Source organism: Zea mays, chromosome 1 (assembly GCF_902167145.1).
Source record: "Zea mays cultivar B73 chromosome 1, Zm-B73-REFERENCE-NAM-5.0, whole genome shotgun sequence".
Taxonomy (NCBI): Eukaryota; Viridiplantae; Streptophyta; class Magnoliopsida; order Poales; family Poaceae; genus Zea; species Zea mays.
The window spans coordinates 198,601,140-198,673,228 of record NC_050096.1 but is presented as its reverse complement, the minus strand read 5'-3'; positions in this window follow the sequence as shown (position 1 = coordinate 198,673,228).

The window sequence follows — 72,089 nt, the reverse complement described above, 5'->3', positions numbered from 1 at the left end:
TTGAGTATATGCATAGCGATTTTAAAGCCTCCATCCATAGACCCAATGGTAGGTTAGAGTAACTAAGCATACTCCTTAACATATCCATTAGCGTTCTGTTACGCCTTTTGGCAACCCCATTCTGTTGTGGTTCACCAGGTGTTGAATACTGAGCAACAATATTGTTTTCACTTAGGAACCTCGCGAAAAGCCCTAGGACCTAGTCATACTCAGTATGGCGCCCATAGTACTCCCCCCACAATTTGATTTGACAATCTTTATCTTCAAATTGCGTTGATTTTCTACTTTAGCCGTCACACCCGGGTTCTAGGGGCAACCAAAACCTGGGCATGAGAATAATCACCAAGTGTGCTGGGACCAAGTCTCACACATATGATGTGTCATGGTATAGAAACGAATGTCACAACATTAATATATAACGGAATTCTGTACAAAATAATTGAATAATTACATCATATGAAGACAACGATCCAGCAACCAAAGTTGACTGGGAGACGACGGCCTAGACCACTACGAACTCATCATAGCATCCTTCAAGCGCCTCCTCCTGTGGTACCTATTCTTGACCTGGGGGATGTGAGTACAGCAAGGGTGAGCTCACATACATGTTCGCTCAACAAGTTGTGGGGAATAATGTGCATGAACTCACCAAAGGTGGGAGCTCATGTGAAGTGTAAGGCTTACCAAAGGAGATGGTTAAAACTGAGCATTGCTTTTAAAGTTGGTCAAAATTTTATTAGCAGTTACTAAATATAAGTAGATACCAACCCAATTAAGTAAGAGATCACAATTGATAATAACACCCACGATGCAATGCATATGATAGATTAAATTTAGTTCCATATATTAATCATGCGAGAGACCTGAGCTGCTCATGACCGCGAGCACGACTGATATACCAGTTTTACACTCTGCAGAGGTTGCACCCTTTACCCACAAGTCATGTATCCCATCTAGCCAGGGTTAGCTAGACCCTTAGACACTTCCGAGGTGAATGGCTAGGGATCCACTACGAGGCCTTTACAAAGTTCCACTAGCTTCAGAAAACCCGTTACAGTTTCTAGGAAGGGCAATATAGGAATCCCTCGTCCGAAAAGCCATCGTAGCATGATCGACCCGATAACCTCCCTATACGCAACTCTCCTACTGCCCTTTCCCCTTTCTAGTAAGGTAGTCCTCCACTAGCTTTCCTAATTAGTCAGCCAAGGGTGTCCCATTCCACCCTTGTGGTAGCACGTGTTTCTCAAGTTAAGCTCCATGTTCTAATTAACACAATGCTCTTGTCATGAACAGTAATTAAAACAATAGTTTAATTGGAACATGATCATAATGTAATATTAATCCCAAAACCAGATAGAGCAATAGCATAACTACCCAAAAGTTCAGTGGTAAACACGGTGTGTGATAAACAAGTCTAGGGAAACCTAAAAGGTCCCATCAGATTAACTTGAGCATGTCACAGTGATTAACAGTAACATTATTGGGTAAAGAAAAGTGATCAAGGGCACAACTTGCCTTAGACTCGAGATCCCAGGTACCATCTTGGTCTTCAAGATTCGTAACCTCGCTGCTAGTCGTAGCAATACAAACAAACATAGCATAGGCAAAATTAACATCACACCAAATAGAAGAACAAACTGCATAAGGATATTCTACGCGTCGTAACTAGATCGTAGGTTCGATAACCACTAAATTCGGAGTCACGGTTAAAAAGTTATTATTTTCTGTAAGTCTTAAGTAATTAATTAATAAAATTATATTATATGTCGATAAATATAAATAATGTGAGAAAATATTCCTAAGAAACCATTAATTTAATTTTAATACAAGTTAAAATTTGATTAAAACATATTTTAGTCAAATCATAACTAGGGACTGAAAACATTACCTTAATTTTGATTAGAGAAGTTAATTCGATGAACATAGGGTAAACACATTAATTATTCAAAAACCATGTTACATGATAAAGTAGGGTTACTAATGTGTAGATAATTTTATTACGAAGCTAACGCCACTGAAACGGATTAAATCGGAGTTAAAACGAGTGAAATATGAGTTTTCAAAGTTTAATGATTTATTTTTACACTATGAACCATTTCTAGATTTTATTTTATATTAAGTATGACTCCTCTGGACGTCGGCCATCATTTTCAATAAGGCCAGGGTTTTCTTTGTAAAAACAAGGACTTATTCGTAATAGTATTTGCACTTGGGGGCCGCGGGTTGTTTTGAGAAGAACTCGGGGTCTTTTTAGCAAAGATGCCGACTGAAGGGGTATGGGCACATTACAACCGTCAGATCTTCTATCAGCGGCTACGATTAGATCTGCATTAATCCGAACGGGTACGCGACATGGATTGTCTGATCCCAATCCGAGGGCCCAAAACCACTTAACTGAAAGGGTATCTGTCTTTTAATCACAGTCGTCCACAGGGCACCCTACGACCCGGATTTTATTAAGGCACGATCTGATCTAACCCATCGTATAGCCGATCAACGACTCGGATCAAAAGAGTGAAGGGGTATGCAAAGTACACTTATGCACATCAATAATACGAGGTTAAAGGAGATATTTGCACTATATATTGGTTTAACATAACATGCTTTACATAGATGATGAATATTACACCAATTGAAAGTTTAAGAACTGAAAGTATACCAATTGAAATTCTGAAGGGTAAAGCATGCTAATATGAACCTCAAACCTCATAATGAAGGATATTATATGATTATGTCACTACTTCATTATTTGGTTTGCAGGATAGTTCAACTCACTTCTTGATTCACTGTGATCTCTTTTATTTTTGTGATTTCATCCAACCAAGTGATCTTGAACTTCATTCATCTTTGCTTGATTCGATCATACTTGATATGAGACCAAATGAAACTCAATGATTGAAAGAACCAAAACTCTTATATTTGTAGATTTTGAATCCATCTTGAAAGCACTTGGAAGGACTTTGTTGAAACACTTAGAAAAGAGAGCATTAAAAACACAATGGAGGGTTTCACAAATGATGATCCTTATATGTGGATGGAAAATGAATCATCATTCTTGAAACCCAAAAGCATAGACTAAATTTCTTTAAATTAGTGCACACATATAGTTGATGTCAAAGTTATATGCACTATTGAACATTTTATAATGCAATTAATTTAACCTATACTATGGTACATCCCACTAAGGATAGAATACTAAAAACAACTGAAGGAGAGGAAGTTTTCATACCTTGGCCTCTTATCAACTTCATCTTCCTTTAGTTGAATAATATCCTTTAAGCTTGCGATTTATCCAATTTAAAACAAGCACCATCTCTTAACATAGATTTTCTATGGATAAACTCAACACAAGAGATGGCATTAGTAGCACAAGCACTAGTTTCTTATTTAGCAACCCTTTATATGTGAAAGGCAAACGAGTTGCTAAAATAGAGAAACCTCATAATATGGACTAAATTTCCCTTGAGCCCTCATGCACAATATGTTTTGAATGACATGGATAATATGCATGGTTGTTCAATGAAGTTTAAAGGGCTTTATTTCATAGTCAATAACTGATGTATATCCTCAAGTGCATCTTTTCCCTTAGTGGCTACACAAGTCACAAAAGAGATAAGATTTGAAAATAATATGCACTTGAGATTCAGTTGTTACCACCCTTGCTACTATCTCCAAATATGATTTATACATTCATTATCGAGCACCCAACTTGATCTATTGAAGGAGTGATCCTGCAAAACAAGTTTAAGCTTCATATCTTGGTACCCAATTTGAATTGGGTCCTTTGAGATTAGTAGTAAGAGCCTTGAGAACCCACACAATCCTTAATGTGTCCTTTTCTCTTTGTGTAGGCACCCACATATACTTGACAACCATCTTATATGGTTTCAAGTCAATATTTAATCACACAGATAAAACTAGAGTTAAGAATAGGAGCCTTTTCTCCTTTTCTTGATACATCATTGTGTTGCCTTCTTGATGATGAACCTAGCTTGACCTTGGGTGCACCTAGCTTATCAAGGTTAGTCGCACAAGCATTCATCTCATAAAGACAACTTATGCATGGAATTTACAACTTAGTGATCCAATTCAATGTGAAGCATATGGATACCGATTGAAGTAGATTTCTAAGATATCAAAATATGGGTTTCCAAAATTTAGATAGTCTGGATCACTAATTGTACCTTTTACAGTTTAAAAATCATATCGATGTTAGTGCATATGTATATGATGAATATCAACAAAGAGGATTATTATGCACTTGATATAAGATAAAGGAAATTTTAAATTACATCAAGAGTAGCTATTTAGAAAACAAAGATTACAATCCATATGAATGAGATACAAATTTACCATTATGGATTGTCTTAGTATAACTTACTCAAGGGAAACTTATTCTCTATGACACAAGATACCTAATGTGCTCCCCCCAGATATGTGCATCAAGTATTTGAATGACTTGTCAAATGCACTTTCAATTCAATTAAGAGTCGCATGAGGAGTATATTAGATATATTGGTCAAGGCATGACAAATTTGCAATGAATAAACTTATGCCTAAGAACACTTACCACCATATAGAATGTACCATTTGTTATATCAATTGAAAGGTCTTACTATATGAGATGGTGTCATCTAGGTATTCTTATTTTCTTCATTTATGGAGACTTCCTTCTTTAGCTTGTTATCTCTTTTCCTTTTAAAACTAGTCGAAAAAGCACTTTGAAAAGAGATATTAGTGGTACAAGGAAGTATTTAATGAATGATGATATTTATATATGAATGGCAAACAAATCATCATTTATGAGGCATAAAGGCATAAATTAAATTCCTTTTAAGTTAATGCACATGGAGCAGTGAATTAACAATATGCACTAATTTACAAATTTAAGCCAAAAGGAATTTAACCTTCATATTGACATTTCTTTCCATAGAATATATTATTACCAATTGAAAGAATGTCGCTTCAAAGGAACTACCATTGATCAACAACCAATTGAAGCAATTAGTTCCATACCTTTGCTTTGAACATTCCTAATCTTTATTTTAGGTGAAGATTAACCTTTAATGCTTGTGATTTTACCAATTGAAAGAGCACAATCTCTACTTATGAATTTCCATGAAATATCTTAAAAGAGATTGCATTTGAAACACAAGCAATAGTTTCCTATTTAGCAACCTCTAGTATATAAATGATAAAAAAGTTACTAAAATAAGGAAACCTCATGATATGAACTAAATTACCCTTACAAGCATCATGCATAACATCAATTGAAAAAAATATGAAAGTAGCATGATTATTTAATTAAGTTTATAGGGCAAGTTTAATTCATAACATGGTGAGTGATTAATGTAGAAGACTCAAAACCAATTTAAACAAGATGGAATACATCACATAGTATTGGATTGATCTTATTTTAATGTTTAATGGCCACTCCATTTGGGAAACACATTCTCATGTTGTGAAACTACATAAATCACTTAGATAAAAACATTAGTCTCACAACTCTAGTCATATAGAGAATTCCCCTTTTGATAAGTGCTTTAAGAATTTGAATTTCTTACTTAGCACCCTATTCATTTAAGAACATGGGATAATCATCTTTATGTCTAGGTCATGGCAATAATACGATAATTAATTTGAAATATGCCACAAGATACATACAACCAATTTAAAGCATGTAGATTGTTACAATATAAACATATAAACTTGTAGTCTACCATATAATTAGATCTTTTCCAAGGCAAGGTAAAATCTTTTAAGTTCATTCTCAAGTGCTTTATTTTTCCTATGTGGCTACAAAAGACACAAAGGAATATACTAATTAAAAACAATGTGCACTTAAGAATTAATTGTTACCATCCTTTGGATATCACTTGGTTGTAGGCCTTTTGCTTGATTCCCACAAAGGTTAATCCTTATTCCCTACAACACAAGTTCTTGCTAGAGATGACTATGAAGTTAGTGATATAACAACTCAATTCATCTTTGGGTCAATCTTAAAGGATAGACAATGTAAGATTGATAGCTTGAGATAAGAATTGAGTTAAACTGCTCAAGCACCCCAAAGCTTCATATCATCTCTGGGTACCTACAAAACTTATTAAGTACATTTTGGTACCCATTTTTGGATGGGTCCACCAAGGTTAGCTAATAAGTACTTAGGCACCCAAATGGCCTTTGTGCTTGTTTTAGGTGAACTAATTACCTTTCTAGCACAAATGTCATTTTTGGGTCTCCTAAGCGAATATGAATGAATTAACATGGTAGGCTTAAGATACTTACTCATGGGACAATCCTTGCAAAGGTGTCCCTTTCTTCGGCAAGTGTAGCAAATATGATTTTTAATTTTGCAAGACTCCTTGCCTTGCTTCTTGTTTGCTACATGGTTAGTGAGCCTCTCTCTTTCCAAAGTTAAGCCACTATCTTTTGTGTAGGGACATGACTTAATCTCATGTCCCTTCTCATGACATTGATAACACTTTCTAGTGCATCTTCTCTTATTTGGAAGAGTGGCTTGTATGTTACCTTGTGTGGAGCATGTGGAGGCGTGGTTGAGACACTTGTCATGAGCTTTGGCTTTCTTCTCTTGATGTTTGCTCATGTCCTTCTTGGAAAGCTTGATATTCTTTTGAAGGGATTTTGTGCATGCTACTATTGTCCCCTTCTCAAGCTTTTTCACCATATTATCATGATTATCTTGAGAAGGTTGAGCATGACACTTTCCCTTCAATTGAATCAAGCTCCTTCTTAGCCTCTCATTTTCTTCTTTGAGCTCATTGTTTTCTTTTGCATGGGAAACATTACTTGTTCCTGAAAATTCTAGCTCAATGGAAGATTGGCTTTCTTGAGAGCAACATTTGTTAGCACATGATAATATAGTTTCTATTTGAGTACATGTGCATAAGTGAGGTTGGTATGATTTCAAATTAGTTAACACAACCACATGAGCCATTTCTAACATGATATGTGAATCCATAAATTTATTATGAGAACACACATGCGTATCATGTTTTTCTTGCAAAGCTAGATTTTTAATATTTAACTTTTCTATCGTGTTCTTGAGCATACCATTTTTATTTTCTAATTGAGCAATATATGATGAATGATTAACAACTCTAATTTGCCCAATTGAAATGCTTCATACCTTTGGACCAAATCATCATGAGAGCACTTTAGCTTCTCATGCTCTTTGGTCAAGTTCTCTAAATCTTCAATTTTTTTGATGAGGAAATCTTCTTGCTTATGAAGAATTTCTTTTTTTTCTTCTTCTCTTTTCATGAGTTTGAGCAAGCTCATCCAATTTTTCTTGCTTAGTTGAGCGAAGAATTGTTGAAGATCATCCTTGTTGGGGGCCTTTGTCTTCCGAAGGTCCTCAAAAACATGACTAATAATGTTTCCCAAGTGTAATACACATACAGGCATCTTCAGACTCAGGATGAAGCTGTACACAATATGGGAAGCAGGGTCGGAATGAAGGCTGAACCAGCGCCGAAGCTGCGCGCAAGGGAGCTTCGGCTCAGTACCAGAAAAAGGAACCGACTTAAGGAGGAAAAGGCTATCTAGTCCCCAACAGATTGTTCTTAAGTTAATAGTAAACATGAAGGGCATGAATGTAATTTCACACAGGCTGCGCCTTGTGCCTATAAATAGATGAACAATACCCCTCTACTATTCACGCTGACTGGTACTCGCTCGTGCATCACGCTTGTACCTTTGCTTTCTGTCAAACCGAAGGTACTAATGTAATTCAATATTGTTCTTATTCATTCATGATTATATAATAAAAGATATATCAATGATGTCATATGATTACCCGTGTTATTTCTCATGTTTCATATGATTCGTCTTTCATTAATATACACTGTAATCATGAAGGTACGCCTTTCATGACCTTCGTCCGAAGATCGTTATATCCTTAGGGAAATAACACTTCGAGGGACGAAGGGCATTAACCATTGACCTATTTTTGTGTTGCCTTATTCTTAATTCATAGCATTTGAGAACAAGTCCCCAACATTGGCGCCCACCTCCGGTGTACCCACTTCCACAACCTTCGGCAAAGCATAGACCTTCGTCATGCCGCCGAAAAAGATAGTAGCGCCAGGAGCTGCACTGCAGCCACTAGACACAAACCAGGAGACTCTCTCTCTCTCTCTCTCTCCGAGAGGCTCGAACCCAGAAGAGAAAGGCCACCAGTCCAACATTCTAGGAGGAGGAGTTGGACCAGGAGATCAGGAACATGGAAATCATCCACCAACATGTGCAAATGAAAAAGGAGAAGATGGCTCAGCTGGCCGATCTTCAAAGGAAGATCGATGAAGCTACTGAGGAAGTGCGTCATCTTGCTCTAGATGATCAAGACTGGCCCCAACACAAGGAGCTTCGTCAAGAGGGCTTATTCAACGAAGATGGATGGTATGATGATTTTAATCATGATGTCTTTACTTTTGATGATGCTTCTCCCTTGGCAGCAGAATTGCAGGCTATCCCATGGCAACAATCCTACAAGCCACCCTAGCTACCCATGTACGATGGGCACTCGGACCCAAAACAATTCTTGATGAGCTATGAGGCAACAATATCCTCATATGGAGGCAATGCAGCTGTCATGGCAAAGTCCTTCGTCATGGCAGTCTGGAATGTAGCCCAGACATGGTATTCTTCCCTTCGTCCAGGGACAATCACGTCGTGGTAGAAGCTCAAGGACATGCTGGTTACTAGTTTCCAAGGCTTTCAGACGAAGCCAGTCACAACCCAGGCTTTGTTCCAGTGCACACAAGACCATGAGGAATACCTTCAGGCGTATGTCCGAAGGTTCTTGCGACTGAGAGCACAAGCGCCCACAGTGCCCAATGAAATTGTCATTGAGGCCATGATCAAGGGTCTTCGGCCAGGACCTACAGCTCAATACTTCGCCAGGAAGCCTCCCTAGACTCTGGAGAAGCTGCTTCAGAAAATGGATGAGTACATCCGGGCTGACAACGACTTCCGCCAAAGAAGGGAGGAAGCTTACAGATTCTCTGAGATGACTAGGGGCTTCGAAGGGAGAGTCCACCCTAGGCATGTCAGGTCAATCCATAGCTCCAGTCAGAATGATGACAAAGGAAGCCAGCTTCAGAGGCCACAACACACCTCACAGTCTTCGGGAAGCTCCTTCAGGCCACCAGCTCCAAGGGGCAGATGCACCAAGGGCTTCGGAGGAAAATATGGGGATCAGCCCAGGAAAATCTATTGCTTATTCTGTGGTGAGGACAAGGGCCATACTACAAGAATGTGCCAAATCACTATTCTGAAGCAAAAGGAGATAGCAAAAGTCGAAGCTCGGCAGAATCAGCCGAAGCAGGTCTTGCACACTGCTTTGTGCCACTCTCCCTACATACCAAAATATGTGGGCAATCATCCTGCAGCTTTTGTTGCTTCGGCTAGCCATTCACAGGCTTCTTGGCCTCAGCTCCCGCCGCCACCACTGCAACCTACCTATTCCCGAAGCCAGCAGCCAGAAGGGCGCCAGCACTCTCAACAGCAACGTGAATTCAGGGAGGAATCCGAAGCTCGTACAGTCAACAGTACAGTGCTAGAATCAAAGCACATATATTGAGCGATATCCTGCCTCTGAAATACTTTTATGTTCTATGTCATTTTGTTTTTTAATAAGGAACAAGCAATGTAAATTTAGTTTCAATTTTTTGTAACGATTTTGTTTCTATCAGAGTGGAATATATCTTCTTCACAGACTTATGAAGCTCAAAAGTCGTTCCTAAGGGAATGCAAAGCTAAAATTGCCGTAGCTACAGAAAGTCGTTCCTAAGGGAGCACAACGTAAGTTTTCTGCTCAAAAGTCGTTCCAAAGGGAATGCAGAGCCAAATACCGCCAAAATATAAGGTGAAGAAGTTCCAAAGTCGTTCCTAAGGGGATGCAGAACTTATACCATCAAAATATAAGGCGAAGAAGTTCAAAAGACGTTCCTAAGGGGATGCGGAACTTACACCGAAAAATAAACGGTGAAGAAGGCTCCAAAGTCGTTCCTAAGGGGATGCAGAGCTTGTGTGTTTCAGTGTGGGCGTGTGGGTGTGTGTCTTCGGCATCCTCATCATTTTGCATCATATCATCACATCACTTCGCATAACATCACATCATACATCATATTGCATCAATGACACGAATTGAATACGAAGTCGATCTTCGGAGAATGCTTCGTAAAAATGAAAATGTGCTAAGGCACGAAGTAAGCTTCGGGAAATATAGTTTCATCAGCCTTGTTATAGAAGAGGGGATCCCTTTTTGTGAAGCATGGATATTTTTGCGAAGCATGGATCTTTTTCTTTATGAAGCATGAAAAGAAGGGAAGGTGTTTTTTTGCTGAAGGCTCAAAAACGGTATGTATGTAAAGTTTCATGCATCGCAAAGAAATGAATTACAATAATTTACATTTTCGATTCAAAGCTATACACATCAAATATTACAATCTTGTTACAATAAAGGTACATGTTGGGGACCTTCGGCTTATGAAGGTCCTCAAAAACAGGATTTAACAGTATTTCTGGAGTATAATGTGTGAACAGGTATCTTCGGACTCGAGTCGGTATCACAGTAGGAGAAGCCCAAAACAATACGAAGGTTGATACAGCGTCGAAGATGTGAGCGGGAAAGCTTCGGCGTGGTAGCAGAAAATGAAACCGACTTAAAGATGAAAAGGCTATTTAGACCTCGGTGGATTACTATAGAATTATTATCAAATGTAAAGGGCATGAATGTAATTTTGTATGGGCTGTGTCCCATGCCTATAAATAGGTGAACAGTACCCCCGTACTGTTCACGCTGATTGAGCATTCACTTTTGCGTCACGCTTGTACTTTCATCTCCTTCAAGTTGAAGGTACATTTGTAATTCAATGATTATTTCTGTTTATATATGATAATAAGACATGGTTGTTTATGTTGTTCATTATATTTCTCACAATTCATCCTTCGTCATTATACAATATATTTATGAAGGTATGCCCTTCATAACCTTCGTCCGAAAACCATTATATCCTGAGTGGAATAATGCTTCGAAGGACGAAGGACTTTGGCCCTATTTGGCACAGCTGCTGCTTGTTGAAAAAGCAGCTTATTTGATAAGCTAGTGAAAAGTAGCTTCTGCTTGTTGGCTGCTTTTAGTGTATTCTGAGAAGCAGCTGAACTAATAAGCTGCTGGAGAAGCAAGTTGTTTGGCAGAACTTCTGCTTAAATTTGTGAAGAAGCTGAAAATAAGCTGTGCCAAACAGGGCCTTTACCGATTAACATTTTCTATGTTGCCTTGTTCTTGACTTATAGCATTTGAGAACAAGTCCCCAACATTGGCGCCCACCTCCGGTGAACTCACTTCCACTCTTTGAGTTTTTTGAACACCTTCGGCGATCATAAACCTTCGTTATGGCGCCGAAGAAAGCTTCAGCAACTGCGGCCGCAGCTCTGCAACCGTTGGACCACAATCAGGAGACAGTCTCCCTTCGGGAGGCCCGAAGCCAGAAAAGGAAGGCTGTTAGCCCGACACCACCAGAGGACGAGATAGATCAAGAAATCAGAAATATGGAGATGCTTCATCAACAAGTACAGAGGAAGAAAGAAAAGATGGCCAGGCTAGCTGAACTGCAGAGGCAGATAGACGAAGCCTCTGAAGAAGTTCGTCATCTTGCTCAGGATGAGCAACACCGAAGGCCTCAGCACCAAGACCTTCATCAGGAGGGTTTTCCCAACGAAGATGACTGGTATGACAATTTCCATCATGGGAATTTTGTTTTTGACGATGCTTCTCCTCTGTCCGCTGAGCTGCAGGCTACACCTTGGCCTCCGTCCTACAAGCCGCCTCAGCTTCCCGTATTCGATGGCCACTCAGACCCGAAGCAGTTTTTGATGAGCTACGAAGAAACAGTATCTTCGTATGGTGGCAATGCTGCAGTCATGGCCAAGTCTTTTGTTATGGCTGTCAGGAGTGTCGCTCAAACCTGGTATTCCTCCCTTCGACCAGGAACGATCACTTCATGGCAAAAGCTGAAGGACTTGTTGTTAACTAGCTTCCAAGGGTTTCAGACGAAGTCGGTTACTGCTCAAGCTCTGTTCTAGTGCACCCAGGATCACGAAGAATACCTTCAGGCGCATGTCCGAAGGTTCTTGCGTTTGAGGGCACAGGCAGCAACGGTGCCCAATGAAATTGTCATTGAGCCAATGATCAAGGGGCTTCGGCCAGGACCTTCAGCTCAGTACTTCGCTAGGAAGCCTCCTCAAACTTTGGAGAAGCTGCTCCAGAAGATGGACGAGTACATTCGGGCCGATAATGATTTTCGCCAAAGACGGGAGGAGGCTTTCAGGTTTTCTGAAATAACCAGGGGCTTCGGAGGGAGGTTCTACCCGAGGCATGTTAGATCAATTCATAACTCTACACAAAATGATGATAGAGGGAGCCAACAGCAAAGGCCACAATGTTCCTCACAAGCTTCGGGGCAACAACAAGGCTCCTTCCGACCACCAGCTCCAAGAGGCAGAGGCGCCAGGGGCTTCGGAGGAAGATTTGGCGATCAACCGAGAAGAATCTTTTGCTTATTCTGTGGTGAGAACAAAGGTCATACCACCAGGATGTGCCATGTTACCATCCAGAAGCAAAAAGAAATAGCCGAAGCGGCAGCACAACAGGCTCAGCCGAAGTAGGTCATGCACACTGCTTCGTATCATTCGCCTTACATCCCAGAGTATGTAGGCAATCACCCTGCAGTTTCTGTTGCTTCGGCGAGTCAACCTCAGGCTTCCTGGCAACAACCTCCGCCTCCACCACCGCTGCAACAAGGTCAGCAGCCAGAAGGGAGCCAATATGCTCCACATCAAAGGGACTTCAGAGAACAGTCCGAAGCTCGCACAGTCAACAGCACTGTGCCAGAGTCAAAGCACATCTATTGACAAATATCCTACCTTAATAGCAATCTTTTTCATTCAGTTTTGTTTTCTGTAATAAAGGACATTGTTCAGATTTCATGTAAATAGTCTCGTTGATTCCCACAAGGAAAATATATTTTCTTCACAGGATTAAATTGTTGAAAGACTTGTGATAACAAAGAGGACCTTCGAACTATCGAAAATTCTTCGAAGCAACAAAAAGTCGTTCTAAAGAACGCAGAGTAAGTTTGCCGAAGTCACAAAAAAAGTCGTTCCAAAGGGAGCGCAGTGTAAGTTTTCTGCTCCAAAGTCGTTCCAAAGGGAATGCAGAGCATACAGCGAAAAGTCAACGCTGATACCGCCTAAGTAAAAGGCGAAGCGCGAAAAGTCAACGCGAATACCGCTGAAAGTAAAAGGCGAAGAAGCTCCTAAGGGAGGCTTACAGCGAAAAATAAACGCTGATTCCGCCGAAGTAAAAGGCGAAGAAGCTCCTAAGGGAGGCTTATAGTAAAAAGACAATGCTGGTTCAAAGGATTGTGCTTTTCGCAGGAATGTGTGTATCTTCGGAATAAACACCATCTTACACAGCATAACATCATCGCATCATTTCGCATAGCATAAGCATCATACATCATGTTGCATATGACACAAGAGGTGGTCATCATGTTAATCTACAGAAGAACGTTTTGAAAAAAGGGAAAAATCATAATGTCACAAGGAGATACATTATTGATCTTCGGACGTATAGCTTCGGAAAGTATCTTCACGAAGCCTGGATATTATTTATTAGAACATTGGATATTGTTGTGACAAAGAAAAATTCCTCTTCACGAAGCATGAAAAGAAGGGAAGGTGTTTTTTTTCGTCAAAGACTCAAAAGCGGTACGTCTAAAGTTTCATGCATCGTAAAGAGTTGAGCAATGAAAACGGGTATATTACATTCAGGATTACAAAATGTTACAATATATTACATTTCAGAGGTTTAATTTACAATAGTATTTAATCTTCTCTCAGAACAACTTCTGCAGCCTCATTCAGGAGCCGATTGACGACTTCGTCCATAATGGCTTCAGCCATCTTTTTAATTTCGTCGTCTCCTTTCGGCTGGGGGCCCGGAGACGCTTCAGCAGGATCTGAAGAAGGACAGGATTCGGCTACATTGCTATTACAAATGGCAAACGAAGCTTAAAGCCAAAAATTACGACATAATAAAAACTATTAGTTACTACCTAATTGACCTTCGGGCTCTGCCCTCTTTTCAGCAGCCTCAGCCACTTCTCTAGCATCGTGAATGCCCTTTTCACTTTTTTGAATAATTTCTCCGGCCATTTCTCGGCCACCATTATCCCAGATATCGGTGAAAAATTTTCCACCGATCATACTAGCTTCGGCCGAAGGATCTCTTGCATCTTCAAAGGACAAGGCAGCTTCGGATTGTGCTAAAATTTTTATATGTCCGCAGCCCTTCTTCTCTAAAATGGTGGCAATTCCTCTTGCACCAGAAAAAGCACATATATCTCCTCGGCTATTTAAAATTTCTTCGAAGGCCTCAGCTTCGTGGTCGATCCATTCGATGGGACCTTCGGGATTGCCTCTCGTAAAGTTTTCTTCGCTTGAGAAGGCGCCGACCTTGGCGAAGCTAGCTTTTAACTTCTTAACACACTCTATAGATTTGTTGTAGCATCTTTTCTTGGACGAACGAAGCTCTTCAACGGTTACTTCTAAGTGATCTGCCCATTGGTCGCTGAGTTCTCGCCTTGTTTCTTCAAGTATGCGTTCTTCCTTGGCTCTGGCCAGTTGTTTCCGAAGATCTTCAACTTCGCGCTTCTGAGCTTCAGCTTGACCCTTAAAAGAAGCTTCGTCTTCCTTTATTTTATTTATCAATGAGTGTAATATTTTATCTTTTTCGAGACCTTCGTTCCTCAGTTCAATTACTTCGGAACGAAGGTTGCTCAGGGCTATAGCACACCCTTCGTCTTCAGCATCTTTCTGTGCCCTGAGGGCATTGCTAAGTATCAGACCCTGCAAAGCGAAATATGTGTGTGTCAATAAATTTAAACAAACGAAAAATTTTGATCTCAACAAAAAATACAAGGATTCTATTCGTCGTACCTTTAAGCTATTATAGGCCAGGCTGTCGGCCAGATCGTTCTTCGACAGCACCGAGAGCCCGTCTTCTAAAGTTGGTAATCCGAAGCTCTTGCTCATCTCCCGGCAGACAGAAATCTCCTTGCTGTCAGGGAGACAATACAAAAAGTCTTCTTCTCCACTACCATTGAATATTAACGCCCCCTTTGGATACTTCAGTTTTTGGGCGTAGTGCTGGGCCTCTTGCTCTTCTTTTTCTGATAGTTTTTTCCCCGAAGCATGACGAACAATATAATCACGAATTTTGAAGGATGCTTCGGGGGCAACGACACCGACTTCTTCAACAAAATTTGGCTTTGTTATTTTTTCTTCCTCAGTTTCTAAGGATTTTATCTTTACGGGCTCTGAGGCCCCAGCTTCGGCTTTAGTTTCTTGCTCTGGAGTTTTTGTATCAGAAATTTCAGCTGTTGTTTCAGGAGTGGCAGCAGTATTCTTCGGAGGTGTGCTTGAAGATTTGATTGTTTCCAGTACATCTAGCACATTAGCCATTCTCTTTCTTTTCGGAGTCACTGCTGGCACTTTTTGATTTTTTACTGTCTCAACATTTGCTGCAGGACTCACAACTTCCGATTTTTTTTCTTCAGATGGTTTTTTCACTTCTTCCATTTTTTCTGTGGACGGCGCTTCGGCCATTTTTTCGGTTTTTCGTAGCAAAACCTTCGGTTCTTCCAATTCTATCCTTTTTGGCGTTTCGGCCATTTCTGTAACTACTGGCAGCAAGGTTGGATCGGTTGGCCTTTCAGCCTCGGCGGCCGAAGGAGTTTTCCCGGTAAACTCAGGCACCGAAGATGGTTCAATATAGCGCGGCCGATGTGTGAGGACCTTTATCTTCTTTCTTTTCGGTTCTGGCCCGCTAGGAGCAGTTTCAGCTTCTTCTTTTGCAGAGGTTGTGTTTTTTCTCTTCTGCCTTCGAATGGGATAGCAATAGTCAGGGTAGACAAACCCAATTGCATCGAATACCCGATTCAGCCTCTTCTTTTTTCGGCCTCCGAAGGCTGCTGACATCGCAGTATCTTCGGCCTTCGAGTAAGCCCCAAGCAGCTCATCACTTAAATTTTCAATGCTTTTTAACCAGTCATCATCTGGCTCAACAAATTTATCTCCGAACTTGAAGGTGTACTTCAGTCTGACAAGTCCACCTTCGTCGGCCTTTTTATGATTTCTTGCGGCATTTCCCATTTCTCCGCGAGCGGCCATACCCGGAAGGCAATATGCTCTTGTACTAAATCTCTCGTTCCAATAAAAGAACAGATAACGCCGAAGGCCCTCTTGCATTCTTCGGCAGCTTCATTCATTTCAACCTTCGGCCTCCGAAGGCCGAAGCTTTGCCAAATAGGGCGCATGATTATACCTTTGATATCTTCTCGTTCTGACAGGTCATTCTTCACATAAAACCATTCTGTCATCCAGTCGCCGGGCCATCTCTTCCGAAAGGTTGGCACGGGACAGCTTGACCCGGAGCGAGAAACGAAACTGTAGCAGCCAAAATTATTATGATACTGTTCTTTACCCCAAGGTTTTGTTTCGTAGGATAATTCGTGTATATTGCAGAAGCTTTTTGCATCAGGCTTCAGACCTTGGCTTCTCACGGCCCACATGAAGATATTCAGCCTTATAATTGCCTCGGGGGTAAGTTGGTGAAGATAGACTTCGAAGATTTTCAACACCTCCACGACGAAGTTGCTCAAGGGAAATCGCAGCCCAGCTTTCAAAAAGCTCCGGTATACTACGACTTCATTCTCTTCAGGGTGCGGACAAGTCTTCTCCCCTTCGTCGGCCCTCACAATGGACAAATCCCGGAAATACCTCCCTCTCATGTTGACAAGATGATTCTCTTTGATAGCTGATTTGCCGAAAACCGCATGGCTTGGTCGCCAAGGGCGATCTTCGGAGTCTTCACCACCACTGTCCACATCATAACTGTCGCTGTCACCAGTATCTTCAGACAAACCTTCTAGAATCTCCTTGGTGATTTTTTCTGTATTGGTCTTCGACATTGCTATAAGAAACCCCAAGTTCTTCTCTTCGTCGAGACTCAGCTTCATCTCAGCAGCAGACTTCTTATCTTCAGACATCTTCGGAAACACTAAAAAACTGTTTTCAAAGCCGAAGCTTCAAAACTTAAAGCTAAGCAAATCTTTGTGTGCAAGAGCTAAAAATCGAGTGAGCGGGAGAAGATGGCAAGAGAGCGTGCCAAATAAGCTTGCAGTATGATCTTATTTATACGCCTAGTGCGTTGAAAATTGAAAGACCCCGCCCGTCAGTGAATGTTGCTATTCTAGCAAAGGGAAGGTGTTTTTTCGGACCTTCGGCTTAAAGCCTTCGTCCATGTCGCAATCTAAATTTATTATTTTAAACAAATTTATATTGCGAGGGGCTACTGTTGGGGACCTTCGGCTTACGAAGGTCCTCAAAAACAGGATTTAACAGTATTTCTGGAGTATAATGTGTGAACAGGTATCTTCGGACTCGAGTCGGTATCACAGTAGGAGAAGCCCAAAACAATACGAAGGTTGATACAGCGTCGAAGATGTGAGCGGGAAAGCTTCGGCGTGGTAGCAGAAAATGAAACCGACTTAAAGATGAAAAGGCTATTTAGACCTCGGTGGATTACTATAGAATTATTATCAAATGTAAAGGGCATGAATGTAATTTTGTATGGGCTGTGTCCCGTGCCTATAAATAGGTGAACAGTACCCCCGTACTGTTCACGCTGATTGAGCATTCACTTTTGCGTCACGCTTGTACTTTCATCTCCTTCAAGTTGAAGGTACATTTGTAATTCAATGATTATTTCTGTTTATATATGATAATAAGACATGGTTGTTTATGTTGTTCATTATATTTCTCACAATTCATCCTTCGTCATTATACAATATATTTATGAAGGTATGCCCTTCGTAACCTTCGTCCGAAAACCATTATATCCTGAGTGGAATAATGCTTCGAAGGACGAAGGACTTTACCGATTAACATTTTCTATGTTGCCTTGTTCTTGACTTATAGCATTTGAGAACAAGTCCCCAACAGTACAATGTCCATTCTAGTGTTTCATACATTGACCATCTCAGAATGTTTTTACAATAAGTGCTATTCCTCTTTAAGGACTTTCTCTACAACTTCGTGCAGTAATTTGTTAACAAATTCATCAACAACGGATTCAGCCATGTTTATAATATCCAGTGCTTCCTTCATTTCTGGATCCGCTAGGGGATCGAATGGTTCCAGTGGCGGAGATAATTCAGCTGAAGTAGGAAAAGTTAATCAGTCCGAAGCAACAAAAATAAATGCCGAAGCTAAAAGACAAAAATCAATACCTATACGTTTTTCACGCTCTGTAGCTTCTTCAACTCGCCTAGCTTCTACTCGGGCATCATGGGTATCTTTTTCACTTTTCTTTATAATTTCATGGGCCATCTCTCGGCCACCATTAACCCAGATATCATTGAAAAATTTCCCGCCCATCAAGGTTGCTTCAGCTGAAGGATCCTTTGTATCATTTATGGAGAAGGCAGCTTCGGTCTGGGCCATGGTTTTAATATGGTCGCATCCTGCCTTCTCCAAGATAGCTGAAATACCCCGCGCACCGAGAAAATGCACAAACATCCCCATGATCACTTAAGATTTCTTTGAAGGTTTTGGCCTCCCCACTTATCCATTCAATAACACCTTCGGGGTTGCCTCGTATGAAGTTTTCTTCGGTAGAGTAGGCACCCACGTTGGCGAAACTAGCTTTTATTTTCTTCACGCAGTCCAAGGATTTTTCAAAGCATCTTCCCTTGGATGTGTGAAGTTCTTCAACATTTTTCTCTAAATGATTTTTCCAATATTCGCTGATATCTCGGTTAGCTTCTGCGAGTGCGCATTTTTCTTTAGCTTCGGCCAGCTGTCTCCGAAGGTCTTCAATTTCAGTCTTTTGGACTTCGGCCTGAGCCTTGAAACTAGGTTCGTCTTCTTTCATTTTGTTTACCAATGAAATTAAGATTTTGTCTTTTTCAAGACCTTCGTTTCTTAATTCGATCACCTCTGAACGAAGGTTGTTCAGAGCCATCGTATAGCCTTCGTCTTCAATATTTTTCTGTGCCCTAAGCGCATTGCTAAGAATTAAGCCCTGCAAGAGGAGGACAGAATTGAGAATAGCAAATAAAATATTTCATTTTCAAATACAAAGTTAACTTTTATACCTTTATGCTATTGTATGCCAGGCTGTTTGCAAGATCATCCTTCGACAAAATTGAAAGGCCATCTTCTAGCTTCGGGAATCCGATGCTTCTACCTATCTCCCAGCAAACGAATATTTCTTTGTTGTCTGGGAGACAGTATAAGAAATCATCTTCACTACTTCCATTAAAAACCAAGGCACCCTTCGGATATTTCAATTTTCGCGCATAGTGCCTGGCTTCCAAAATTTCTTCTTCGGACAATTTCTTCCACGAAGCGTGTCGAAAGATGTAGTTGACATTTTCGATTAGAGCTTCGGGGGCAGGAATCTCAATCTTTTCTGGAACAGTTTGCTCTGTTGCCTTTTCTTCAGGTGTGGTAGGCTCTGTCATAGTGGGCACTGAAGGCCCAGCTTCGGTTTCAGCTTGAACTTGTGTAGCTTCTGCTTCTGTTTGCCCACTTTCGGTTTCGGTCTGCAATTTGGCTTCAGTTGGAGTGACTTTCTTTGCAGGACCAGGGTTCAGTGCCTTTGTAGTCTCCAGTACAACATCTAGCACATTAGCCATTCTCCTCCTCTTTGGAGTTGCGGCAGAAGTTTTTTGCAACTTCGGCAAACCTGCCGTTCTCAGTGGACTCAGGATTTCTAGTATTTTTGTCACTTTTTCCACCTGTGGCTCTTTGGCCTTATTATCTTCAGCCTTGGATGGCTCAACTGTAGTCATCTTCGGTACTACACTCGGCTCTACAGCGCTCTGCATAATTGAAACACTCTCTTTTGCTTCGGCAGCTGAAGAAGTACCTTCGCCAAATTGAGGAATCGCGGCTGGTTCAATGTAACGTGGCTGGTGAGTCAGAACCTTCATCTTCTTGCCCTTTGGCTCAGCTGTGATGGCCGAAGCAGCAATCTTTCCTGAAGCAGTAAGCTTTCTCTTTAACCCTCGCCCTCACAGAGGGTAACAATAGTCAGGGTATACGAAGCCAATAGCATCGAATACCCTATTCAATCTTTTCTTATTCCGACCCCCAAAAGTTGCGGACAAGGCATTGTCCTCGGCCTTGGAGTATGCCCCAAGTAGCTCGTCGCTAGTAGCTTTAATGCACTTCAGCCAATCATCATTTGGCTCATCAAATTTATCCCCAAACCTGAAGGTATACTTCAGCCGGACCAGACCACCTTCGCTAGAGTCGGTGGTGGTCTCCTTCGACACTTCCCAGCTTTCTACAAGCGGCCATACCCTGAAGGCTATATGTTCTTGAATTAAATCTCTTGTCCCAATGAAGGAGCAAATAGTGCTGAAGGCCCTCTGACACGCTTCGACAGTGTCATCAATTTCCACCTTCAGCCTTCGGAGGCCGAAGCGAGACCAGATGGGGCGCATGATAACTTCTTTAATGTCTTCCCTTGCCTTTAGATCATTCTTCACATAAAACCACTCTTCCATCAAGGCTCCAGGCCACCTCTTCCGAAAAGTTGGCACTAGGTAGCTGGCGTTGGGGCAAGCGATAAATCCATAACAACCGAAGTTGTTGTGGTACTGTTCTTTACCAATGGCCTTCCTCTCATATAAAAGTTCATGCATATTGCAGAAGCACTTCGCGCTTGGCTCTAGCCCTTGACTCCTTATTGCCCAGACAGAAATCCCCATCCTTATTATAGCTTCAGGGGTGATGTGATGGAGGAAGATATGGTAGGTTTTCAACACTTCAACTACAAACTTGCTCAAAGGGAACCGAAGTCTAGCCTTGAAGAAGCTTCGGTAAATTACAACTTCATTTTCCTCAGGGGCAGGGACGTTGTTGTCTCCGCTAGCTCTCACAATAGACATGTCCCAAAAGTACCTTCCTCTCATGTTCTCAAGATGACTCTGCTTAATAGTTGATTTTCCGAAGACAGAATGGCTTGGTCGCCAAGGCCGATCTTCAGAATCCTCATCTCCACTTTCCACATCATAGCTAACGCTGTCACCAGTATCTTCAGATAAACCTTCCAATATTTCTCTAGTGATCTTCTCCATGTTTGTCTTTGCCATCGACTCAACAAATCCAGCAACATAAGGATCCACAGCCTTCTTCTCCTCAAACAGCTTCGTCTCTTCAGTCAGCTTTGTCTCCGCAACAACCTTCTTTTCCTTGGACATTTTTCCCCAGACATGGTGAAACAACGTCTTTTAGCCAAAGCTTGAAAAATCTAGCGAGCGCTAGTAAGCAAGAGCTAAAAGTTTGAGAAAATAATGCAAATGGCAGAAACAGCGTATAAAATGATGCCGGTGTGAGTTCATATTTATATGCCTAGCACACTGCAACTTGGAGGGCCCCATCTGTCATTGATTGTTGCTATTCTAGCAAAGGGAAGGTGTTTTTTTGGACCTTCGGCTTAAGGCCTTCGTGAGAGCACCTAGAGGGGGGGTGAATAGGTGATCCTGTAAAAACTTAAAACTTATAGCCACAAAACTTGGTTAAGTGTTAGAGAGATAATACCAAGTGGCTATAAAGTGAGCTCTTGCGAATCACACAAAAAGCAATCACAAGAGACACGCGAGTTATCCCGTGGTTTGGCCAAGTACAGAACTTGCCTACTCCACGTTGTGGCGTCCCAATGGACGAGGGTTGCACTCAACCCCTCTCAAGTGATCCAATGATCAACTTGAATACCACGGTGTTCCTTTTTCTTATCACTTTTCCCGTTTGCGAGGAATCTCCACAAGTTGGAGTCTCTCGCCCTTACAACAAATATCAATGTGAAAGCACTAGAGTAAGGGAGGGAAGCAATACACACAAATCCCAGCAATACACACGCACACACAAGCCAAGACTTGAGCTCAAATGAAACGCAACAAGTTCACCACTAGAACAGAGCTCAAATCACTAAGAATGTCAATCGAGTGTGTGAAGATGGAGTGCGGGAATCCTAGAATGTTCAAAGTATGCTTCGGTGTCTCCTCCATGCGCCTAGGGGTCCCTTTTATAGCCCCAAGGCAGCTAAGAGCCGTTGGAGGCAATCTGGGAAGGCTATTCTTGCCTTCTGTCGGGTGGCGCACCGGACAGTCCAGTGCACCACCGGACAGTCCGGTGCACCACCGGACAGGCACTGTTCAGTGTCCGGTGCAGATTGCTTTCCTAAATTGGCGCACCCGACCGTTGAAGATTTGGAGCCGTTGGCGCACCGGACACTGTCCGGTGCCCCCATCTGACCGTTGGCTCGGCCACGCGTAACGCGCGGATTGTGCGGCCGACCGTTGGCTCACCGGACAGTCCGGTGATTTTTAGTCGTTCGCTGTTGACTGTTTCCCGAGAGCGGCGACTTCACCGCAGACGACTCACCGGACAGTCCGGTGCACCACTGGACAGTCCGGTGATTTATAGCCGTACGCCGCCGTCGAGACCCGAGAGCAGACTGTTCAACGGGACTGGTCCTGGCACACCGGACATTGTCCGGTGCACCACCGGACAGTCCGGTGCACCCAGACTGAGCAGCCTTTTGGCTGTACACAGCCAACTTTTCTCCAAAACGATTTCTCCTGTTTCTAGCACTTAGACACAATACATTAGTCTTCAAAATAATGTACTAAGTCTAGAAACATACCTTTAATCTTGATTTGCACTTCTTGAGTCTTTGGCACAAATATCACTCAAAGCATTTGTGTGGAGCACTTAATCACCAAAATCTTATAGAAATGGCCCAAGGGCACATTTCCCTTTCAATCTCCCCCTTTTTGGTGATTTATGCCAACACAACAAAAAGCAACTAAAAGAAGTACAACATCAATGCAAATGAGAACAAAAATTTGTTTTTGATTCAAATTTGGCATATTTGGATCATTCTTTGCCACCACTTGGTTTGTTTTTGCAAATCAAACTCAATTTTCTATCTCTAAGTCAAATTCACTTGTTGAGGCATAGAGAGAGGTATTCCAAGAGAAATTGATCAAAGATTCAAAAACTCCCCCTTTTTCCCATAATCAAACATTCTCCCCACAAGAGACCAACTTTTGACAATAAGAGACAATAAGAGTATTTTGACAAAACAAAAGCTTTAACTCTACTATTTTCAAAATTCTCAAGTGGTAGCTGATCCATTTATTGCTTTGGCCTTAATTTCTCCCCCTTTGGCATTAAACACCAAAAGGGTTCATTTTTGGCCCTTGAACCCCATTGCCTCACCAAAAATCTTCAATTAAGAGCAAAAAGGCAATAAGAGCATGGAGATGAACTTGGAGTAAATTACCCTCTCATTGGAGTGCAGTGGAAGTCTTGCATGGTCCAAGTCCACCATTCCCTTTCAATCCACTTTTGAGACTAAATCAAGAAAACTCATACACAAGGTTAGTCTCAAAGTGTCAAGTTGTAGCAAATCTCCCCCTAAATTTGTGCATCACTCACACATGGACTTGTGAGGTCCAGGGATTCCTTGCACAACTTGAGCACCATAATTAAGCAACAAAATGCATAAAGAAACATGATCAAAGACATAAAACACATGTATGATATAGATCAATCCAAGTTACGCGAATCTAAGACATTTAGCTCACTACGCAGCCTGCAAAAGGTCTTCTCATCTAAAGGCTTGGTAAAGATATCGGCTAGCTGGTTCTCGGTGCTAACATAAAACACTTTGATATCTCCCTTTTGCTGGTGGTGTCTCAAAAAGTGATGCCGGATGTCTATGTGCTTTGTGCGGCTGTGTTCAACAGGATTGTCCGCCATGCGGATTGCACTCTCATTATCACATAGGATTGGGACTTTGCTCAGATTGTAGCCAAAGTCCCGGAGGGTTTGCCTCATCCAAAGTAGTTGCGCGCAACACTGTCCTGCGGCAACATACTCACCCTCAGCGGTGGATAGGGCAACGGAAGTTTGTTTCTTAGAACTCCAAGACACCAGGGACCTTCCTAGGAATTGGCACGTCCCTGATGTACTCTTCCTATCGACCTTGCACCCGGCATAATCGGAGTCTGAATATCCAATCAAGTCAAAGGTAGACCCCTTTGGATACCAGATCCCTAAGCAAGGCGTAGCAACTAAATATCTAAGAATTCGCTTAACGGCCACAAGGTGACACTCCCTTGGGTCGGATTGAAACCTAGCACACATGCAAACGCTAAGCATAATATCCGGTCTACTAGCACATAAATAAAGCAAGGAACCTATCATAGACCGGTATGCCTTTTGATCAATGGACTTACCTCCTTTGTTGAGGTCGACATGTCCGTCGGTTCCCATTGGAGTCTTTGCGGGCTTTGCATCCTTCATCCCAAACCGCTTTAGCAAGTCTTGTGTGTACTTCGTTTGGGAGATGAAGGTGCCGTCCTTGAGTTGCTTCACTTGGAACCCAAGGAAGTAGTTCAACTCGCCCATCATCGACATCTCAAATTTTTGAGTCATCACCCTGCTAAACTCTTCACAAGACTTTTGGTTAGTAGAACCAAATATTATGTCATCAACATAAATTTGGCACACAAATAAGTCACCATCACAAGTCTTAGTGAAAAGAGTTGGATCGGCTTTCCCAACCTTGAAAGCATTAGCAATTAGAAAGTCTCTAAGGCATTCATACCATGCTCTTGGGGCTTGCTTAAGTCCATAGAGCGCCTTAGAGAGCTTACACACGTGGTCGGGGTACCGTTCATCCTCAAAGACAGGGGGTTGCTCTACGTACACCTCCTCCTTGATTGGCCCATTGAGGAAAGCGCTCTTTACATCCATTTGGAACAACCTAAAAGAGTGGTGAGCGGCATAGGCCAACAAAATGCGAATGGACTCTAGCCTAGCCACAGGAGCAAAAGTCTCCTCAAAGTCCAAACCTGCGACTTGGGCATAACCTTTTGCCACAAGTCGTGCCTTGTTCCTTGTCACCACCCTGTGCTCGTCCTATTTGTTGCGGAACACCCACTTGGTTCCCACAACGTTTTGCTTGGGACGAGGCACCAGTGTCCAAACTTCATTTCGCTTGAAGTTGTTGAGCTCTTCCTGCATGGCCAACACCCAGTCCGGATCTAGCAAGGCCTCTTCTACCCTGAAAGGCTCAATAGAAGAGACAAAAGAGTAATGCTCACAAAATTAGCTAATCTAGAGCGAGTAGTTACTCCCTTGCTTATATCACCCAAAATTTGGTCGACGGGATGATTCCTTTGAATCGTCGCTCGAACTTGAGTTGGAGGGGCCCGTGGTGCTTCTTCCTCCACAACATGATCTTCTTGTGCTCCCCCTTGATCACACGCCTCCTTTTGAGGAACCTGTCCATCATCTTGAGTTGGGGGATGCACCATGGTTGAGGAAGAAGGTTGATCTTGCTCTTGGTGTTCCTGTGGTCACACTTCTCCAATCGCCATGGTGCGAATCGCGTCCGTTGGAACATCATCTTCATCTACATCATCAAGATGAACTTGCTCTCTTGGAGAGCCATTAGTTTCATCAAATACAACGTCGCTAGAGACTTCAACCAAACCCGATGATTTGTTGAAGACCCTATACGCCTTTGTATTTGAGTCATAACCTAATAAAAACCCTTCTACAGCTTTGGGAGCAAATTTGGAATTCCTACCTTTCTTCTAGAATGTAGCATTTACTCCCAAATACCCGAAAATATGAAACGTTGGGCTTGTTACCGGTTAGAAGTTCGTACGACGTCTTCTTGAGGAGGCGATGAAGGTAGACCCGGTTTATGGCGTGGCAAGCCATGTTCACAGCTTCCGACCAAAACCGTTCGGGCGTCTTGAATTCTCCAAGCATCGTCCTTGACATGTCTATGAGCGTTCTGTTCTTCCTCTCTACCACACCATTTTGCTGTGGTGTATAGGGAGCGGAGAACTCGTGCTTGATTCCTTCCTCCTCAAGGTACTCCTCCACTTGAAGGTTCTTGAACTCGGACCCGTTGTCGCTTCTTATCTTTTTCACCTTGAGCTCAAATTCATTTTGAGCTCTCCTTAGGAAGCGCTTGAGGGTCCCTTGGGTTTCTGATTTATCCTGCAAAAAGAATACCCAAGTGAAGCGGGAAAAATCATCAACTATAACAAGACCATACTTACTTCCCCCGATGCTGAGGTAGGCGACGGGTCTGAAGAGATCCATATGAAGTAGCTCCAGAGGTCTTGATGTGGTCATCACATTCTTGTTGTGATGAGCACTTCCCACTTGTTTACCTGCTTGACAAGCTGCACAAGGTCTATCTTTTTCGAAAGTTACATTTGTTAGACCTAACACATGTTCTCCCTTTAGAAGTTTGTGAAGGTTCTTCATCCCCACATGTGCTAGACGACGATACCATAGCCAGCCCATGCTAGTCTTAGCGATTAAGCATGCATCTAGATCGGCCTCCTCCTTCGAAAAATCAACTAAATAGAGTTTGCCGTCTAGTACACCCTTAAAAGCTAATGAACCATCACACCTTCTAAAGACAGACACATCTACATTTGTAAATAAGCAATTGTAACCCATATTACATAATTGACTAACAGACAACAAGTTATACCCGAGCGATTCTACTAAAAACACATTAGATATGGAATGCTTGGATGAAATAGCTATCTTTCCTAGTCCTTTAACCTTGCCTTGATTCCCATCACCGAATATGATTGAATCTTGGGAATCTTCGTTCTTGACGTAGGAGGAGAACATCCTCTTCTCCCCCGTCATGTTGTTTGTGCATCCGCTGTCGATAATCCAGCTTGAGCCTCCGGATGCATAAACCTGCAAGGCAAATTAGGCTTGGGTTTTAGGTACCCAACTCTTGTTGGGTCCTACAAGATTAGTTAAAATGGTCTTTGGGACCCAAATGCAAGTCTTGTCTCCCTTGCACTTGGCCCCCAACTTCCTAGCAATCACTTTCTTATTCTTACTACAAATTGCAAAAGAAGCATTGCAGGCATGGTAAATTGTAGAAGGTTCATTACTTACTTTCCTAGGCACATGAACAACATTTTTCCTATACATATTTCTACCATGCACAAACGAAGAACTTGAAGCAATCATGGCATGTGAATCCCAAGTATAACTCCTATGAGTGTTTCTAGAAATTTTTCTATCACTATAGATGAAAGCATGATTCCTTTGAGCACTATTAGTCATAGGGGCCTTCCCTTTCTCCTTGGCGGAGATGGGAGCCCTTTGACTTGTTAAGTTCTTGGCTTCCCTTCGAAAGCCAAGCCCATCCTTAGGGTCTGTTTGGTTAGGCTATGGCTGTGAAAAAAGTTGATGTGGGCTGTGAGCTGTGGAAAAAGCTGTTGTAGGCTGTGAGCCGTTAAAAAGCTAAAAACCGTTTGGTGGAAACCACTAAAAGTCGTTAACAGTTTTTCGATATATGTTTTCACAGTTCCATCCGAAAAGCCACTAAAAGCAGGTTTAGGGGTGCTTTCAGATTTGCACTGTGAGAAAGTCAGCTTTTAGAAAAAGCTGCTTTCTAGATCCAGCCCTTTGGTTGGCTTTTGGCTTTTAGAGGGCAAAAGCTAAAGCCAAAAGTCAAACCAAACACACCCTTAATAGAGGGGTGTCTACCAATAGTGTAGGCATCCCTTGCAAATTTTAGTTTATCAAAGTCATTTTTGCTAGTCTTAAGTTGAGCATTAAGACTAGCCACTTCATCATTTAATTTAGAAATGGAAATTAAGTGTTCACTACAAGCATCAACATTAAAATCCTTACACCTATTGCAAATCACAACATGTTCTACACAAGAGCTTGATTTATTAGCTATTTCTAACTTAGTATTTAAATCATCATTAACACTTTTTAAACTAGAAATAGTCTCATGGCAAGCAGAAATTTCAGAAGATAATACTTCATTTCTCTTAACCTCTAAAGCAAGGGAATTTTGTACACTAACAAATTTACCATGCTCTTCATATAAAATATCTTCTTGCTTCTCTAACAATCTATTCTTCTCATTCAAAGCATCAATTAATTCATTGATCTTATCAATTTTAGTTCTATCTAAACCTTTGAATAAACTTGCGTAGTCTACTTCATCATCACTAGATTCATCATCACTTGAAGAAGCATACGTAATAGTATTTCGAGTGCTTACCTTCTTCTCCTTTGCCATGAGGCAGGTGTGACGCTCGTTGGGGAAGAGAGATGATTTGTTGAAGGTCGAGGCAGCAAGTCCTTCGTCGTCGGAGTCGGATGAAGAGCAATCCGAACCCCACTCTTTGCCAAGGTGTGCCTCGTCCTTCGCCTTCTTGTAGGCCTTCTTCTTTTCCCTCTTATTTTCTTGATCCTGGTCACTATCATTATCGGGACAGTTAGCAATAAAGTGACCAGCCTTACCACACTTGAAGCAGGAGCGCTTTCCCTTCGTCTTGCTCTTGTTGGGATGCTCCTTGCGACCTTTGAGCGTCGCCTTGAAGCGCTTGATGATGAGGGCCATTTCATCCTCATTTAGCCCGGCCGCCTCAACTTGCGCCACCTTGCTAGGTAGCGCCTCCCTGCTACTTGTTGCTTTGAGAGCAACGGTTTGAGGCTCGTGGATCGGCATTGGGCCATTCAACGCCTCATCAACATATCTTGCCTCCTTGATCATCATTCGCCCGCTTACAAACTTTTCGAGTATTTCCTCGGGCGTCATCTTGGTGTACCTAGGATTTTCACGAATAAAGTTTACAAGATGAGGATCAAGGACAGTCAATGACCTTAGCATAAGCCGGACGACGTCGTGATCCGTCCATCTCGTGCTTCCATAGCTCCTGATTTTGTTGACCAGAGTCTTGAGCCTGTTGTACGTTTGGGTTGGCTCCTCCCCCTTGATCATTGCGAACCTTCCCAGTTCGCCCTCCACCAACTCCATCTTGGTGATCATGGTGGCATCGTTCCCCTCATGCGAGATCTTGATGGTGTCCCAAATCTGCTTGGCGTTATCCAAGCCGCTCACCTTATGGTACTCTTCCCTACACAAAGATGCTAATAGAACAGTGGTAGCTTGTGCATTTTTATGAATTTGTTCATTGATAAACATGGGATTATCTGTACTATCAAATTGCATTCCATTTTCTACTATCTCCCATATACTTGGATGAAGAGAGAACAAATGGCTACGCATTTTGTGACTCCAAAATCCATAGTCCTCTCCATCAAAGTGTGGAGGTTTACCAAGAGGAATGGAAAGCAAATGAGGATTAGAATTATGCGGAATACAAGAATAGTCAAAAGAAAAGTTTGAGTTATCCGCTTTCTTTTTCTCGTCATCGTCGTCTCTTTGGGAAGAGGAAGACTCGTCGCTGTCATAGTAGACTATCTTCGCGCTTTCTTTTTCTCGTCGTCGTCGTCTCTTTGGGAAGAGGAAGACTCGTCGCTGTCATAGTAGACTATCTTCTTGATGCGCCTCTTCTTCTTTTCGTCCTTCTTCTTGTGACTCGAGCCGGAGTCAGTGGCTTTGTCGTCCCTCGGCTCGTTGAAGATGGACTCATTCTCCTTATCATTGACCACCATCCCCTTTCCCTTAGGATCCATCTCTTCGGGCGATTAGTCCCTTTCGTGAAGAGAACGACTCTGATACCAATTGAGAGCACCTAGAGGGGGGTGAATAGGTGATCCTATAAAAACTTAAAAACTTATAGCCACAAAACTTGGTTAAGTGTTAGAGAGATAATACCAAGTGGCTATAAAGCGAGCTCTTGCGAATCACAACAATCACACAAAAAGCAATCACAAGAGACACGCGAGTTATCCCGTGGTTCGGCCAAGTACAGAACTTGCCTACTCCACGTTGTGGCGTCCCAATGGACGAGGGTTGCACTCAACCCCTCTCAAGTGATCCAATGATCAACTTGAATACCACAGTGTTCCTTTTTCTTATCACTTTTCCCGTTTGCGGGGAATCTCCACAAGTTGGAGTCTCTCGCCCTTACAACAAATATCAATGTGAAAGCACTAGAGTAAGGGAGGGAAGCAACACACACAAATCCCAGCAATACGCACACACACACAAGCCAAGACTTGAGCTCAAATGAAACGCAACAAGTTCACCACTAGAACGGAGCACAAATCACTAAGAATGTCAATCGAGTGTGTGAAGATGGAGTGCGGGAGTCTTAGAATGTTCAAAGTATGCTTCGGTGTCTCCTCCATGCGCCTAGGGGTCCCTTTTATAGCCCCAAGGCAGCTAGGAGCCGTTGGAGGCAATCCGGGAAGGCTATTCTTGCCTTCTGTCGGGTGGCGCACTGGACAGTCCGGTGCACCACCGGACATGCACTGTTTAGTGTCTGGTGCAGATTGCTTTCCTAAATTGGCACACCCGACCGTTGAAGATTTGGAGCCGTTGGCGCACCAGACATTGTCTGGTGCGCACCGGACAGTCCAGTGCCCCCATCTGACCGTTGGCTCGGCCACGCGTCACGCGCGGATTGCGCGGCCGACCGTTGGCTCACCGGACAGTCCGGTGCACCACCGGATAGTCCGGTGATTTTTAGTCGTTCGCTGTTGACTATTTCTCGAGAGCGGCGACTTCACCGCAGACGACTCACCGGATAGTCCGGTGATTTATAGTCGTACGCCGCCGTCGAGACCCGAGAGCAGGCTGTTCACCGGGACTAGTCCTGGCACACCGGACACTGTCCGGTGCACCACCGGACAGTCCGGTGCACCCAGACCGAGCAGCCTTTTGGCTGTACACAGCCAACTTTTCTCCAAAATGATTTCTCCTGTTTCTAGCACTTAGACACAATACATTAGTCTTCAAAACAATGTACTAAGTCTAGAAACATACCTTTAATCTTGATTTGCACTTCTTGAGTCTTTGGCACAAATATCACTCAAAGCATTTGTGTGGAGCACTTAATCACCAAAATCTTATAGAAATGGCCCAAGGGCACAGTTCAGATTCTGTTTTGGTGCTACGACACCGTCTGTTGGGCTATTGGGCCGTGTATCGCGTCGGAGCCCATTAGGGGCGCGTCCAGGGGTCACGCCCGCCCTAATACTCTATTTATTCAGCAGCCGCCGCCACATTAGGGTTGGATTTTGCTTAAGTTTAGATCTGTCGAGAACAGCCGCCGTTGATCGGTTTGTGAGACCCCAACTTGTGAGCTTAATCATTCATCCGCAATATTCTAGATTGTGTTCTTTCTTGTTCTTGCTTGTGTCTTCGATTCGCAGGCAAGGATTAGCCTTCGTGGCGAGGTCAATCGCGCAGCGCACGGTTGATAACCAGAGGAGAAGTGGTGCTGCGATTGCGGGGTTCTAGTCGTGTTGATTGGAAGCCGGATCGTCTGTGTGACATCTCCACCAAATCGATAGTTATCTTCACCTGACGGAAGATCGGGCACCCCCGTTCCTATCAAGTGATATTCAAAGACTCAAGTATTACCGTTAGGCTTACCCTAGTTTAGTTTAGGTTTTTCATCCTATAACTCCAGATAATTGCCATACAAAAAAAATATATTCCGTTGTCCTAGAACCCTTGTTTAGCCTTGCAATTTCGTTTCAGATTGCATTGTTGAGTTTGTGTCCGTGTCGAGTCTTGTTGCTGGTTTAGGTCGTGTCTTCATCGTAGTTCAACCGCTCCATCGCTGTTATTTGTTTCCGCCGCTATTCCATCCACCTTATCCAGATTACAAGTCGAGACACCACATTACTCGATTTGCCTTCGCTAGCCGCCTTGTGTGAATTCTCGCCACGCTAGCCCTAGATTAGGTTGCAAGCCGCATTGCATTGTAGCCCCTCCTTGTTTCATCATCTGGCGCTTACATATTGCTTATACCAGGGAGGTTTGTGCCCCTGTGCTCTATAGCCGCTGCTACGGTTCCTACCAATTTGTGCCCTGGAAAACCATAACTTGAGGTACCTTACTTAAAACGGGCATAACTTTTCGCTCGGTGCTCCGTTTGAGCTCAAATTTTACGGCCTGTTTGGTTCGGTCAAAAAATTCAAAAAAAATCGGGAAGATAATTAAAAAATTGTTTAAGTGTTTTCAGGAATTTTAGAGATCCTTTGTGAATTTCTCTAGGCCACAATACAACTCTGTTTCAAGTGAAATTTTGTGTGCTTCCATCAATTGTGATTTTGGATCAGTGATAAAAAATTCAGAATATTTCGAGCTCGTTTGCTGGTACTCCTTTGGAAACGCGCCTTTGATTTCTACTAGTGCTAAAAAATCTGCGCTATTTACAGAACTGCCATTCTGCTAGTTTGTTCCTTTTATCTTGTTGTGCTTCGATAGGACACGTTTTAGCCAGCAATTGTGACTTGTGCTTTGGACACTTATTGAACTTCGCTAATCTGCACTCGATTTTGTTCCACATTCACATACATATTGTGCCTGTCCTACAGCTCCACATACTATATCTTCTGATCAATACAGATTTGACCTTGCAATCGCGGTTTCACTACCTCTTGGTAAGTATCACGAACCAGCCTCCGATTGTACCATTCTTTGCTTGTATTTCGTCAGACACTTGTAAGACCTTGGTAAGATACATTAGAGCGTGTTCCTGTGTTCCACCCGAGAGGAGCGTGTAGTGAGATTATTAGGGATAACCTTCACCGTTTGTTCCCTGTTTTTGTGTTTCGATGGCAGGCGACGACGAAGAAGCAAGGATCCCTACAGACTTCGATGAATGTGTTAGCCGCCAAGATCTTGAGGCAAACAACAAGCTCCTGAAGGAGCAAATGGAGGAGACGGTCCACAAGTCAGTGCATGATGCCTTCATTAACATGGACCTTGGAAGGACTTACGAGAGGCTAGATCGACGATTGTCCCAGATCGTCGACAGGCTTGCTGTGTTGGAGACACAACAACAAGCACTGCCACCACCTCCTCGTCCACATCTTCCCGATGATGCGGTGATTGATGAAGAAGGTAATTATGATGAAGCGGCCACCAGAGATTTGCGCCTCCGTCGTCGTCTTCATCAAAACACAGAAGGTATGCCACACCGCCAGCAAGGTAATAACAATCGTGCTCCTGACGACCCTTATGCTAAGATTAAATTTTCTATACCATCTTTTTCGGGTCATTATGATGATGAGGGATATCTTGATTGGGAGATGACGATAGAACAGAAATTTGCCGCCCACCTTGTACCTGAACGACATCAAGTTAGACAAGCCACTAGTGAATTTATAGATTTTGCTATTGTTTGGTGGATTGGTCTAGTTGGGGATGGTAGAGCACCTATGACTTGGGGAGATCTTAAGGTAGCTATGTGCGATAGATTTGTTCCCGCATCTTATCATAGAGAATTGCGTAAGAAATTGATGCGTTTAGAGCAAGGGGATAAATCTGTTCAAGATTATTATGCTGAGCTTCAGAAGGGATTGCAGCGTTGTGGGATAGTAGAGGGACATGAGGACGCTCTTTGCCGTTTTTATTCAGGTTTGCGGCGTGACATTCAGGACATTGTGGATTACAAAGATTTTAACACTGTCAACAAGTTGTTCCAGTTTGCTATGCTTGCAGAGAAAGAATTGCAGGGACGCCAACATCGACCTAGGACTACTTTTGGCGCTTCCTCTACATCAAGGACGCACACACCTCCCTCGAATCATACACCTTCGACCACTACAACGCCCACGCGACCTCCCTCGACACCTTCTGCACATGTTGGTAAACTTCCTTTGCAGGTACCCGCTAAGAAACAGAATTCACCAGCACCTGCAGCACCTTCCAGTGGTCGTTCTTCGGGTATTGTTTGCCACCACTGTCATGGGATTGGTCACGTGAAGAAGGATTGCCCGAGTCAGCGAACATACATTGCTACGGATGATGGCTAAATTAGTGCTTCCGACGGTGAGGATGACGATGATGACACTAGTGATGTTGCTGCTAATGATGATGCTATGCTTGGTGCTGATGCTACGGTGAACCTTCGAAGCATCATGGTGCAACGTGTTCTTAGTGCTCAGCCAGAATCATCAGAGAAGCAGCAACGCCATAATTTGTTCCAGACTTTCTTCGCCATCGAGAATCGACATGCACGTGTTATTATTGATGGTGGAAGCTGCAATAATTTGGTGAGTTCAGATTTGGTCAAGAAGCTTGGTTTGTCCACACGTCCACGGCCACATCCATACCACATTCAGTGGATCAATGATTCAGGCAAGGTTAAGGTAACACACATGGTACGAGTGCATTTCTCCATTGGTATGTATTCTGATTATGCGGATTGCGATGTAGTGCCTATGGAAGCTTGTTCTCTTTTGTTGGGTAGACCTTGGGAATATGATACTGATGCACGTCACCATGGTAGGAGTAATACAAACACTTTTAGGCATAAAGATAAAAACATTACTTTGCTACCTTTGACTCTTGCTGAAATTGTACAAGCTGATAAAGATAGAGCTGCAAATACCCATAAGGAACCAACTAATGAGACAGAAATTCAGCAACAAATTAAATTGAAAGCTCCTGTCATGCTTGCTACTAAATCTGATCTTCTTGAAACTCATGCTACTGATGCTTGTTGCTATGCCTTGGTTTGCAAAGATGCTTTCTTTTCTATTGATGATATTGCTAGCACTTTGCCTGCATCTGTGACTAACCTTTTGCAGCAGTTCTAAGATGTTTTTCCCTCTGAGTTACCTCCAGGACTTCCTCCCATTCGTGGGATTGAGCACCAGATTGATTTGATTCCTGGAGCGAGCCTGCCCAACCGTGCTGCATATCGAGCAAATCCTGAGGAGACTAAGGAGATTCAGCGCCAAGTCCAAAACCTTTTGGACCGCGGGTATGTACGTGAGAGCCTTAGTCCTTGTTCTGTTCCTGTCATTTTGGTTCCAAAGAAAGATGATAGTTGGCGCATGTGTGTAGATTGTAGAGCCATTAATAAAATCACTATCCGGTACCGTCATCCTATTCCTCGATTAGATGATATGCTTGATGAGTTAAGTGGTTCTAAAATATTTTCTAAGATTGATTTGTGCAGTGGATACCACCAAATTAGAATGAAATTAGGCGATGAATGGAAAACTGCTTTTAAAACTAAGTTCGGCTTGTATGAGTGGTTAGTGATGCCTTTTGGATTAACTAATGCCCCTAGTACTTTTATGCGTTTGATGAACGAGGTTTTGCGCCCATTTATTGGAAAATTTGTGGTGGTTTATTTTGATGATATCTTGATCTACAGCACTTGTTTATCTGAACATCTTGACCATCTACGTGCTGTTTTTGATGCTTTGCGCGCCGCACGCTTATTTGCTAACCTCGACAAATGCACCTTTTGCACCGCACGCGTATCGTTTCTTGGCTATGTTGTCACTACACAGGGTATTGAGGTTGATGAGGCCAAGGTGCATGCTATTCAGAGTTGGCCAACGCCATCGACGGTGACACAAGTACGGAGTTTTCTTGGACTTGCAGGATTTTATCGTCGTTTCGTGAAGGATTTCAGCACCATCGCTGCCCCATTACATGAGTTGACCAAGAAGTGTGTTTCATTTAATTGGGGGCAGTCACAAGAGGATTCTTTTGCTATTTTAAAAGAGAAGCTTACTCACGCGCCACTACTCCAACTTCCTGACTTTGGTAAGACTTTTGAACTCGAATGTGATGCAAGTGGAGTTGGCATTGGTGCTGTTTTGACGCAAGGAGGTAAACTCGTTGCATATTTTAGTGAAAAATTGAATGGTCCTATTCTTAATTATTCTACTTATGATAAAAAATTATATGCTCTCATACGATCTTTGCAAACATGGAAACATTATTTGTGGTCTAAGGAATTTGTTATTTATTCTGATCATGAGTCACTTAAGCATCTTCGTAGTCAAACAAATCTGAACCGTAGACATGCCAAGTGGGTAGAATTTCTTGAAACTTTTCCTTACATCATTAAATATAAAAAGGGGAATGATAATGTGATTGCCGATGCTTTGTCTAGACGCTATGCTATGTTGTCTCAACTTGATTGTCGTATTTTTGGACTTGAAACATGTGACACCCCAGGTGTCTGTTTCGTGTTACGTCGGGAGATTTATCCTAATCTCGGATGCTCAGTGAAAATTTCTATCTCTTTATCACATTTATCTCCATTTATCAAGTTACTCATGAAACTTTCACCAAGTTTGGAATTATTCGATCTTAAGAACAGCCAAATTTGGAGCCTGTTAAAACTTTTATTTCTCGAAACGAATGCAGACTCAAAAATCATTCTCGAATTATAAATCTCGTCTAAAGCTCATTTAATCAAGCGCTCGACGGCTGCTAGTCGAGTTGTGTCTGAATCCAATTTTTCGATGTTTGATCGATGACCAACTATTTTATCCGGATCCGTACTCGCAAACGGAATACTTAGTATGTCGCCCTCTAATTAATTCTTACTCGACTCAGCTTAATACCTCTGTGTCCGATCCGATTTCTAAAATCAGCATCGGCGACGATTTCAAAATGTCGCGATTTGTCTCCTTCAATCATAAATCCGAAAACCGGTCATATCCCGAGACAATTTATTTTCGAATTATACGTAGGGAAATTATTTTCGAGCGAAATCAAATCTGACTCTCGGCCGAAGTAATCACTCAATCGTCCATTCGTCGGAACTCTAGTTCGCTCTGTTCTCCGTAGAAACAAAATCCACAGGAACATTTTTACTCTGGAAAATAAATTAGCGCGGCCCGGTTTAGTGTTTGGGTCAGCCCAACCCAGCCCATTTGGCCCACTAAGAAACCCTAACCCTAGCACATGTCTATAAATAGGAGCCATCTCCCTTGCAAATTGGCTTTTATTCATCTACCCCCTAGCCGCCACTCTCTCTTCTTCTTTCAGCCAGCACGCTCTTCCTCCCTGGTTCCCACGGCAGCAGCAGGGAGCCGTGCTCCTCTCCATGGCCGCCCAGCTTCTTCCATGGCCAAGCTCCCTTGGAGCAGGCGCCTCCTGCAGCCATGGCATCCTTCCCCCTCCCCTTCTTCTTCCTCAAGCATGCAGCAGCTCCTCCCCTTTTTCTCCATGGCGCAGGGCACTTTTCTGGTCCGAGCTCGAGCAGTGAGCTCGCCGGCGTCCATGGCGCGGTGCCCCTGCCCTCCCTCCCACGGCGCCCTCATTCCTCCCTGCGCAGTGCCCCTTTTCTTCTACCTCTTGCCGGCGCCCAGAAATTCCAGCAGCGAGCAGCGCACGTCCTGCTGTCCACGACGTGCAGCAAACGGGGAGCTCAGCTCCACCTCTCCCCATGGCTGCGAGCTCCCTTCCCCAGCTGCTCGGCTCCCCCTCCCATGGAAACCAGCAGCCTCATGTCCTCCCCCCAACCGATGCCCTTTTTTTCTTCCACCTCCGGCAGCAAGCTGTGAACTCCATTCCTCCATGGCCACAAGCCTTTCCTTGTTGCGACTCCTTCCCAAGGACAGCACCAACCCCCTCCTTCTCCATCGCAGCAGCATCAGTGCTTCCCTCGCCGCTTGCATGCCACCCGCTCGATGTATTGCGCAGCCACATTGTCGTTGCTCGTTGTCCGTCAACGCGCAGCCCCTCTATTTTCCCCGTTGGCGCAGCAGCCCCATCGTCTCCCGCGCTGCCGGCTCGCAGTTTTGTGGAGCCAATGGACAACACGCCGTGATGCCTGCCGTGTGTTTGTTGTTTTTGCGTAGCCCCAAACATCGACGTCGTTCACCCCGGTGAGACCGCGACGATCCTTGTTCAATTCCGCATCGGCGTTATTTTCATATGATTAATTGTATATGTGTGCTGTTTTATTTTTGTTTTGTGGAGGAGAGGCACCCCGTGTTTTGCAAGGAGAAGGCAAGCCGCTCAACGCTCGTCGACGTGCGGAGCTATGCACAAATCGAATCGCCAACGTTCTTACAAACACCGATTGGGTTTGTTTATGGTGAGCCGATGCATGTCTCTCTCGATTGACGTGATTAATAAATTATATAGATGTGGTTGAAATGTTTTGGCGGTGGGTCGTAATATGGTCGTTCTCATGATTTCGAGTTAGAGATTGGTGGTTGTCGATTCGTATGAATTGGTCGATGTGGTGCATGTATGTGTGGATGTGTGTAAAATGTTTCGGTTATACGCATTGGTAGGATCGCGTTTGTGATTGGAGAACAAGAGGTTGTTTGATGTGTGCGAATTGTAGTTGTCTAATTATCTTTTGGTCGATGTGGTGGCGTAAGATATTTGATTGAGGTGTGCGGGAATATGCCGTAATATAGTTATACTCGCAATGAAGCAAAATATATGTATTGTGTAGCACAAGATTTAGGTTGCTGTCATATAACCGTGTGAAGGATGCTCTCGATGGTCATGTGACTAAAGGGTGTTGTAGTGGCAAAGCGAGAAGTAGGTTTAATATTGTTAAACGATTAGTGGATAACATCTATCGGTATTGTCATGATTTTTGTTGTATGGCAATGTGATGCTTCGCTTTGTCAATCATCACATTCCATGCCCACGGGACAAAGAAATGTCTAGTTGATCGAGTAGGAGTCCTATATGAACGTAATCGCTGCCCAATAATTATTGGAGGCGAGTAGCGTTCGTAAGTCGATCCTTGTTAAAATTGAAGAACAATCCGATAAGATATGCACATAAGTGCTTTAGGTCCTTCAGTAGCAAACGTAGTCTTATGGAGTTTTACGCCATGTGTAAATGCCTCTATGTTAGACCCCAACAATATGCTATTTTAGGTGACTGATGTGTTAACTAAATTAAGTTGAGAAATGGTTAAGAAAAGCTGACTAATCTGCTCCAACCCATGTTTTTGAGTTGCAATGCCTAAAATGGTTTGTTGAGTCTTATACGGCGTTAGCCAACTCATGTTAAGTAAGAATCGATGGCGTAAGTAATTGTGATATATATACATGTGGTGTCTCGGACTGCGTTAATAATAGGCAATCCGACGTGTATGTCGTATGGCGGGCTATGCCATTCCTTTGGTTAATCAACTTGTTAGATGGCTTTGGTTAAGCTCGTAGTTATGATGAATTACTTGTTGTAGTCTAAATTCTTATGGTTATGATCGCGGATAAAAAGTAGTAGTGCTCATGTGATGTCTAATTTAAAACGCAAATTGTTGGGTGATTATCGTGAAGAATGCGTTGTTAATTGGTTGTAGTAATTTTAGTGCACTAAATGATTTGGATAAAATTTGTAAGTATACTTGTTAGTCCTCATTTAATTAATTTAACTCTAAGAAATGGTAAAGTGCTAGAATGATTCAAGTCTCTAGAATGCGGCAATTCTTGAATTATATAGAAGCTGGAATCTATTGATTGCTGTTTTGGGCTGCACACATTGTTTTTGTTGTGCTGTTTGTTTGATAAACCAAATCATGTTTTCTGTAGAAAAGTCATATAGAAGAGTTGTAGATAACATGATTATATTGCTTGTACAAAAATTTGACAGCCATAAACCTGATCGTTTAGGAGTTGTGCTTTTCACAAGCCCAGCACCTGAATCTGTCGAATTTCTGAACAGATTTCAGAAATAGCAATGGTTGCTTAAGTTAATGTTGAAATAAGTTATTGGTGGTCACAAGAAAGTTTTAGATAACTCTATTATCTTACTTGTGCTAAAATTTTACAGCCATAGGTCTGACAGTTTAGAAGTTATGCTTTTTACAAATTCGGTAACTGAATCTGTCCACTTTCTGTACAGATTTCAGAAACTGCACTGTTTGCTTAAGTAAATGTTACAATCTATTCATGGTCATTATAAGAAAGTTGTAGGTGCTTTTCTTATCTTGCTTGTGTTAAAATTTCACAACCATAGGCTTGACGGTTTAAGAGTTATGAATTTTACAAACTGGTTGCTGTGTTCTGTCCACTGTCAGAACAGATTTCGAAAACTGTAATGTTTGATTTGTTTAAACCTGGAATCAATTCTTGGTGATTATAAAAGCTATGTAGTGCTTTTGCCAAGCTTTCCAAAAAGTCTTGGATCACTCTTTTTGGTGATCTGAAGATTAAGTTATGTATGTTTAACGTGTGAAAACTGAATCTGTCCAAGTTCGGGACAGCAAAGCCTTCATAATGTATTTTACCCTTTATACATGTTAAACCAGCCAGTGATGTTTATAAATAATTTGTAGAACATTCAATTAGCTTTCCAGAAAGTCTAAGATCACTTTGTTTGGATGTCTGAATCTTCAGTTATGAATTTTTAAAGTCACAAGTCTGAATATGTCCAAATCAGGACAGCGCTGTTGTGTTAACACCTTTTGACTTTGCTAAGTGTTTAATCATGCTGTGATGACAATACCAAAGTTGTAAAGCACTTTTCAAGATTTCTAGAAAGTTCTCGTTTACTATTTTTGGGTAAATATCTTGTGAGTTATGACTGTAACAAGTGACTGCTGTATTGCTGTCCAAAAATTCTGCTAGTGCGCTTTTGATTGTTTAGTTCACTCTTCTCTCTAAAAATGTTTGGTTTTGTCAGCGTTTCGAACCCCGGGGGTCCCTGGACCGACGAGTAAATTGTCGCCGCGTGCCCCACCCCAGATGGGTCGGCGCGAGACGGAGCGCGAAGGGGTGAAGAAGCCGGAGGGAGGCAGGCGTGAGAGGTGAAATCCCGTGGCCTTCGTGTTTGTCCCGCGCCCAGGTCGGGTGCGCTTGCAGTAGGGGGTTACAAGCGTCCACGCGGGAGGGAGCGAGCGGCCTCACACGAGCGCCGTCCCGTCCTTCTCCGCGTGGCCAACCCTCTGTAAGGGGGCCCTGGACCTTCCTTTTATAGGCGTAAGGAAAGGATCCAGGTGTACAATGGGGGGTATAGCAGTGTGCTAAAGTGTCTAGCGGAGGAGAGCTAGCGCCCTAAGTACATGCCATCGTGGCAGCCGGAGAGGTTTTGGCACCCGGTTCGTGTGGTGTCGTGGCCGTCGAAGGAGCGCCGGAGCCTGGCGGAAGGACAGCTGTCGGGGCTGTCGGGTCCTTGCTGACGTCCTCTTGCTTCCGTAAGGGGGTTGAGAGCCGCCGTCATCATAGAGCGTGCGGGGCGCCATCATTACTTGTTTGGCAGGGCGAGCCAGATGGGACGCCGGTCTTGTTCCCTGTAGCCTGAGTCAGCTTAGGGTAGGGTAATGATGGCGCCTCCTGTGACGTGGTCGGTTCGAGCCCCAGGTTGGGCGAGGTGGAGGCTCCTCCGAGGTCGAGGTCGAGTCCGTCTTCCGAGGCCGAGGTCGAGTCCGAGCCCCTGGGTCGGGCGAGGCGGAGACCGTCGGCTGAGGCCAGGGCTGAGTCCGAGCCCTGGGGTCGGGCGAAGCGGAGTTCCTCGTCTTCCGGGGCTGAGCCCGAGTCCGAGCCCTGGGGTCGGGCGAAGCGGAGTTCGTCGTCTTCGGGGCTGAGCCCAAGTCCGAGCCCTGGGGTCGGGCGATGCGGAGTTCGTCGTCTTCTGGGGCTGAGCCTGAGTCTGAGCCCTGGGGTCGGGCGAAGCGGAGTTCGTCGTCTTCCGGGGCTGAGCCCGAGTCCGAGCCCTAGGGTCGGGCGATGCGGAGTTCGTCATCTTCCGGGGCTGAGCCCGAGTCCGAGCCCTGGGGTCGGGTGAAGCGGAGTTCGTCGTCTTCCGGGACTGAGCCCGAGTCTGAGCCCTGGGGTCGGGAGAAGCGGAGTTCGTCGTCTTCCGGGGCTGAGCCCGAGTCCGAGCCCTGGGGTCAGGCGAAGCGGAGTTACCTATGGCGCCTGAGGCCGGACTTGGCTGCTGTCAGCCTCACTCTGTCGAGTGGCACGACAGTCGGAGCGGCGCAGGCGGCGCTGTCCTCTTGTCAGGCCTGTCAGTGGAGCGGCGAAGTGACTACGGTCACTTCGGCTCTGTCGACTGGAGGACGCGCGTCAGGATAAAGGTGTCAGGCCACCTTTGCATTAAATGCCCCTGCGATTTGGTCGGTTGGCGTTGCGATTTGGCCAAGGTTGCTTCTTGGTGAAGACTGGGCCTCGGGCGAGCCGAAGGTGCGTTCGTTGCCGTAGGGGGTCCTCGGGCGAGATGTAAACCCTCTGGGGTCGGCTGCCCTTGCCCGAGGCTGGGCTCGGGCGAGGCGCGATCGCGTCCCTTGAATGGACCGATCCTTGACTTAATCGCACCCATCAGGCCTTTGCAGCTTTGTGCTGATGGGGGTTACCAGCTGAGATTTAGGAGCCTTGAGGGTACCCCTAATTATGGTGCCCGACAGTAGCCCCCGAGCCTCGAAGGGAGTGTTAATACTCGCTTGGAGGCTTTTGTCGCACTTTTTTGCAAGGGGACCAGCCTTTCTTGGTTGCGTTTTGTTCCGGTGGGTGCGAGCGAGCGCACCCTCCGGGTGTAGCCCCCGAGGCCTCAGAGGAGTGGTTTGACTCCTTCGAGGTCTTAGTGCGTTTCGCAACACTTCGGCTGGTCTGGTTGTTCCCTCATGCGAGCTGGCCGTAGCCTGGGTGCACGGTCGGGTCCCAAGTTCTCGGGCTGGTATGTTGACGCTGTCAACGGTTTGGCCGGAGCCGGGTTTGCGAGAGCAGCCCCCGAGCCTCCGCACAGGGCAAGAGGACGGTCAAGGACAGACTCGACTTTTTTACATACGCCCTTGCGTCGCCTTTCCGCAAGGAGGAGGGGGGGAAAGCACCATGTTGCCCTTGGAGGGCGCCGAACATGGTGTCTTCAGTGAGCTGCTGACGGGTAATCCGAGTGGATGCCCGTGCCCCATTTGTTAGGGGTCGGCTAGAGGCCCGGAGGCGCGCTCCAAAAGTACCTGCGGGTGATCTACCGGACCCGGCCCTCCGAGGGCTCGATGCCTCCCTCTGATGGGATTCCGTTACAAGATCGTTCCCGCTGGTCTCGGAAATGTCCTAGGGTACCTCGGGAGCGTAGCCCGAGCCTTGGTTATGTATCGAACGTACCCAGGGTCATCCCTCGCTCTGTGTCTGAGGCGGCTGTGAACCCTTCGTGGACCAGCCTACGAACCCCTGATCAGTAGTGCGCGCGGAGCCCGAGTGGCCTGAGGCGGCCGTTGAACCCTTCCGAGGGGCCGACCTTCGAACCTCTGACCAGTAGTGGGCGCGGAGCCCAAGCGCTCTGAGGCGGCTGTTGAACCCCTCCGAGGGGCCAGCCTTTGAACCTCTGATCAGTAGGGAGGCTCGAGGCCTGTTTCCTTCATGGAGAAGGATCCCTTTTCGGGGTATCCCCCTTTCCCGGTCCCTGTTGTAAGAGAGAGAGAAAGAGGAAAAAGGAAAGAATACGAAATCCAGATGACGTGGCGCACCTTTTTGACACGGTCATTATGGCGAAGGTGAAGCGTCGCTTGCTTCTCCTGCCAAAGGTGTCACCTGTCCCGCCGCGAAGTTAATGTGATGGGGCGAGTGGTTCGTGGGGCAGTCGTTGCGCGTGCGTGGGCCGTTCGAGGAACGGAACACGGGCGCGTCGTCTTCACACCGTGAGAGAGGGTTCTCTTGCTGTCCCACGAGGTGACATGAGCTTGGCTGACGACGTGACCGCTGCTTCTGCCCGCCTGCCACTGCCATTACTGTCGGCCCATTTTTGGCCGCATCGACCGTTGCGCCTTCTCCCGCGGCTGACTGGCCCCTGATCGATGCGCCTGACCGGCACTGTTGGGTCATACGCAAGGTTGCCTCGAGTCGTGGTACTGGTTCCGCAGTCGAGGAGGCGCGGTAGTGGTGCGAGTGGCGGTGCAGTTGCTTGCACGTAGGAACCGGCGCGCCGGTTGCATGACGTGTGGGCCTGGGCCTCCATGCTGGGTGCGTTGGAAGCCGGAGGGGCGCGCCCACTTGGCGCGGTTGCATGCCGCCTGCATGGCTGTCCGCCCTTTCACCCGCTGGTCTGGGCGATAGTGGAGGAATGCTCGTAACCGCTGGGCAGTTGCATGCACCGCGCGCGGCGGTTTGACTTCTTCTGATCTGGGCCAGCTTGCATGACGCGTGGGACCCAGCCCCCGCGCCGTATGGGGAGGACCTTGGAGCGTGTTGGAGAAGACTCAGCCCGCAACGGCTGGGGACGCAAGTAGGGAGAGTCGCCTTTAAAAGGAGGGTGGCCCCCTTGAAAGGCGACCATGTCTTCACGCTCCCTTATGCATCGTGTCTTTCCACCTTCCGAGCCCCCGGATGGGGAACACCCGCAATCTTTCCGCCTTGTCATTGGAGGAACGCAACTTCGTGGAAGTTGGTACCTTTCAGCCATCGTTCGGCTTCAAGGATTTTCATCAGGCAGCCCGGCTGCATCCCCTCGCCGGTGGTCACCCAAGACGGTGACCACCAGCCCCTGGGTGGGGAGAAGCAAGTCGGGCTGCGATCTTGGTCCCGCCCTCAGCTTCAAGGATGTTCATCATCCTTGCTGGGGCGGAGGCCGGGCTGAGCCGGAGCTCTACCTCCCGCGTGGGTTCGTGGGTCAGCCTCTCCTTCAGCATTCAAGGGAGAGGGCGCTCACTGGCCCTGCGAGAGGGGCAGACTTCGACAACGCGGGGCTGGTCGACGGCGGGTGTCGTCAGCTTCAACGCATTGGGCTCGCCGGCTTGGCTCCCAGTGCCCCCTTCCGCCGCAAGGGCGGTTGTCGCGCCGCGCGCACGGGAGGACCGCCCAAGACGTCGCGCACTGCTAGGGCAGTGTTCGTGTTCTGGGGCTGTCCTGCCTTTGCTCCGGTACGGCGCCTCCACGCGGAGGTCGGTGCTCCGCTCATCCGGGAGGATCCGAGTGGGGATCTGCCGGTGGGCTGACGGCTCCTGTCGTCGGTGCCGAGGTGGAGGCGGCTCGAGAAGTCCTCGTCGCCGATGGGATCACCGCCACCATCCGCGCTCCAGGCCTCCGGCTCCTTGTACTTGTCCTCGCCCCTCGAGCGTCAGCGTGGGCGAGGGCAAGGTTGCAGCGGCGTCCGCCCTGAGGCCATCGCTGCTGCAGTTCGGCCACCCGGAGCGGGGTCGTTGTCGCTGCTGCTGGAGCGGGCGACGGCGAGCCATCCGTCGGCCTTCTGTTGCTCCGCAGGCCCCCCAATCGTGTGGGGTTGTTCGTACCTGCGGAGGTGGAACAGGGGTTCCGTTTGTAATGGCACCTTGAATGCCGATGTTTTGTTCATTGTGGCTGACGGGGCCTGAACATGTATGTATTTTTGGCACGGAGCCGTGTTTTTTCCTCATTTCGAGCACTAAGACTCGCCTGTCGGCTATCTGAACCGCTTCACCAAGTGTGAGTTGCCTCGTGCAAAGGTGACGAGTGAGGTATCCGTATCCTGGAGGCGTAGGAGTCCCTCGGCTCGGTCGGCCTTGATGTTCGAGGCTTCTCTTGCTTGGTTAAAGGAAACCCTCGGCCGCTCTCTGATGAGCTGAAGCCGGAGGTAGTGGTGTCAGCACGGACAGAGGCTGAGTTGGCTCGAAAAGAAGACTTGGTCGGCCAGAGCCTGGCCGGGTCGTCCACTGGCGGGACCGACGCCGGAGTTGAGTTGCCGAGACCACGGGCCGGGCAGATGTCTTCGAGGGACAGCTGGCCGAGGCCTCGGGGTGGCCGGCCGAGCCGTCTGCTCGAGCCGGATTCCTGGGGAAGACCCTGGCGGCGATGGCCCGGGCGTGGTGCTGATGTCGTCCTTTAGAGTGGAGATCCTCCGACCGCGTCGCCGTCCGAGGCTAGGTCGGACCTCGCCGAAGGCGTAGTTGACGCTGAGGGTGCTGCTGCTCCCTTCAACTGTCAAGATCCGAGCCTGCAGGACCGGATTATCTTGTAGTGTGTGTGTGTTTTCTGCAGCCGCCGAGGCCCAAACACACCATCGTCGTGTTGTAAAGCTGCGTTTCTTTTCCCCTTGTTTCGAGTATCTGGACTTATTTGTCGGTAACAACATTGTTTGTGCGAGCGAGAGTTACTTTTCATGGAAGGTGATGAGTGAGGTATCCGTATCCCGGAGGCGTAGGAATCCCTCGGCTCGGTCGGCCTTGCCGCTTACGCGCACTCTTACTCGTCCATAGGGTTCTGTCACCGACGCAGGTGAGTAGGCCTGAAAAATCGTTTCGGCAGAGGATCCTTCGAGCGTGAAGATTTGTTCGGTCCGCGAAATCACCTATCCGAGCGCGAGTTACTTATCACAGAAGGTGATGAGTGAGGTATCCGTATCCCGGAAGCGTAGGAGTCCCTCGGCTCGGTCAGCCTTGGTTGCTTACGTGTACTCCGTCGTTTTCAGGATCCACTTTCGAAGTAGTCGAAAAAGCACGAAAGACATTCTGGCATAAAAGATTTTTTTCCGAGGAAAATTTTGACGCAGAGGGGGTTCCCCCCTTTTAGCCCCCGAGGGAAGGTCGGGCTTTGCCGAGGCAAGGCTGACCCTTCCTTGATGACTAAACTTTGCGTGGGAACGAGGCATATGAACAACTTGAAAGCATCTTAAGGGTAGAAGCGACGTAGCTGTCGGATGTTCCAAGCGTTGTTGTAGACCTCGCCTTGACTGTTGGCCAGCTTGTACGTCCCGGGCTTCAGAACTTTGGCGATGACGAACGGCCCTTCCCAGGGAGGCGTGAGCTTGTGCCGCCCTCGGGCGTCTTGTCGCAGCCGAAGCACCAGGTCGCCCACCTGGAGGTCTCGGGACCGAACCCCTCGGGCGTGGTAGCGTCGCAGGGACTGCTGGTACCGCGCCGAGTGTAGTAAGGCCATGTCCCGAGCCTCTTCCAGCTGGTCCAGTGAGTCTTCTCGATTAGCTTGATTGCTTCGGTCGGCGTAGGCCCTCGTCCTCGGGGAACCGTATTCTAAGTCTGTGGGCAAGATGGCCTCGGCCCCATAGACTAGAAAAAACAGTGTGAAGCCCGTGGCTCGGCTCGGCGTTGTCCTCAGACTCCAGACCACCGAGGGGAGTTCCTTCATCCACCGCTTGCCGAACTTGTTGAGGTCGTTGTAGATCCGAGGCTTGAGTCCTTGTAGAATCATGCTGTTGGCACGCTCTACTTGCCCATTCGTCATGGGGTGAGCCACGGCGGCCCAGTCTACCCGGATGTGGTGATCCTCGCAGAAGTCCAGGAACTTTCTGCCGGTGAACTGGGTGCCGTTGTCGGTGATGATGGAGTTCGGGACCCCAAAGCGATGGATGATGTTGGTGAAGAACGCCACCGCCTATTCGAACCTGATGCTGTTTAGGGGTCGGGCCTCGATCCACTTGGAGAATTTGTCGATGGCGACCAACAGGTGCGTGTAGCCCCCGGGTGCCTTCTGCAAGGGGCCGGCTAGGTCCAGACCCCACACAGCAAACGGCCAGGTGATGGGTATGGTCTGTAGGGCCTGAGCAGGCAGGTGGGTCTGCCTTGCGTAGAACTGACACCCTTCACAGGTGCGGACAATTCTAGTGGCGTCGGCCACCACCGTCGGCGAGTAGAAACCTTGTCGGAAGGCGTTTCCAACAAGGGCTCGAGGTGCTGCGTGATGGCCACAAGCCCCCGAGTGTATCTCTTGTAGGAGCTCCTGGCCTTCGGCGATGGAAATGCATTGCTGGAGGACGCCCGAGGGGCTGCGGTGGTAGAGCTCCTTCCCATCTCCCAGCAAGACGAACGACTTGGCGCGCCGCGCCAACCGCCGAGCTTCGGCCTGGTCGAGGGGTAGCTATCCTCAGTGGAGATATTGCAGGTACGGGGTCTGCCAGTTTCGATTAGGCGTGACCCCGCTCCGCTCCTCCTCGATGCGTAGTGCCTCACCCTCGGAGGCCGAGGGTACCTCAGGCCGAGCCGAGGGTGCCTCGGGCCGAGCCGAGGGTGCCTTAGGCCGAGCCGAGGGTGCCTCGGGCCGAGCCGAGGGTGTCTCGAACTGAGCCGAGGGTGCCTCGGGCTGGGCCGAGGCCTTCTCGGGCTCGGGCGTGTCGTCGGTCTTGATGGAGTGTTGATGCAGGTCTCGGGAGAAGACGTCCAAGGGAACCGTTGTTCGCCCCGAGGCTATTTTCGCCAGCTCGTCCGCAGTCTCGTTGTAGCGCCGGGCGACGTGGTTGAGCTCGAGCCCGTAGAACTTGTCTTCCAGGCGCCGAACCTCATCGCAGTATGCTTTCATCTTCGGGTCGCGGCAGTGGGAGTTCTTCATGACTTGGTCGATGACGAGCTGCAAGACACCGCGAGCGTCGAGGCGTCGGACCCCTAGCTCGATGGCGATGCGCAACCCGTTGACCAGAGCCTCGTACTTGGCCACATTGTTGGATGCCGGGAAATGGAGGCGTAGCACGTAGCGTAGGTGCTTCCCGAGGGGCGAGATGAAGAGCAGGCCTGCGCCTGCTCCTGTCTTCATCAGCGACCCATCGAAGAACATGGTCCAGAGTTCCGGTTGGATCGGAGCTGTTGGGAGCTGGGTGTCGACCCATTCAGCCACAAAGTCCGCCAAGACCTGGGACTTGATGGCCTTCCGAGGGGCAAACGAGATCGTCTCGCCCATGATTTCCACCACCCACTTTGCAATTCTACCCGAGGCCTCTCGGCACTGGATGATCTCCCCCAGGGGGAAGGATGACACCACAGTTACCGGATGAGACTCGAAGTAGTGTCGCAACTTCCGCCGCGTTAGGATCACCGCGTACATCAGCTTCTGAATTTGTGGGTAGCGGATCTTGGTCTCGGACAGTACCTCGCTGATGAAGTAGACTGGCCTCTGGACGGGCAATGCATGCCCCTCTTCTCGTCTCTCAACTACGATCGCGGCGCTAACCACCTGAGTGGTCGCGGCGACGTAGATTAAGAGGGCTTCTCCAGCAGCGGGGGGCACCAAGATGGGCGCGTTCGTGAGGAGCGCCTTCAGGTTCCCGAGGGCTTCCTCGGCCTCAGAGGTCCAAGTGAAGCACTCGGACTTCCTTAAGAGGCGGTACAGAGGCAGGCCTCTTTCGCCGAGGCGCGAGATGAAACGGCTCAGGGCCGCAAGACATCCCGTGACTCTCTGTACGCCTTTCAAGTCCTTGATGGGCCCCATGCTGGTGATGGCCGCGATCTTCTCCGGGTTGGCCTCGATGCCCCGCTCGGAGACGATGAACCCCAAGAGCATGCCTCGGGGAACCCCGAAGACACACTTTTCGGGATTGAGCTTCACGCCTTTCGCCTTGAGACATCGGAATGTCACTTCAAGGTCGGAAAGGAGGTCGGAGGCTTTCCTCGTCTTGACTATGATGTCATCGACGTAGGCCTCGACCGTTCGGCCAATGTGTTCGCCGAACACATGGTTCATGCACCGTTGGTATGTCGCACCCGCATTCCTCAAACCGAACGGCATGGTAACGTAGCAGTACATGCCGAAAGGTGTGATGAAAGAAGTCGCGAGCTGGTCGGACTCTTTCATCCTAATTTGGTGATACCCTGAGTAGGCATCGAGGAAAGAAAGGGTTTCGCACCCAGCAGTGGAATCCACGATTTGATCGATGCGAGGCAGAGGGTAGGGAACTTTCGGACATGCTTTGTTTAGACCAGTGTAGTCTACACACATCCGCCATTTCCCTCCTTTCTTTCTCACAAGCACATGGTTGGCAAGCCATTCGGGATGGAATACCTCTTTGATGAACCCTGCCGCCATTAGCTTGTGGATCTCCTCGCCTATGGCTCTGCGCTTTTCTTCGTCGAATCGGCGCAGAGGCTGCTTCATGGGTCGGGTTCCAGCTCGGATATCCAGCGAGTGCTCGGCGACATCCCTCGGTATGTCGGGCATGTCCGAGGGACTCCACGCAAAAACGTCGGCGTTTGCGCGGAGAAAGTTGACGAGCACTGCTTCCTATTTGGGATCGAGCTCGGAGCCGATCCGGATTTGCTTGGAGGTGTCGTTGCTGGGGTCGAGAGGGACGGATTTAACCGTCTCCGCTGGCTCGAAGTTGCCGGCGTGGCGCTTCACGTCTGGCGCCTCCTTAGAGAGGCTCTCCAGGTCGGCGATGAGGGCCTCGGATTTGGCGAGGGCCTCGGCGTACTCCACGCACTCCACGTCGCATTCGTACGCATGTCGGTACGTGGGGCCGACGGTGATGACCCCATTGGGGCTCGGCATCTTGAGCTTGAGGTAGGTGTAGTTGGGGACGGCCATGAACTTAGCATAGCATGGCCTCCCCAGTACTGCGTGGTAGGTTCCTCGGAACCCGACCACCTCGAACGTGAGGGTCTCCCTTCGGAAGTTGGAGGGTGTCCCAAAGCAGACGGGTAGATCAAGTCGTCCGAGGGGCTGGACGCGCTTCCCGGGGATGATCCCGTGGAAAGGCGCAGCGCCTGCCCGGACGGAGGACAGATCGACCCGCAGGAGCCCGAGGGTCTCGGCGTAGATGATGTTGAGGCTGCTGCCTCCGTCCATGAGGACCTTGGTGAGCCTGACGTCGCCGATGACGGGGTCGACAACGAGCGGGTATTTCCCTGGGCTCGGCACGCGGTCGGGGTGGTCGTCTTGGTCGAAGGTGATGGGCTTGTCGGACCAGTCTAGGTAGACTGGCGTCGTCACCTTTACCGAACAGACCTCCCGACGCTCTTGCTTGCGGTGCCGAGCCGAGGCGTTCGCCACTTGCCCACCATAGATCATGAAGCAGTCGCGGACCTCGGGGAACTCTCCTGCCTGGTGATCTTCCTTCTTATCGTCGTCGTGAGCCCTGCCACCTTCCGCGGGTGGCCCGGCCTTGTGAAAGTGGCGCCGAAGCATGGCGCACTCCTCAAGGGTGTGCTTGACGGGCCCCTGATGATAGGGGCACGACTCCTTGAGCATCTTGTCGAAGAGGTTGGCACCTCCGGGAGGTTTCCGAGGGTTCTTGTACTCGGCGGCGGCGACAAGGTCCGCGTCGGCGGCGTCGCGTTTCGCTTGCGACTTCTTCTTGCCTTTCTTCTTGGCGCCGCGCTGAGTTGACGCCTCGGGGACATCTTCCGGTGGGCGACTCTGAGGCTACTTGTCCTTCTGGAAGATGGCCTCAACCGCCTCCTGGCCAGAGGCAAACTTGGTGGCGATGTCCATCAGCTCGCTCGCCCTGGTGGGGGTCTTGCGACCTAGCTTGCTCACCAGGTCGCGGCAGGTGGTGCCGGCGAGGAACGCGCCGATGACATTCGAATCGGTGATGTTGGGCAGCTCGGTGCGCTGCTTCGAGAATCGTCGGATGTAGTCCCGGAGAGACTCTCCCGGCTGCTGTCGGCAGCTTCGGAGATCCCAGGAGTTTCCAGGGCGCACGTACGTGCCCTGGAAATTGCCGGCGAAGGCTTGGACCAGGTCGTCCCAGTTGGAGATCTGCCCCGGAGGCAGGTGTTCCAGCCAGGCGCGAGCGGTGTCGGAAAGGAACAGGGGGAGGTTGCGGATGATGAGGTTGTCATCGTCCGTTCCACCCAGTTGGCAGGCCAGCCGGTAGTCCACGAGCCACAGTTCCGGTCTCGTCTCCCACGAGTACTTTGTGATAGTAGTCGAGGTTCAGAACCGGGTCGGGAACGACGCCCGTCGTATGGCGCGGCTGAAAGCCTGCGGACCGGGTGGCTCGGGCGAGGGACTCCGATCCTCCCCGCTGTCGTAGCGTCCCCCACGCCTGGGGTGGTAGCCTCGATGCACCCTCTCGTCGAGGTGGGCCCGACGGTTGCGGTGATGGTGCTCGTTGCCGAGGCGACCCGGGGCCGCAGGCGCTGTGTTGCGCGTGCGCCCGGTGTGGACCGAGGCTTCCCGCATGAATCGGGAAGTCGCGGCGCAATGTTCCAAGGGGTACCCCTGCCTTCGGGAGGCGGAGCTTTCGGCCCGTCGGACCGCGGCATCCTCTAGGAGATTCTTGAGCTCTCCCTGAATTCGCCGCCCCTCGGTGGTTGATGGCTCCGGCATCGCGCGGAGAAGTATTGCCGCTGCAGCCAGGTTCTGGCCGACTCCACTCAAAGTCGGTGGCGGCCTTACCCTGACATCGTCGGCGATGCGGTGCTGGATACCCTGGGGTAGATGACGCACTTCTCCGGCCGGAGGTTGGCCCGCCCATTTCTGCCCGATGTCCCGGCGGATCGGCTCAAGTGTTCCTGCCCCCTCGTCAAGCCTGGCCTGCATCTCGCGGATTTGCTCGAGTTGTGGGTCATGACCCCCCGCCGGGACGGGGACCACGGCTAGCTCCCGAAGGATGTCAACGCGAGGCACAGACCTAGGGAGATCACCGTTCTCCGGCATACCAAGATGGTTGCCTTCGTTGGGACCCCCTAGATCGACGTGGAAACATTCACGACTTGGGCCGCAGTCCTCGTCGCCGAGGTTGTGGCTACCGTCGGAACAGTCGGAAAGGCAGTAGTCGCACGCGGTCATAAAGTCCCGCATGGCGCTGGGGTTACCAAGTCCGAAGAAATCCCAACAGAAGTCGGGCTCGTCATCTTCCTCGGACCCCGAGGGCCCGTAGGTCGAGACGGCCGTCAGCCAGTCCTAGGGCGACCGCATACGATACCTCAGAGGGTTTGGACTCGCCTCTACGAGAGCGTCCACCAAAGCGAAGTCGCTTGGTGGGTCGAGGCTGAATCCAAAAGGCATGAGATGGGAATCGGTTGGTACCTCTTGGTCGACGGGCGGTGACGAAGTCACGTCAGGGGCTGACTGCACCGTCGTCTCAGGTACGAGGGTGACGCCCAGCAAGTCCTTCACGAGCGTGCTGGCGTCATCTGTTTGCTTGGGATTGGCGTGTTGTGGGGAGACGGCGCTCGTCTTCGTCTCAGACGTGAGGTCGATGCCCGACGTGCCCCCCGTTGGGGCGCCGGTGCCGTCGACTCGCTCGATAGCCGACGAGGTGCCGCTAGGGATGGCAACGGGCACATTTTACTCGCGTGCCCGCGGGTAAAAACCCTATAGGGTGCGGGTTTGGGTGTGAGTTTGTACCCGCGGGTACGGGTGCGGGTTTGATTCTCAACCCGACGGGTTTTTTCTCGCGGGTATGAAAATGTTATACCCGTGCCCACAAACCCGCGTACCCGCAATGGATATATATATATATGTGTGTGTGTGTGTATGTATATATATATGTGTATATATGTAATTTTATATGTGTGTATATTATATATATACATATTTGTATATGTATAGTTATATGTGTGTATAAATATATGTATATATAGATGATATATGTATAAATATATGTGTATAATTATGTGCCCGCGGGTTTGTGGCACCCGCGGGTCGCGGGTATGGGTAGCATATTGTACCCGTCGCGGGTAACGGGTACGGGTGCGGGTTTAATATTAAACCCGCGGAGGCGGGTTTGAAAACCATCTACCCGCGGGTTTCAAACCCGTTGCCATCCCTAGGTGCCGCCTCCTGCTTGCCCTTGGTTGCCCCGCCTCCTCCGTCGGCGGGGGAGGGGACAGGGCGAGCTCGAATGTTGTTCTTCCACCACGCGGGGAAGACGTCGTCGATTCCGCCGCCGGCGGGCGGGTTGTCGGCCGCCATTGTCGCTGTCGCGCGGCGGGGGAAGGAGTATCATGTCGTAGCTGCCGTCGAGGGACATGAACTCAAGACTCCCGAAACGGAGTACCGTCTTGGGCTGGAAAGGTTGCTGAAGACTGCCCATCTGGAGCTTGACTGGAAGCTGTTCGTCAACATGCAGCAGGCCCCTACCTGGCGCGCCAACTGTCGGCGTTTCGAACCCCGGGGGTCCCTGGACCGACGAGTAAATTGTCGTCGCGTGCCCAGCCCAGATGGGTCAGCGCGAGACGGAGCGCGAAGGGGGGAACAAGCCGGAGGGAGGCAGGCGTGAGAGGTGAAATCCCGCGGCCTTCGTGATTGTCCCGCGCCCAGGTCGGGTGCGCTTGCAGTAGGGGGTTACAAGCGTCCACGCGGGAGGGAGCGAGCGGCCTCACGCGAGCGCCGTCCTGTCCTTCTCCGCGCGGCCAACCCTCTGTAAGGGGGCCCTAGACCTTCCTTTTATAGGCGTAAGGAAAGGATCCAGGTGTACAATGGGGGGTGTAGCAGTGTGCTAACGTGTCTAGCGGAGGAGAGCTAGCGCCCTAAGTACATGCCATCGTGGCAGCCGGAGAGGTTTTGACACCCGGTTCGTGTGGTGTCGTGGCCGTCGGAGGAGCGCCGGAGCCTGGCGGAAGGACAGCTGTCGGGGCTGTCAGGTCCTTGCTGACGTCCTCTTGCTTCCGTAAGGGGGTTGAGAGCCGCCGTCGTCATAGAGCGTGCGAGGCGCCATCATTACTTGTTTGACAGAGCGAGCCAGATGGGACGCCGGTCTTGTTCCCTGTAGCCTGAGTCAGCTTGGGGTAGGGTAATGATGGCGCCTCCTGTGACGTGGTCGGTATGAGCCCCAGGTTGGGCGAGGTGGAGGCTCCTCCGAGGTCGAGGTCGAGTCCGTCTTCCGAGACCGAGGTCGAGTCCGAGCCCCTGGGTCGGGCGAGGCGGAGACCGTCGGCTGAGGCCAGAGCTGAGTCCGAGCCCTGGGGTCGGGCGAAGCGGAGTTCGTCGTCTTCCGGGGCTGAGCCCGAGTCCGAGCCCTGGGGTTCGGCGAAGTGGAGTTCGTCGTCTTCCGGGGCTGAGCCCGAGTCCGAGCCCTGGGGTCGGGCGATGCGGAGTTCGTCGTCTTCCGAGGCTGAGCCCGAGTCCGAGCCCTGGGGTCGGGCGATGCGGAGTTCGTCGTCTTCTGGGGCTGAGCCCGAGTCCGAGCCTGGGGTCGGGCGAAGCGGAATTCGTCGTCTTCCGGGACTTAGCCCGAGTCCGAGCCTTGGGGTCGGGCGAAGCGGAGTTCATCGTCTTCCGGGGCTGAGCCCGAGTCCGAGCCCTGGGGTTGGGCGAAGCGGAGTTTCCTATGGCGCCTGAGGCCGGACTTGGCTGCTGTCAGCCTCACTCTGTTGAGTGGCACGGCAGTCGGAGCGACGCAGGCGGCGCTGTCCTCTTGTCAGGCCTGTCAGTGGAGCGGCGAAGTGACTACGGTCACTTCGGCTCTGTCGACTGGAGGACGCGCGTCAGGATAAAGGTGTCAGGCCACCTTTGCATTAAATGCCCCTGCGATTTGGTCGGTTGGCGTGGCGATTTGGCCAAGGTTGCTTCTTGGTGAAGACTGGGCCTCGAGCGAGCCGAAGGTGCGTTCGTTGCTGTAGGGGGTCCTCGGGCGAGACGTAAACCCTCCGGGGTCGGCTGCCCTTGCCCGAGGCTGGGCTCGGGCGAGGTGCGATCGCGTCCCTTGAATGGACCGATCCTTGACTTAATCGCACCCATCAGGCTTTTGCAGCTTTGTGCTGATGGGGGTTACCAGCTGAGATTTAGGAGCCTTGAGGGTACCCCTAATTATGGTCCCCGATAGGTTTGCTCTTAAGTAATGTAGACTTGCCATGGCTAAGCTAGAGATGGCATGTGTGTCTTGTTTTATATGTTCCTTTCTCTAGTGATTGCGATATAGGAGTTCCATAGATATTGACGCTTATGTCCTCTATTGAATTTGGGTTGTCGGTGATGCTTGTGTGCGATCAATAGGAGAACAAATGAAAAGTCATATCCAAACAAACAAAATGCACGTACGTGTGATGTCGTAGTTGTGTTGCGTAAATAAATAAAATGTTGTTGTCTTTTTAAAGGTGTTAATGTTGGACGTCGATAACGTGTAGATAACTAATACTAGCGTATGGTTGTTTACGGTGTCTTAAAATTTAGTGTCTAGCTCGCTACCGTGTGTCTTTATATATCTTGTGATAACTTTTCACTATATTCATACATATGCATCTTGCATCTCATTTAGGACCGAGAGGTGATGATCGTGCAAGTGATGTGGTGCCAACCACAAGTTGCAGTTGGTGGACAACCTGAACAAGAATGGACATAACCAGTGGATGCTCGCCAAGCGAGTACCTCCCCCAGCAAACACTACTTAAGTGTTAAATTAAAGGCAAGCCCCGGTTTTATGCATAACCAGTTCTATATATTATTTTACTACACTTAATGTTTGTAGGCTTGTATTGTGCACTTAAGTGTAGGAGTTGCCTGAAACCCTAGTTGCATTACCTCAGGATTTCCTTTTGAGCTGAATACTAGTATGCTAAGTCGAGTAGCTGCTTTACTAATTAGGGATCTCGGTAGAAGTCGAGTGATTTTCTAGCACTCGCTCGAGGTCAGGAATTGGTTGTATCCACTTTCATAGCATAATGATGTTGGCCTGTGGACAACAATCCATGGGGAGTTTTGTGCTGCTCGTTGTCCATCAACGCGCAGCCCCTCTATTTTCCCCGTTGGCGCAGCAGCCCCATCGTCTCCGCGCGCTGCCAGCTCGCAGTTTTGTGGAGCCAATGGACAGCACGCCGTGATGCCCGCCGTGTGTTCGTTGTTTTTGCGCAGCCCCAAACATCGACGTCGTTCACCCCGGTGAGACCGCGACTATCCTTGTTCAATTCCGCATCGGCGTTATTTTTTAATTGTGTATGTGTGCTGTTTTATTTTTGTTTTGTGGAGGAGAGGCACCCCGTGTTTTGCGAGGAGAAGGCAAGCCGCTCAACGCTCGTCGACGTGCGGAGCTATGCACAAATCGAATCGCCAACGTTCTTACAAACACCGATTGGGTTTGTTTATGGTGAGCCGATGCATGTCGCTCTCGATTGACATGATTAATAAATTATATAGATGTGGTTGAAATGTTTTGGCGGTGGGTCGTAATATGGTCGTGCTCATGATTTCGAGTTAGAGATTGGTGGTTGTCGATTCGTATGAATTGGTCGATGTGGTGCATGTATGTGTGGATGTGTGTAAAATGTTTCGGTTATACGCATTGGTAGGATCGCGTTTGCGATTGGAGAACAAGAGGTTGTTTGATGTGCGAATTGTAGTTGTCTAATTATCTTTTGGTCGATGTGGTGGCGTAAGATATTTGATTGAGGTGTGCGGGAATATGCCGTAATATAGTTATACTCGCAATGAAGCAAAATATATGTATTGTGTAACACAACATTTAGGTTGCTGTCGTATAACCGTGTGAAGGATGCTCCCGATGGTCATGTGACTAAAGGGTGTTGTAGTGGCAAAGCGAGAAGTAGGTTTAATATTGTTAAACGATTAGTGGATAACATCTATCGGTATTGTCATGATTTTTGTTGTATGGCAATGTGATGCTTCGCTTTGTCAATCATCACATTCCATGCCCACGGGATAAAGAAATGTCTAGTTGATCGAGTAGGAGCCCTATATGAACGTAATCGCAGCCCAATAATTATTGGAGGCGAGTAGCGTTCGTAAGTCGATCCTTGTTAAAATTGAAGAACGATCCGATAAGATATGCACATAAGTGCTTTAGGTCCTTCAGTAGCAAACGTAGTCTTATGAAGTTTTATGCCATGTGTAAATGCCTCTATGTTAGACTCCAACAATATGCTATTTTAGGTGACTGATGTGTTAACTAAATTAAGTTGAGAAATGGTTAAGAAAAGCTGACTAATCTGCTCCAACCCATGTTTTTGAGTTGCAATGCCTAAAATGGTTTGCTAAGTCTTATACGGCGTTAGCCAACTCATGTTAAGTAAGAATCGATGGCGTAAGTGATTGTGATATATATACATGTGGTGTCTCGGACTGCGTTAATAATAGGCAAGCCGACGTGTATGTCGTATGGCGGGCTATGCCATTCCTTTGGTTAATCAACTTGTTAGATGACTTTGGTTATGCTCGTAGTTATGATGAATTACTTGTTGTAGTCTAAATGCGTATGGTTATGATCGCGGATAAAAAGTAGTAGTGCTCATGTGATGTCTAATTTAAAACGCAAATTGTTGGGTGATTATCGTGAAGAATGCGTTGTTAATTGGTTGTAGTAATTTTAGTGCACTAAATGATTTGGATAAAATTTATAAGTATACTTGTTAGTCCTCATTTAATTAATTTAACTCTAAGAAATGGTAAAGTGCTAGAATGATTCAAGTCTCTAGAATGCGGCAATTCTTGAATTATATAGAAGCTGGAATCTATTGATTGCTGTTTTGGGCTGCACGCATTGTTTTTGTTGTGCTGTTTGTTTGATAAACCAAATCATGTTTTCTGTAGAAAAGTCATATAGAAGAGTTGTAGATAACATGATTATCTTGCTTGTACAAAAATTTTACAGCCATAAACCTGATCGTTTAGGAGTTGTGCTTTTCACAAGCCCAGCACCTGAATCTGTCGAATTTCTGAACAGATTTCAGAAATTGCAATGGTTGCTTAAGTTAATGTTGAAATAAGTTATTGGTGATCACAAGAAAGTTGTAGATATCTCTATTATCTTACTTGTGTTAAAATTTGACAGCCATAGGTCTGACAGTTTAGAAGTTATGCTTTTTACAAATTCGGTAACTGAATCTGTCCACTTTCTGTACAGATTTCATAAACTGCACTGTTTGCTTAAGTAAATGTTACAATCTGTTCATGGTCATTATAAGAAAGTTGTAGGTGCTTTTCTTATATTGCTTGTGTTAAAATTTCACAACCATAGGCCTGACGGTTTAAGAGTTATGAATTTTAGAAACTGGTTGTTGTGTTCTGTCCACTGGCAGAACAGATTTCGAAAACTGTAATGTTTGATTTGTTTAAACCTAGAATCAATTTTTGGTGATTATAAAAGCTATGTAGTGCTTTTGCCAAGCTTTCCAAAAAGTCTTGGATCACTCTTTTTGGTGATCTGAAGATTAAGTTATGTATGTTTAACGTGTGAAGACTGAATCTGTCCAAGTTCTGGACAGCACAGCCTTCATAATGTATTTTACCCTTTATACATGTTAAACCAGCCAGTGATGTTTATAAATAATTTGTAGAACATTCAATTATCTTTCCAGAAAGTCTAAGTCACAAGTCTGAATCTGTCCAAATCAGGACAGCGCTGTTGTGTTAACGCCTTTTGACCTTGCTAAGTGTTTAATCATGCTGTGATGACAATACCAAAGTTGTAAAGCACTTTTCAAGCTTTCTAGAAAGTCCTCGTTTACTATTTTTGGGTAAATATCTTGTGAGTTATGACTGAAACAAGTGAATGCTGTATTGCTGTCCAAAAATTCTGCTAGTGCGCTTTTGATTGTTTAGTTCACCCTTCTCTCTAAAAATGTTTGGTTTGCTCTTAAGTAATGTAGACTTGCCATGGCTAAGCTAGAGATGACATGTGTGTCTTGTTTTATATGTTCCTTTCTCTAGTGATTGCGATATAGGAGTTCCATAGATATTGACGCTTATGTCCTCTATTGAATTTGGGTTGTCGGTGATGCTTGTGTGCGATCAATAGGAGAACAAATGAAAAGTCGTATCCAAACAAACAAAATGCACGTACGTGTGATGTCGTAGTTGTGTTGCGTAAATAAATAAAATGTTGTTGTCTTTTAAAGGTGTTAATGTTGGACGCCGATAACGTGTAGATAACTAATACTAGCGTATGGTTGTTTACGGTGTCTTAAAATTAAGTGTCTAGCTCGCTACCGTGTGTCTTTATATATCTTGTGATAACTTTTCACTATATTCATACATATGCATCTTGCATCTCATTTAGGACCGAGAGGTGATGATCGTGCAAGTGATGTGGTGCCAACCACAAGTTGCAGTTGGTGGACAACCTGAAGAAGAATGGACATAACCAGTGGATGCTCGCCAAGCGAGTACCTCCCCCAGCAAACACTACTTAAGTGTTAAATTAAAGGCAAGCCCCGGTTTTATGCATAACCAGTTCTATATATTATTTTACTACACTTAATGTTTGTAGGCTTGTATTGTGCACTTAAGTGTAGGAGTTGCCTGAAACCCTAGTTGCATTACCTCAGAATTTCCTTTTGAGCTGAATACTAGTATGCTAAGTCGAGTAGCTGCTTTACTAATTAGGGATCTCGGTAGAAGTCGAGTGATTTTCTAGCACTCGCGCGAGGTCAGGAATTGGTTGTATCCACTTTCATAGCATAATGATGTTGGCCTATGGACAACAATCCATGGGGATTGGTTGTCTACGAGGTGGAAATTGGAATAAGGATTAAGGTGTGGTACCGTGAGTCAAGTGTTTGAGCGTACTAAACATATGCCGAGAAATATGGTAAATCGGTAAGCCTAGTACCTGAGTGAACCTGGCAGCCGACATATCCCCTCACGCGACCTGAGACGTAGTCTCCCATTCCGGTTATGGTGGGTACAAGTGCGGTCATTGCACGACGGCAGTCGGAGTCAGTGAGGCATTGTACGCCAAGGCGGTGAGCCCTGATCTGCTGACGGGGAATCGATGGGGACGGTTGATGTGTGTGGGGACGGAGTGCCTCACCACGTCGTGTGTTTAGGTTTACCTTGCAAGGTTTAAAAACTCGATTCGAATTGTCTGCTTCTCGCAGCTAATGAGACTACTTGATCCATGCTGCTACATTGAGTAATAAGTGGAAATGAGTTGACTGGCAAAAAGGTTGATTGCTTAAAAATGTTTGATATCATGTATGAGTATCTAGGTACTCATCTAGTTTAAAAAGGATCATACTAAAACTTGAAAAGCCAAAACTTGATTTTAGACTTAGCTAGTGCTTTTGGCAAACCAAACCCCTCAGCCAAACAGCTGCATGTCTAGAGGTAGAGGAGTAGACTCCTCACACCGGGTAAGTCTAGCTGAGTATTAGTATACTCAGCCTTATTTGTGGCATAATTTCTGCAGGTACTCCTTAGGGTGATTGGTTGATGGTGTGACTTGGCCTCCATCCCTGCCACTAGGATAGAAGGTCGAGTGGGTTATTGCTTCCGCAGGAGGGGACCAGGAGTAGTGTGGCCAGGCTTCGCCATGTTACTCGGTTTTCTCCGTTAGTTATTTCCGCTGCATTAAAATTTATGGTTATTATTTCTGAAACTCCGATAATGTAATCACTAACAATACTTATTAAATTTGTGGTATTATGTTTTATTGTATTTCTCTGTGCCTCACCTTCGTGTGGGCTAGTGGTATTCGATCCTAGATAAGTGGCTTTATCGGACTAGATCCGAGGGACTGACGTTTTATTCCTATTTAAGTGTGGTCTTGTCACACCCGGTTTTAGAAGGCAAACCGAATGCGAACCATGTACGTGCCAGGATCAACAATTCACGTACACAGCAGTTACATAACATGGACATCATCACACAGTGCTCAAATAGTATTAAAAAGGGAAATAGTCGATTACATCATATGTCTGAGACATTCACATAGTCTTTACAATAAATCAAAGTGCGGAAAAGAAACATAGATAAACGCGGCCTTCACAGGCAGCCGACTGGGGGTTGCCGCTAACCCACGCCTAGAACTCGTCGTAGTCTTGGAACTCCTGGAAGTCTCCTTCCACAGCTTCATCTTCTCCTGAGCAGTGGTTGCAATGCTGACAACCTGGGGATGGGGGGTTTGGTGAGTAGAGCAAGGGTGAGTACACATCAACATACTCAGCAAGTATCCTGTTTGGCTGTAGTGGACTAGCTTTATGTGGGGATAAGTCAAGCAGTTGCTTTTAGTTGGTCAAATTATTATTTACTAGTAGAAAGACAGGTTTTAACATTAACCCAAGTTATTAGCCCAATGTACCCTTTCCAAACGGAAAGAATACCACTTACCAGCACCATAGTCATAACCAGAACCATCAATCTCATTGCCACCTGTAAACCAAAAGGTCTCTGATCAAGTACCACTAATCACTGGAGCTCCCTTGGCCGCTCATAACCGCGAGCATGGCTGATATATCAGTTTTCAAACACTCTTCAGAGGTTGTGCACTTTACCCACAAGCCGTGATTCCCTTTCTGCCCGGAGATCATGACTCTCCATTGATCACTACCAAGGTGACCCAGCAGGGCATCACTATGTAGCCTTTACAAAGACTCCCCGGGGTTGTAGTCGCCCGTTAGGTTTCCTAAATGTACCGCACTCCTCCCCAAGGGACAAATCAACCTTGGCAGAGCGAGCCGCATACACCGAGCCCCATTGACGGCACGACGGCTAAGCGAACTACACCCCGGATCCTCTAATTATTCAGCTAAGGGCACCCCATTCCACCCTCATGGTTGCACTGTTTTCCCGGGCGGTCATCCAAAGAATAGGTCCTTACGGAGAGGCACTCGAGAAACTGCTCGAGCCCCCTTAAAGGCCACAAGTATAACATCATAATAAAAGAGGGGAAAACAGCGTATCATTGATCATTCTCATCATGTTCATTGATTAGAGTGGAGCAATAGCATAAGACTAAGCAATAATAATCCAACCCAAATAGGTAAACAAGTACATGGATAACAAAGCTAGTAAATCCTTAGGCATAAATGTGTAATGCGGGAGATGAATTAAAGAATGTATAGGATAGAGATAGGTCAAGGGACACTTGCCTCCACCAACTGACTGCTGCTTAGGGGCTTCTCCTGCGAGTTCCTCGGGCTCTTCAACCAGATCGTTCTCTATGCGGTTGCAAACATACATACATACATCCATTGAAATTAGGAAACCAACAGTACACCACACAAGAGAACAAGTAGATTAAACATGCATAGAATATGACATGCGATATTGCATTTACCATGGTTAGAAAGAGACGGGGGAAGGTCTCGCAGGGGTTAGAGCTTATGCTCGAGGCGCACTACGGGTAGACGAATAACTAAACGTTACGTGCTCTCATTCTACTTAGCTTCAATAATAAGGATTAGCTATGTGCACTAATGGAAACGTGACCCCTTTTAATAGATTAACATTAAATGAGATAGACGATTAGCTATAAAAATTAACTAACGTAATCAATTTCTAAATTGAGTCTCCTATTTTATTAACATGAACAATGCAATTAGCGCGCATAAAATATGGGGGGGTAGACGGGGACGTCTGGGGGTAGACGAGGGCACGGCGAGCCATGCCAAGGCACTGCGCACTATGCGAGCACGCGCGCGAGGCCGCACGCACGTGTCGCGAACTGACCGTGCGCACGTCGGGGCCGCGCGCTGGCCGAGCTCAAGGCCGCGCGCCATAGGCACGCAGGGCCGAGCTCGAGGCCGCGCAGGGGTCGTCACGACGCGAGCAAGGCACGCCAGGGCGGGCGGACGAGCACGGAGCACGGGCGGGGCGAAGCACGGGCGGGGTGGGGCACGGCCGAGGCCGGGACGGCGCGGGGCCGAGGCGGCGCAGCCGAGGGCCGGCGGGGCTGGGGGCGGCATGGACGGGGAGGGGCGGGGCTCGCCGGGCGGGCGCGGGGCGGCTCGCTGGGGCGGCGCGAGGGCGGCCGGGCGGGCGTGGGGGCGGGGGCGGCTCGTCGGGCGGGGCCGTGGCCGGGGAGGGGCGGGCGCGGGGCGGCTCGCCGGGGCGGTCGGGCGGGCGCGGGGTGGCTGCGCCGCGGGAGGACGCCGGCGGGCGGGGAAGGGGGAGGGAGGGGAGGGAGAAGAGGGGAGGGGGCCTCACCGCGGCGAGGGAGGGCGGCGCGGCGGCGGCGGCGCAGGGAGAGGGCGGCGGCGGCGGTTAGGGCAGGGGAGAGGGAGAGAGGGAGAGAGAATGACGGGTGGGGCCCGTGGGGAGGGGATTTTTTGGGGGAGGGGGGAGGGGGCGCGGCTGGGCCGCTTGGGCCCAAAGCGGGGCGCGCGCGCGGGGGGGGGGGCGGTTGGGCCGGCCGGGGCGGCCCACGGCGCGGGGGAGGGAAAGGGGAGGGGGCGCGGCTGGGCCGGCCGGCTGGGCCAAAAATGGGGAAGGAGGGGGGAGAGAGGAAATGATTTTCCTTTTTCTAAAATCTATTCTCCTAGATGAATGCATTTACATTTTCAAGCAATCAAAAAGGATGCACGGTTCGGCATGGTGCATCAAACAAAATAAAGTATTTTAGGGTTTTGCTTTACGTGGGATCTCAAGCCGAATCCCGCTATAACTTTGGAAAAGATCAAGGTTTAGCGAGGAGAAAAGGGAAAAGGAAAGGGTAACGCCCGAATTTGGTGGGGGAAAAGAAGGAAAAAATTCTACCCCCAAATTCAGGGCGTTACAAACCTATCCCCCTTAAAAGAATCTCGCCCTCGAGATTCAGGGTTGGCTAGCAAAGAGCTCTGGGTATTTAGCCATCAGATCATCCTCACGCTCCCAGGTTGCTTCTTCCTCTGAATGATGATTCCATCTGACCTTGCACATTCTGATGGTCTTCCTTCGGGTGACTCTGTCTGCGGTCTCAAGGATTTGCGTTGGCTTCTCAACGTAGGTCAAGTCCTCCTGGACTTCAAGACCTTCAACCGGCAACTGCTCTTCCGGCATATGCAAGCACTTCTTCAACTGAGACACATGAAAGACATCATGCACAGCAGACAAATTCTCTGGCAGACTGAGCTGGTAGGCCACTTCTCCACACCTTGCGAGAATCTGGTACAGACCAATATAGCGGGGTGCTAGCTTGCCTTTGACTCCGAACCTTCTGACTCCTCTGATCGGTGACACTTTCAGATAGACAAAGTCTCCGACTTCGAAACTCAGCTCTCTTCTTCTTGTGTCTGCATAGCTTCGCTGCCTTGATTGCGCTATCTTCAGATTCTCTCAGACCATCTTGATGTTCTCTTTAGCTTCAAGCAAAATGTCTGGCCCAAACACCTACTTTTCTCCAGGCTGATCCCATTGCAACGGAGTCCTACAACTCCTTCCATAGAGCGCCTGAAATGGTGACATCTTCAAACTGGCCTGATAACTGTTGTTATAGGAAAACTCTGCATAAGGTAATCTCTTGTCCCATCCGGACTGATCTTGCAATGCATAGGCTCTCAACACGTCTTCAAGAATTTGGTTGGTTCTTTCAGTCTGACCATCTGTCTGCGGATGATAAGCTGAACTGAAATTCAGATGTGTGCCCAAGGCTTCGTGCAACTGCTGCCATAAATGAGAGGTGAACTGCGTTCCTCTGTCTGACACTATCTTCTTTGGCACACCATGAAGACAAACGATCCGAGACATATACAACTCTGCCAATACTGCACTGCTGTAGTTGGTCTTGACAGGTATGAAGTGGGCTGACTTGGTTAAGCGATCCACCACTACCCAAATGGAATCGTAGCCGGCTCGAGTGCGAGGCAATCCGACTATGAAATCCATACCGATTTCATCCCATTTCCATTGAGGGATTTGCAACGGTTGCAACAATCCAGCGGGTCTCTGGTGCTCTGCCTTGATCCGTCGACAACTATCACACATAGCCACATGCTCTGCGATTTCCCTCTTCATTCCGTACCACCAGAATTTCTTCTTCAGATCCTGATATATCTTCTCACTACCAGGGTGAATCGAATAGGCTGTCTCATGAGCTTCCTTGAGAATCAACTCTCGAATAGACTGGACATTGGGAACACACAAGCGGTCTTTGAACCATACCACACCTTCTGCATCTTCTCGAAAGTCTTTGCCTCTGCCATCTAGAATCAGTCGCCGGATCTCACTGATCTTCTCATCATTCTTCTGTGCTTCTTTGATTTCTCGCTCTAAGGTAGGTTCCAACTCAACTGTGACTCCTCGCGAATTGTTCAGAAATCCGAGACTCAACTTGTCAAACTCCTTGGCCAACTCATAAGGCATCGGACGAGCGACCATCAGATTGACTTGACTCTTCCTGCTCAAAGCACCTGCCACTACGTTCGCTTTACCTGGATGGTAGTGAATCTCCAACTCATAGTCCTTGATCAACTCTAACCATCTTCGCTGCCTCATGTTCAACTCTGACTGAGTGAATATGTACTTCAGACTCTTGTGATCTGTGTAAACATCGCATTTCTGTCCATACAGATAGTGCCTCCATGTCTTCAATGAGTGAACCACTGCTGCCAACTCTAGGTCATGGATTGGGTAATTCTTCTCATGAACCTTCAGCTGTCGGGACGAGTAAGCCACAACTCTTCCCTCTTGCATCAACACACATCCCAAACCTGTGTAACAAGCATCACAATACACCGAGAAGGGCTTGTGCACATCAGGCAAGACTAAGACAGGCGCTGTAGTCAACTTCTCTTTCAGCGCTTCAAAGGCCTCTTGACATTTCTGGGTCCACTTGAACTCAACTTTGTTGCCTAGCAACGTTGTCATTGGTTTCGCAATCTTCAAAAACCCTTCAATGAATCGCCGATAATATCCGGCCATTCCAATGAAACTCTTGATTCCTCGGGCATCTGTTGGCGCTTTCCAGTTCAGAATGTCTGCCACTTTCTTCGGATCCACAGCCAATCCTTCTTTGTTGATTATGTGACCCAAGAACAGGACTTCATTGATCCAGAATTCACACTTGCTCAACTTTGCATACAACTGGTGCTCTCGCAATCTCTGCAATACCATCTTCAAATGACTTGCATGCTCTTCTTCGCTATGAGAATAAATCAGAATGTCATCAATGAATACCACCACAAACTTATCAAGATAATCCATGAATACACTGTTCATCAAGTTCATGAAAAAGGCTGGCGCATTGGTCAAACCAAAAGACATCACAGTGAACTCATACAAACCATACTTTGTAATGAATGCCGTCTTCGGAATATCCGAAGGTCGGATCCTGAGCTGATGATAACCTGACCTCAGATCAATCTTGGAGAACACACTGGCTCCTCTCAACTGGTCGAATAGATCTTCTATTCTGGGCAAAGGGTACTTGTTCTTGATGGTGACTTCATTCAGAGCTCGATAATCGATACACATCCTTTTGGTGCCATCTTTCTTTTCCACAAATAGGACAGGGGCGGCCGCAGGTGAGGTGCTTGGCCGAATGTAACCTTTCTCCGATAGCTCATCAATCTGCTTCTTAAGCTCAACCAACTCTGGTCCAGATATTCTGTAAGCTCTCTTAAAGATGGGGGCGGTTCCAGGAAGAAGCTCTATGGCGAACTCAACTTTCCGCTCTGGTGGCATACCTGGTAAGTCCTTTGGAAACACATCTGGAAACTCAGACACAATCTTGATCCTCTCAATTGGGTCTGCTTCACTGCTATCGACAGCCATCTGATAACAACTTCCTTTCTTTGGCTCAAGTGGGACTAACTCGGTCACCACTTCCTCTCCTAGTGGGGACACCAACTTGATTGTCCTTTTATCACAACTGATAACTGCCTGATACTTATCTAGCCAATTCATCCCTAGGATGACATCTATTCCCTAAGTACCCATTACTATGAGATTAGCGGGAAACGCTATCCCCTTATTTCCACACTTACATTCAAACATATGCTATCAGTTCGAATTCTACCACCGACTGAGTCAATTTGAATGGGGGTTGACATGGTAGTTATTGAAAGATTATGTGCTTCTACCCATGATGCAGTAATGAAAGAATGTGTTGCTCCAGTATCAAATAACACTTCTGCAATATGGGAGTCGACTGGGAACATACCTACTATCATGTCGGGGGTCTCCTGAACTGCTTCAGCCTCCAAGTGGTTCAGTCTCCCGTGGTTATAACGCGGCTGAGAGCGGTTGCCTGCTCCAGGCTGAGACACATTCTGCTTTGCTGGGGCATTGGGGCCTGATTGCTGCTGGGCTGCCTTCTTCGGACATTGCATCACCCAGTGGCCTTGCTCTCCACAGTGGAAACATGCTCTGTTCCCAATCTGAGCTGGTGTTGCCTGACTGTTCTGCTGGTTTGCTGGGGCAGGAAGACGAGGTGCCTGCTGATTCTGCCTCTGAAACTGACCTCCTCCTGACTGATTGTTCTGACGATTCTGATACTGGTGCTGAGGATAAAGCCTTTGGAACTGCTGATGCTGCTGAGGTGGATGCTGGTTCTGCCTGAACTGCGGGGGTTGATTGCCTGAGAAACGAGGACGATTGCTGCTTCCAGGCTGGGGTCCACTGATCTTACGCTTGCGATCCTCCATTTCCTTACACTTCCTCTCTGTCATGATTGCTCTGTCAATCAAGTGCTGGAATGTCGGGAAGGTGTGATTCATCAACTGATACTGCAGAGGATCAACCAAGCCTCTCAGGAAACGATACTGTCTCTTAGCGTCGGTGTTGACATCTTCAGGAGCATAGCGAGACAACTGCAGAAACCTGTCCCGATACTCACTGACAGACGATGACCCTTGCTTGAGGGCCAGGAACTCCTCCTTCTTTACTGTCATCAGACCTGCAGGAACATGGTACTGACGAAAGCTACCTCTGAACTCTTCCCAGGTGATGGTGTCGGGGTTGGCATGGGTGGCGAGATAAGACTCCCACCATGACTGAGCTGCTCCTCTCAACAGACGGGGACCATACAGGACTTTCTCCCTGTCGTCACACTGAGCGGTATGCAACTCCCGTTCCACAGTGCGCAGCCAGTCTTCAGCATCCATGGGGTCAGAAGAATGAGCAAACGTTGGGGGATGACCTCTCATGAATTCAGCACGCTTATCCCTGGGCATCTGAGGTTGGGGTGGTGCCTGCTGCTGCTGCTGAATGGCGGCTAGAGTCTGACCGATGGCTTGAACTGCCTGAGTCTGCATCAGAAACATCTGCTCGATGGACATCGGGGGCGGGGCGGCAGTTGCTGTTGCTGGGGTACCTCTTCCTGTTGAGCGGCTTGCTCCTGCTGAGCACGCCTTCCTCCTCTGCGCCTGTTCTCTGACATCTGCAGAATGCAACCACACATCAGAACTGATCTTGCAAATCTTGCAGCATAAGAAAAGGGTATAGAATTCTCCACCACACTGAACAGATGAGCATCTTCACTGATCTCCAACACAGACCAACACAGCTTCTCAGATAAAGAGGAAAGTGGAATAAAAGGTTTCCCAACTAGATAACTAACTCCATTAACATAATAGGTAAACCAAAATGCAGGGGATACTCGCACTCTGGTGACAGTCATTACAAAGATCCAAACCAAACATAGTTCATCATGACAAACATAAATGCACAGGATATAGCAAACTACCCTGTCTAACTAAGACTAACTAAAAGCGAGACTAACGCTAAGACTGTAGCTTCTACGTATATATTTTGTATTAATTACAAGATCCAACTCTAATGATCTATGGTTCTAGATTTATCTTGGTCTTGCAGTCGGGATTGCCATAAGACTGGCGTCCACGCCGAGGTGAGCGGTACGAGTGCTGAGTCCCGACGGGAGCGGGGGAACCATCGTCCAGGTGACGACGCTCCGCGCGCTCAGCCCGCAGTAGGGCGATCTCAGCACGAGCCCTACTCAGCTCGTCTAGTGCATGGTCCAGCTCCGTGTTTAGCACGGCGGCTAGGTTGACTGTGCTGCTCAACCTAGGATTGTCCTCACCAACAGGTGAGACAATCACGCCTCCTGTGCTGCCAGATGGACGGCAGGGGTAATACTTCAGGTTGAGACCATCAGCTACCCCACCGAGAACCGAGCAGTAGTGCGAAAGCGCACGCCGTGCGGCATCTTGCATGGCCGCCTCAGCTGAGTCCCGCTCAGAGATGGAATAGTGCTCTGAGCAGGCCTCCGCACCCTGGAGACTGTTCTCCGGACGACGCACCAAGCAGGTCGCCTCCCAGCGGTCCGGGTAGACCCCGCGACTATGCTGGTAGACCACACAGCGATACTCGATGGACCAAGTACGCCGGTTAAGTGCCCGACGTAGCAGGGTGTCGAGCGCATCGTGGAAGTGACACCCGCGAGCAGCGTCGCGAGTGATGGGTCGAGCAACCCATCCTTCCGGCTCCTGGTCAGCAGAGAAGTCGGTGTCGTGGCTCGAGCTGTCGTCGCCACCTCCGTCGTCTGGGTCTCCTCCAGCAGCTACTCCAGAGGCTGGGGCGCCCAGTGGTGGTGCAAGGGGCGCCTCCAGGGGAAGCACGGGGAGCAGCTCCTCACAGACTCTATCTCCTGCTGGAGCGAGAAAGAAGAGCCCTGCTGCTCTTGTCGTCGACGTTCCTGCTCCTCATGCAGGTGGTGGTGTAGCCTCTCCAAGTGGCTGGACTGTCCGGCCACGGGACGGCGAAGCGGACACTCAGCAAGGCGGGAGGGTAAGAAGGGGATGACGGACTTTCGTGCAGTGTGTCTAAGACGAGCCATCTACAAAAGACACCGCAAGCAAAAGAGTGAGAACAGAATTAATATGACCAGCAAGTAATGAATCATAAATAAATGAAGGATTAGAATAAAACATAATTTTCAGCAAGGTATAATATATAGTAGAACATAGGTTTTGGTCGATATGACCAACTTTTGAAGGGATATCCAAGTCAAGGTAGGGACAAAGGTCTATAGTCCTTAGAACGACCATTCTACTCTAGGTTAGCGGTCCTACAGTCAGCACGGCTTTGATACCACTTATGTCACACCCGGTTTTAGAAGGCAAACCGAATGTGAACCATGTACGTGCCAAGATCAGCAATTCACGTACACAGCAGTTACATAACATGGACATCATCACAAAGTGCTCAAATAGTATTAAAAAGGGAAATAGTCGATTACATCATATGTCTGAGACATCCACATAGTCTTTACAATAAATCAAAGTGCGAAAAAGAAACGTAGATAACGCGGCCTTCACAGGCAGCCGACTGGGGGTTGCCGCTAACCCACGCCTAGAACTCGTCGTAGTCTTGGAACTCCTGGAAGTCTCTTTCTACAGCTTCATCTTCTCCTAAGCAGTGGTTGCAATGCTGACAACCTGGGGATGGGGGGGTTTGGTGTGTAGAGCAAGGGTGAGTACACATCAACATACTCAGCAAGTATCATGTTTAGTTGTAGTGGACTAGCTTTATGTGGGGATAAGTCAAGCAGTTGCTTTTAGTTGGTCAGATTATTATTTACTAGTAGAAAGCCAGGTTTTAACATTAACCCAAGTTATTAGCCCAATGTACCCTTTCCAAACGGAAAGAATACCACTTACCAGCACCATAGTCATAACCAGAACCATCAATCTCATTGCCACCTGTAAACCAAAAGGTCTCTGATCAAGTACCACTAATCGCTGGAGCTCCCTTGGCCGCTCATAACCACGAGCACGGCTGATATATCAGTTTTCAAACACTCTGCAGAGGTTGTGCACTTTACCCACAAGTCGTGATTCCCTTTCTGCCCGGAGATCATGACTCTCCATTGATCACTACCAAGGTGACCCAGCAGGGCATCACTACGAAGCCTTTACAAAGACTCCCCGGGGCTGTAGTCGCCCGTTAGGTTTCCTAAATGTACCGCACTCCTCCCCAAAGGACAAATCAACCTTGGGAGAGCGAGCCACATACACCGAGCCCCATTGACGGCACGACGGCTAAGCAAACTACACCCCGGATCCTCTAATTATTCAGCTAAGGGCACCCCATTCCACCCTCATGGTTGCACTGTTTTCCCGGGCGGTCATCCAAAGAACAGGTCCTTACGGAGAGGCACTCGAGAAACCGCTCGAGCCCCCTTAAAGGCCACAAGTATAACATCATAATAAAAGAGGGGAAAACAGCGTATCATTGATCATTCTCATCATGTTCATTGATTAGAGTGGAGCAATAGCATAAGACTAAGCAATAATAATCCAACCCAAATAGGTAAACAAGGACATGGATAACAAAGCTAGTAAATCCTTAGGCATAAATGTGTAATGCGGGAGATGAATTAAAGAATGTATAGGACAGAGATAGGTCAAGGGACACTTGCCTCCACCAACTGACTGCTGCTCAGGGGCTTCTCCTGCGAGTTCCTCGGGCTCTTCAACCAGATCGTTCTCTATGCGATTGCAAACATACATACATACATCCATTGAAATTAGGAAACCAACAGTACACCACACAAGAGAACAAGTAGATTAAACATGCATAGATTTACCATGGTTAGAAAGAGACGGGGGAAGGTCTCGCAGGGGTTAGAGCTTATGCTCGAGGCGCACTACGGGTAGACGAATAACTAAACGTTACGTGCTCTCATTCTACTTAGCTTCAATAATAAGGATTAGCTACATGCACTAATAGAAACGTGACCCTTTTAATAGATTAACATTAAATGAGATAGACAATTAGCTATACAAATTAACTAACGTAATCAATTTCTAAATTGAGTCTCCTATTTTATTAACATGAACAATGCGATTAGCGCGCATAAAATATGGGGGGTAGACGGGGATGTCTGGGGGTAGATAAGGGCACGGCGAGCCGTGCCAAGGCACTACGCACTACGCGAGCACGCGCGCGAGGCCGCACGCACGTGCCGCGAACTGACCGTGCGCACGTCGGGCCCGCGCGCTGGCCGAGCTCAAGGCCGCGCACCATAGGCACGTTGGCCGAGCTCGAGGCCGCGCCGGGGCCGTCACGAC